Below are 72,089 nucleotides of genomic sequence, written 5' to 3'. Positions count from 1 at the left end.
ATGCAGAGAAAAGGGAACCCTCTTGCACTGTTGGTGAGAATGCAAACTAGGGCAGCTACTCTGGAAAACAGTATAGAGTTTCCTCAAAAAGTTAAAAATAGAACTGCCCTATGACCCAGTAATTGCACAACTAGGTATTTACCCAAAGGATACAAAAATACTGATTCAAAGGGATATATGCACCCCAATGTTTATAGCAGCATTATCAACAATAGCTACATTATGGAAAGAGCCATTGACTGATGTCCATCGACTGATGAATGGATAAAGAAGTGGTATATATATACAATGGAATATTACTCATCCATAAAAAAGAATGAAATCTTGACATTTGCAATGACATGGATGGAGCTAGAGAGTATTATGCTAAGTGAAATAAGTCAGTAAGAGAAAGACAAAAATGCCATATCATTTCACTCATATGTGGAATTTAAGACACAAAACAGATGAACATATGGGGGGAGGAGAGGGAAACAAACCAGGAGAGACTCCTAAAGATAGAGAACAAACTGAGGTTGATGGAGGGAGGAGGTGGGGGATGGGCTAGATGGGTGATGGGTATTAAGGAGGACACTTGTTACGATGAGCACTGGGTGTTGTATGTGAGTGATGAATGACTGAAATCTACTCCTGAAACTAATATTACAGTGTATGTTAACTAACTGGAATTTAAATAAAAACTAAAAAACAAACAAAAAAAAAACAATAGAAAAGAAGGATATCGTTAGAAGATACGATGAGGAAATTGGTATAGTAACGAATAATTGAAATTTCAAAACAAAAACATTCAGAAATCCAAGAAATCTACCCTATATGATTAGAGCAGAAAGAAGGGGAATATTCTTGAAGCAACAAGACACTGAATTTTCATGTCTTCTGCTTTTCATGTGGACGAAAGTATGGCCTAGTGGAGAAATTAGAATCAGAAAGACATTGTGGGTTAGAATCAGCACATTTTTTTTCCAAATTGTGGGGATGCAGGAAAGAACCTAATCCTTCTTATAGTTTCAGTCATCCACGTGAAAAGTAGTGTGAATAAAACTTCCCCCATCTTCACCTGTGCTTCTCTTTTGTTTACATGACACTTGAAATTATGTCTTACCTTTTATCCTCACTAGACTGAGGATCCATTAGGGACATAATCAGATATTTTTCATTGTTGTACCTTAATGCCCCTCAGAGTTCTTTATAAAGAACAATGACCAGTTTTAAAAAAATACGTGGATGAATAAATTGTCTAGTCCAGAGTCTTGAATTAAGTAGGCTCTAATGTAAATGAGAGCTTCCTATCCCCTAATTTCTAACAGTATCTTGAGCCTGAATGTGTTGAATGATATCCTCATGACAAACTCTCTATCCTTAACAAGAATATATTCTTGCATGAATTAGAGAAAGATTGTAAAAGCTGAGAAATGTGATTTTACAACTTCAGTTAGCATAGTGCTACAGGTGGAGGTTAAGAACATAAGTTTAGTTTCAGACAGACTAGGAACTGAATCTTACTAAAATACTTTAAGACTGTAAAGAACCTCAATTTCCTACATTTGAAATATTTCAACAGTAATTTTTTGTTTATTTTTGAGAGAGGGAGAGAGAAAGACAGAACACAAGTGGGGAAGGGGCAGAGAGAGAGGAAGACACAGTATCTGAAGCAGGCTCCAGGTTCCGGGCCATCAGCACAGAGCCTGAACCAGGGCTCCAACCCACAAACCGTGAGATCATGACCTGAGCCGAAGTTGGACGCTTAACCCACTGGGCCACCCTCAACAGTAATTTTTTAAATGTTTATTTATTTGACAGAGAGAGAGAGGGAGGGAGGGAGAGTGAGTGGGGGAGGAGCAGAGAGAGAGAGATGGAGAGAGAGAGAATACCAAGCAGCTCCACACTCAGCGCAGAACCCAACATATGGCTTGATCTCATGACCGTAAGATCATGAACTGAGCTGAAATCAAGAGTTGGAAGCTTAACCAACTGAACTACCCAGGCATCCCAACAGTAATTTTTTATGTGATTTTTCCTATGTATTAGGGTTGTTTTAATATTTTACATAATCTCATTTATTACCAATCAACAACCTTATGAGTTGTGGACTATTATTAATTCTCATTACTGGTTAGAAAACCGAGGTGCATATAGATTAAGATACTTGCCCAAGATGTCACAGCTGGTAAGTGGTAGAACTGGGATTATAACTTCACAGTCTGTTAGCCCAAACTTGAAGCTATACTGCCTTTCAAAGTACTGACACAAAAGTTCTATTGTGAGTATGAAATGAACAAAAAGCATGTGATAGTATGGTGTGTGCCATATAGTCCTCACTCAATACAAATTAACTAGTACTTGGTCATCATTACACTCATAATCCTCAGAGACTTTTCTGTCCCTGAGGAAAGTGTCTTCTTTCCTTTTGATCAATTTACAACATGTCCTCAATAAACTGTTCTTCAGCCTAACTTTTGTAAAAGGCTTAACTTCTGTCAATAATGGCCAGAACTCATCACACCATGAGTATACTGTACATGTGCAATGTTTCAATATTGATTGAAACAAATCAATAGTGGTGGCTTCAATAATGGGGATTTAAAGTTAAAGTCCAGTTATGACTTAATTTCAAACTGTTCTTGACTTTACCAATACAGATTTTATACCTATATAAGATTTATATATAAGGATCATATAAAATTTTTTTGAAAAAGGTTTTTATTTTTAATTCAGCATGGTTTGCTGATTGACTCTCAATGGCTCTTAATGGAATAAACAGATATTGGAAGTGATAGTTTAAAAAATTAATTCATAACAAATCAAATTTCTTACAATTATTTCCATTTTTATTAAGATTGGAATATACGTACTAGGAAATGCCTTCTTTGAAAACATGAACTAGGAAACACCTTCTTTCAGAAAAGTGAAAATAGTGAGTTAATTTCTATGTTACACCAATAATTGTCTTAATGTTTCAATGCCTTAAACAATTCAAGAAACTAAAGACTATAAAATATGTTTCAATTCTAAGAGTTTTGTTTTTAAATTTAAGTAATTCAACAGATGTATGTTGAAGGATGTTGAATTGTTTTCACATTTACTTTTAAGAGTAATTGGATTTCTGTAACTACACATTAAAAATTAATTGCTATCATTTTTATGTTATTCTTTGTTATAATTAACATGGTAGATAAAACACACCAATGCCAGTGTTGAATTTGAAGGCCAGTTCTCCAATATAATGTGCTCACTTAGGTAAGTCTGAATATGTTTTACACTAATTGTTTTAGATTATTCCTGGCATGAAATTGCATTCTTAAGGTCTAGTAGAGATGACTCTGAACCCCTGAGGATATGTTCATAGTTCCCCAGGTATCCGTGCATCTCAGTTTGTAAAATACTTCTTAAAGTCCAAACTAGTTTTCCTTCTAAAACTTTGGCTTCCTTCTTTTATTTTTCTTTCTATCCTTTTTTAAAGTATTTTTTGAAGTATAGTTGACACACAATGTTATATTAGTTTTAGGTATACAATATACTGATTTGACTTTGTATTTTTATTTTTTTTTTATTTTTTGTTTATTTTTTTATTATGAAATTTATTGTCAAATTGGTTTCCATACAACACCCAGTGCTCATCCCAACAGGTGCCCTCCTCAATACCCATCACCCACCCATCCCACCCTCCCACCCCCCATAAACCCTCAGTTTGTTTTCAGTTTTTAGGAGTCTCTTATGTTTTGGTTCCTTCCCTCTCTAGCCATTTTTGACTTTGTATTTTTAAAGCAATGCTGTTAGCTAACATGATCAAGGAATGTAGACTCATAGTCATATCATTATTTTTAGCAAATGGAATTGGCAAATCTAATCAAACCAAGAAACAGTAAACATATAAGTCCAACCAAATAAAACCCCAAACACATGTTAATTTAAGTGAAAAGACTCTCATAGTCTGTCAAAACAACTGAGTAATATTCCACTTTATACATATACCATATCTTCTTTATCCATTCATGTATTGAGGAACAATTGGGTTGCTTCTGTTGTCTTAGCTATTGTAAATAATGCTGTAATAGGGAGTGCATATATCTTTTTGAATTAGTGTTTTTGTTTTCTTTGAGTAAACACCCAGTAGTGGAATTACTGGATCATATGGTAATTTTAATTTTAATTTTTTGAGGAACCCTCATTCTGTTTTCCAACAGAATGGCTGCACTAATTTGCATACCAACCAGCAGTGTACAAGGGTTCCTTTTTCTCCACATCCTCACCAGCACTTGTTATTTCTTGTCTTTTAGATTTCAGCCATTCTGACAGGTGTGCGGTGATATATCCTTATGGTTTTGATTTGCATTTCCCTGATGATGAGTGATGTTGAGCGTCTTTGCAAGTGTCTTTTTGTTTTTTTAATGTTCATTTTATTTTTGAGAGAGAGACAGAGAGACAGAGTGCAAGTGGGAGGAGGGGAGAGAGAGAGAGAGAGAGAGAGAGAGAGAGAGAGAGAGAGAGAGAGAGAATCCAAAACAGGCTCCAGGCTCTGAGCACAGAGTCTGCATGGGCTCAAACCCATGCGTTGGGAGATCATGACCTGAGCTGATGTCAGTGTTCAACCAACTGAGCCACCCAGGCAACCCTCCCTGCATGTGTCTTTCCTGTTGGCTATTTGCAATAACCAAGATAGACCTAGAGGATGTAATGCTAAGCGAAAGAAGTCAGAGAAAGACAAATACCATATGATTTCATTCATATATGGAATTTAAGAAACAAAATAAATGAGCAAACAAAAACCCAAACTCTTACATGTAGAGAACAAACTGGTGGTTGCCAGAAGGGAGGTGCGTGGGCAGTTGGGTGAAATAAAGGGGATTAAAAGTACACTTACCTTGATGAGCACTGGGTAATGTATAGAATTGTTATATTGTACACCTGAAAAACTAATGAAACACTGTATGTTAATTATACTACAATAAAAAAAGAAGACAGGCTAGTAAATTGTAGGTTGAAAGTGTTTAAATGTTAAAGTAAGAAATAAAACAGTTTTGAAGGCTCTTATTTTTGCAGTATACATAAGGGAAAAGAAGAAAGTGCTCATGGCCTTCATCTGACTTCACAGAGAAAATTTTAATATGCTTATATTGTTTAGAAACAGAAAGCTTTCAATTTTAATATTATTACTATGGAAAGAAGTTATCAAAACAACCAGTCAGAGTTCTGGGTTTCTCTTTAAAGCTTACTTTTTCAGAATATGACAACACTTTCTAAAGTCTTTGGAATTAAAAAAAAATCATTTTCTTCAAATTGTACCTCCAAGAATAAATGAATAATAACAAGATAAATGAATTACAATAGAACAAGTTGGTAACAGCGATGAATATTCAGGCAAGTCACCAACTTTGATGCTCTTGTGAGAGTTCTCAACCTAACACCTTACTAAATCAGATTCTTTGAACGAATTTTATAAAAAAGAATGATATTTCTCCCATTGATGATTGGGTTAAAGGCCATTTACTTCATCTTTTTCTGAGATTCTCCTTGCTAATTATGAAAACTTAACATTTTAACATTTAAGCCAGGCTTTGGAATTTCACTAAGTTTGTAAACATAAATCACTCTGGAATATGAAGCAATCCTTGCTCTCCAAGATCACAGCATGGGCCTGAGTCCTTGCCACATCTGCCCTCGCTTGTTGAGGACTGTGTCTATTTTGCCTTATGCATACTCCTAGGATAAAGCTCCATATAAGTTTGTTAGAGTATATTTTATTATTATAAAAAACATTAATAATAAATTGATCCCCAGATAAGGAATGTTCAATTAGCCTAGTAAAGAGATAGGAGAATGGATTAGCTGATTGCAAAAACAAAGGAAATAATGAGAAAACAATGCATTGATCTTTTTCATATTTACTCTTGGCAAATAAGAGTTCTGTGTTGGAGAATGATAGACAAGGTAGGACATTTTGCTGGAGTTGGGAAATTAGGGCAAATGAGAGAAGGATGGTTACTCACTGGCCATTCATCCAGCCGGTCTGTTTTGAGTGCTTGCTTTCTGCCAGCACTGTGCTGAAGTACTGGAGACAGAGGTGAGTTCATCACAGCCCCTTTCCTCCAGGAGCACATCGTCAAATGGAGGAAATGAGCTGTAAACAGTGCATCTTAGCAACGTCTGAAAAACCTGAACTTACTTTGTTGTAATACCCACAATAATCATAGCAGTAGCGGTAGAAGGAGCCACAACAGCGATTACCATTTGAGTCTTTTACTACACGGGAGGCCCGTTCTCAGCACCTTATGTATAATATTCTAATCCTTAAATCAATGATTTTTAGAAGATTACATATTATTATAATTTTATTATAAGGAGGTGAAACTTCAGAGAGGCTAACGAATTTGCCAAATCCACAGAACTTGCAAGTGGTATGCCCCGGAATTATACTCAGTTGTTATTTGGCTCCAATGTTCTGGTCCTGGCCATTACGTCATCCTTTAATTATTGTAGAAAAGTAATAAGATGATGATGGTGTGAGTGACTAGAATAATGATACACAAGTGTCTGTCATTTGGGGTTGCCTGTGCATAGACTGAATGAAGAGTGGAGTGGAGCCATTTGGAGGGGCTTCCAGTGCTTTTAACTTTCCCTTGAGATCATGTCCACACTCTCTTGCTCCATGGTATGGTAGATGTTGTACTTGGTCTCCCCCAAGGAGACTCTAGGGGAAAAGTCTCTGGGGCCCCACAGCCTCTAAATCTCACTCAGCCTTGCCAGCACTGACTTCCAGTCCCACGCACTGATCTGTCGTCCTTCAGCACCATGGCCATATCCCTGAGTTTGTAGGCTGGAGCCACAAAATCCAGAATCAGAGCAGTCCTTTCTTGCCAGGTGAGTGTGCAGGTCGGGAGCTAGCCTTCATTCTCCATCTTGTCTCTCCTTGACCCATTCTAGGATTTCTCTATCAACATTCTGTCTCTCACTCTGAACCTATTTAGTTTAGCATCATCCTTTGTGCTTTATGTCTTCACAGACATCCCCCCCCCACCCTGTCCATCTCTCTTACCAGCCCTCCTTTCTGTTCCCATTCTTGATGTTCCGTTTCTCACACTTGCCTTCACTTTTCTTTCTATCTTCCAGAAACCATGTCATGTCACTCTATTCTTCTCTCCTTCTACCCTATACACATCATCACCCTTCTCTGACTCATCATCTACATGCCTTTCTCCTTTCTTCTAAAAAAGAAATCTTTATTTCTGCTTATTATCTATGCCCCAGTCATTAAAGTAATCCCCACCCTTAATTCTGCTCTTCTCCAATCAACACTCTTCCTATTTTTTTCTTATGTTTCTTTCATTCACTCATGCACTCTGTACTCTTAGTCCGTCGTGCCTTTCTCTTCTCTTACCCCAGCACTTTGCATTCTTTTTTTCATTTCCTCTTCCCTTTTGTCCTTTCTTCCACTGTCTCCATTTACATGTTTCTGACTCTCATTATTCTTCCCAGTCATCTCTCTGTGACAGCACACAATTATTTTTAGGAGGCTGAAATTTTAGGAAATAAAGTTTAAGAGAAACTCTCAACTGACAGTAAATTCTGTTTTCCAAGAATTATTTTCTAAATCTTTGTCACCTACTTACAGCTTATACACAGCACACACACGCACACACACAGTTATATCACATTCACATTCTTCGTTCAGAATGCCAGCTGTTCTATGAATAAAATAGAGGGCAGTTTTGGTGCCAGCCAGAAGAGTTTTTATATGTTACACTTTGCTGTGATTTTGCTATCTTCTAGAAACCTTTTCATGACCTCATCCCATCCCTGACCTCATCTAAGGCTGAGATGGGACGTTCTCCAAGTAAACTCCACAAGCTCCTTTGCTTATATTTATCATATAAGTTATCACACTGTTTTTCACTTAGTGTTTATCTTCCCTTCTTTCCACACTGTGGCTTCCTCATGGCAGAGCCTTTGTGTGGTTTATTTCAATGTGCCATCATAGGTAAAGAAGTGCCATCATAGGTAAGAAATCCAATATTTATAGAGCAGATGAATTAATCAACAAATGGATAAATAAATGAATGATCTTCTGGATCATGTGATTACCTTCTGCACTTGATCTAGCCAAAATTACTTTGTGGGGACCATAGGCAAACTTAGGTATTCAGATCAATTTTTAAATTCTTCATCCCTTCTGTTATCTCTCCTCTGAGATATTTCCAGAGGCACAGTTTCCAGTTGCTAATTCCTGCTTAGAGTAACAATTGTACTTTGAGGGAAAAATATTCTTTGGCAATTACTCTTATAAATGATTAAAAGCCCCTGGCATGAATGATTCATAATGATTAGATCTACATTTTTTCCCCTGATCCATACTCCACCACCTCCTTTCCTGCTTTTCTTTTGGCTGTTATTCTGTCTCCTTTTCTCTTCCAGTACTCATATTCTCTCTATAATCTTTACCTATATTATTAATCCTCCCTGGTACACTCTGGTTCATTATGTGCTTCATTTTTTACCAAAAGTATAGGATGAATTCTTCTGCCTTTTACTGTAGCAGTGAGGTTGGTCAGGTTTAAAGGTGTTGATTTATGAAAAATTAAAATTACGTTGGTCAATGAGGCTCTAGGACTGGATATGTTCTTGTGGTTTGCTTTTGGGGAGCCTCCATAGTGAAGGGAATGGGGGAAGAAGGGAGAAAAAATATATAGAAAAGCGCTAACCACTGAAAGAAGGAGGATGAAATTCACAATTTTACCGTATTCAAGAGATTGGAAAAAACCAAATGTCAAGAACATTGAGTATTGGTAGAGAAGGAAAATGAAGGATTGAGAGAAGCAGCGGTTGAGGTGTTGACTGTTCTCTGTGTTAAAATTCCAGTTCTTCCAGTGACTAGCTGTGCAATATTAAGCAAGTTGCTTAATTTCTCTATGCCTCCATTTCCCCATGTATAAAACGAGAATAAAATTGTATTTACCTCATGGAGCACAGGTTTAATAAAATCATACATGTAGAGTGTTTATACTATTGTCACGTAGCAAGGGGTCCAGAAAGGTTACGTATTTTACTACTATGACTACGACTATGACTACCATCACCACCATTTTTACAGGTCACTGTATATGGTGAGGGCTGTTTATTGACAACCTTGGAAACAAAAATTTGAATAAATCATTTTAGAAGTAAACTATATTTAATTATACTATGTTTAATTATACAAACAAGATGGAGAAAATGGTTGATAGGTTAGAAAATATGAATCATATTTTAAAATTTTTGAATATTCATTTCATTTCTTTTTCTTGCCACTACTTCAATGGCCAAGACTTACAAAGCAATGTTGAATAGGCCTTTAAAAAAGTTTATTTATTGTGAGACAGAGAGAGAGCAGAGGAAGGACACAGAGAGAGAGAGAGAGAGAGAGAGAGAGAGAGAGAGAGTGAGAGAATCCAAAGCAGGCTCCATGCTCTAAGCACAGAGCCCAGTGCAGGGCTCGATCTCTCAAACCTTGAGATCATGACCTGAGCCAAAATCAAGTCAGATGCTTAACACACTGGGCCACTGACTGAGCCAAGGATAATAGTCATCCTTGCCTTGTTCCTGAACTTCAGTGAAATTATTTTAGAAATGCGCCAAGTATGACTTTCACTCTAGATTAATAGTAGACAAACTCTATTGGGTTATTCTTTTTATTTCTAGTATACTAGGATATTTTGGTTATGAATGGTTACCAAATTTTATCAAATTCACTTTCTGCATTTTTTGAGGTGACCATACTTTTTTATTTTGTAAACACTAATGGGAATTTTATTTAATTCTTCTAACATATTTGTGAAAATAAATTCTATGTCCATTTTAGAAATCCATGATTCAGACAAATCGAGCAACTTGCCCATGTAAGAGTTACTAACTTGGAGCACAGAAATATAAACTATGTTAGCTTGGACCCATACTCTGTAGCAGGAATAACTAAGCAACACAAATACACATCACAGAAAATAGATAAACACATTGTGGTATATTGATACAAGGGGCTATTATGTAGCAATGAAAAATAAATAAGCCATGGCTATATCCAATAATATCAGTGAATCTAAGTAGTATAATATTCAGACATAAAATCAAGTAACCCCAAATCATTTAAATTTGGTTATCCTTTTATAAATTTCATATCATTTCAAACTTAGCACTATTCTTCTTGGAATACCTTAGGAGATATATATCAAATATAAACATGTATTAATGAAAGAAAAGGAATGATTAACCCAAGATTCAGGAGGCTGGTTGCCTTAGGAAGTGACAGGGTGAAGTAATGTATGAGTAGATATGAATTATAATCAATGTTCTAGTTTCTGTGTTAACACCAATTTAATGGGTGTTTGTAATAGTGTTCAGAACTAAGGGAGCAAGCAGGTGATGCTTGGACCAATGAAGAAGGTGCAGTATGAACCAGGGATTTTGATTAATCCAGTCTTGGGCTCCTGAGGCCAGAGAAATATAAGCAGTTATGAGTCCTCCATCTCTGTCTGTTATAGTCTTGCTGAAGATTTTTCCCTTCTCTTCCAGAGACCTGTCTAAACCTTGTTCCTGGCTATAGATCTCTAGAGTCAGTCCCAGATGAAAGAGTTTCTATCAGAAACTTACTGTAAAATTTACTACAGCCAGATAGAGAAATAGGAATGGTAATTGCAAACATGAAACGTACCTGGAATTAGGGAAAGACAATTTAAGGAAACTTCTCAGCCCAGTGGCTCATTATAGTTCTGATGGTTAATATTTCACATGTATTTTGAAATCTTCCTCCTTCCACAAGGTTTGGAAAATTGTTTTGGAAGTAAATCTCTGATTCTCCCTGTTCTAAGATAGATATTACCTAATTATGGATTCTCCATGATGTTCTGGCTTGAGTGTCCTGATGTTGAGTATGTGATTGAATTAACTGGTGGGTATTATTTGGAACTAGAATGGAATGCTTAGTCTTATGAAGGAATAGAGAAAGACAGAAATCATATGTTTTCATTCATATGTGGAATCTGAGAAACTTAACAGAGGACCATGGGGGAAGGAAGGGGAAAAAGTAGTTTCAAACAGAGAGGGAGGCAAACCATAAGAAACACTTAAATACAGAGAACAAACTGAGGGTTGATGGTGGGAGGACTGAGGGGAGGGGAAAATTGGTGATGGGCATTGAGGAAGGCACTCATTGGGAAGAGTACTGGGTGTTGTATGTAAGTGATGAATCATGGGAATCTACTCCCAAAGCTAAGGGTACATCGTATACACTGTATGTTAGATAACTTGACAATAAATTATATTAAAAAATAAAATAAAGATAAAAATAAGTTGCAAAAAAATATAAGAAAGTAAAAGCTCTTATATCTCAGTTTCTATTCTTGCCTTTACTGTTTATAGTTTTTAGTAAGAAAAGTTTCACAATATAGAAAAATATATGGAAACCAAGTTAATACATATACCCAACATCCAACTTAAAAAAAACTTAACATTTGCCTTTTTTGGTTTCAGTTCTTATTTTGAAAAAAAAAAATAGGTGGTTACAGATACAGTTAAAACCAAACTAGGGGCACCTGGATGGCTCAGTTGGTTAAGTGTCTGGCTTTGGCACATCTGACTTTGGCTCAGGTCATGATCTCACAGTTTGTGAGTTCAAGCCCCACACTGGGTTCTGCACTGACAGTGTGGAGCTTGCTTGGGATTCTCTCTCTCTCTCTCTCTCTCTCTCTCTCTCTCTCTCTCTCTCCCTCCCTCTTTTTCTCTGCCCCTCCCCCACTTGCTCTCTCTCTCTCTCTCTCTCTTTCAAAATAAATAAACTTAAAAACAAAAACAAACAAACAAAACCCCAAACTACTTCTCCATCTTATCCTTATACTTTCTTCCTTCCCCAAAGATAACCACTATCCTGAATAAAGTATTCATTATTCTCATGCATGTTTATATATATAATAGTTTTACATGTTTTAAATCTCCATATATGTCATATTTTCCTGTCATTCTGAACTGACATTTTTAAAGTTAATATTATGTTCTTGAGACTTAGATTTATTGGTGCATCCTTTCTACTGATATATACTATGAGTAAACCACACGTTAAAATAAGTATGTACAGTTGTGGTACTATATTTAACTGAATAACCTATCCTTCAAAGACTGAGAATGTCATCTCTGTTATATATTGCAGGTTCTAGAAATTGTGAGTTTGCTGTGGGGTTGCCATTTGCTGTATTCCACAGGCCCGCACTTAGCCACGTATTAGCCACAATGTGAGTCTCAAAAAGCTTGAGAACTAATCTCATGCCGATTTAATTCTCAGGCCAGGACATTATTAAATTAGAGCTCAATAATGAAAAGATAGCTTAAGAAAACATATTTGGAAACAAAAATACAACTCAAAGCATTATTTAAGGCCTTACACAAAATTTGAGCAAGAGGTCATGTGCAACTCCTGTCAGTGCACGGATAAAAGTTAGAGAAGGCTGCATTTACAGAATCTGTTAGGATAAGGATGTTTGAAGCTTTCTAGAGTGTATTGTTGCTGAGAAATCTTTTACCAGAAAGTCTAATTATCTTTCCTTTGTAGATAATCTTTCTGTTCTCTCTGGTTGGTTTTAATATTTTATCTTCATATGTAGGTTATGAATTACTAAATTTTACACTTGAAACTAATATTACACTGTATGTTAACTAACTGGAATTTAAATAAAAACTTGGAAAAATAAAATAAACAGTAAGGAAAAAGTATTTTATCTTTGTATTTGCTGTATAGCAATTTCCCTAACATAGTGTCTATGCATAGATTTTAAAAAATTTATCTTATTTGGAAGTCATTGTGATTCTGCAGTCTGAGGCCTTGTTTCTTTAATTAAATCTGGAAAATTCTTAGTCTGTTCCTTCAATGTTGCCTCTCCTCTATTTCCTCATTATTTTTTTTTTCTTGTACTTATTTGGTATCTTAGTGGATCTCCTTTATTTTTTTTCCCAAAAGTCTTGGCTCCTTTCCCCACATCTTGGTCACTTTTTACTGTTTATACGTATTTTGTCAGAACTAGCTCTTCTCTTTAGTCACTGCCCAAGTCACCCATTGAGTTTTTACTTTGAATGTGAATATTTGTGTTTTCTAGTAATTCATTTTGAGTCTTTGCCAAATCTGTTGTATTTATTTTATTTTATTTTATTTTATTTTATTTTATTTTATTTTATTTTATTTTTTATTTATTTTTTTAAACTTGTTTTATTTTTTATTTTTTTAAATTTACATCCAAATTAGTTAGCATATAGTGCAACAATTATTTCAGGAGTAGATTCCTTAGTGCCCCTTACCCACTTAGCCCATCCCCCCTCCCACAACCCCTCCGGCAACCCTCAGTTTGTTCTCCATAATTATGAGTCTCTTCTGTTTTGTCCCTCTCCCTGTTTTTATATTATTTTTGTTTCCCTTCCCTTAGGTTCATCTGTTTTGTCTCTTAAAGTCCTCATATGAGTGAATTCATATGATTTTGTCTTTCTCTGACTAATTTCACTTAGCATAATACCCTCCAGTTCCATCCAGGTAGTTGCAAATGGCAAGATTTCATTCTTTTTGATTGCTGAGTAATACTCCATTTTATATATATACCACATCTTCTTTATCCATTTTATCCATTGATGGACATTTGGGCTCTTTCCATACTTTGGCTATTGTCAATAGTGCTGCTATAAACATGGGGGTGCATGTGTCCCTTCAAAAGAGCACACCAGTATCCCTTGGATAAATGCCTAGTAGTGCAATTGCTGGGTCATAGGGTAGTTATATTTTTAGTTTTTTGAGGAACCTCCATACTGTTTTCCAGAGTGGCTGCACCAGCTTGCATTCCCACCAACATGCAAAAGAGATCCTTTTCTCCGCATCCTTGCCAACATCTGTTGTTGCCTGAGTTGTTCATGTTAGCCATTCTGATAGGTGTGAGGTGGTATCTCATTGTGGTTTTGATTTGTATTTCCCTGATGATGAGTGACGTGGAGCATTTTTTCATGTGTCGGTTGGCCATCTGGATGTCTTCCTTGGAGAAGTGTCTATTCATGTCTTTTGCCCATTTCTTCACTGGATTATTTGTTTTTTGGGTGTTGAGTTTAATAAGTTCTTTGTAGATTTTGGATACTAACCCTTTATCTGATATGTCATTTGCAAATATCTTCTCCCATTCTGTTGGTTGCCTTTTAGTTTTGCTGATTGTTTCCTTCGCTGTGCAGAAGCTTTTTATTTTGATGAGGTCCTAGTAGTTCATTTTTGCTTTTGTTTCCCTTGCCTCTGGAGACGTGTTGAGTAAGAAGTTGCTGCGGTCAAGATCAAAGAGGTTTTTGCCTGCTTTCTCTTGAGGATTTTGATGGCTTCCTGTCTTACATTGAGGTCTTTCATCCATTTTGAGTTTATTTTTGTGTATGGTGTAAGAAAGTGGTCCAGGTTCAATCTTCCGCATGTCGCTGTCCAGTTTTCCCAGCACCACTTGTTGAAGAGACTGTCTCTATTCCATTGGATCTTCTTTCCTGCTTTGTCAAAGATTAGTTGGCCATACGTTTGTGAGTCTAATTCCAGGTTCTATATTCTGTTTCATTGATCTGAGTGTCTGTTCTTGTGCCAGTACCATACTGTCTTGATGATTACAGCTTTGTAGTATAGCTTGAAGTCTGGGATTGTGATGCCTCCTGCTTTGGTTTTCTTTTTCAAGATTGCTTTGGCTATTCAGGGTCTTTTCTGGTTCCATACAAATTTTAGGATTATTTGTTCTAACTCTGTGAAGAATGTGGGTGTTACTTTGATAAGGATTGCATTGAATATGTAGATTGCTTTGAGTAGTATCGACATTTTAACAATATTTGTTCTTCCTATCCAGGAGCATGGAATCTTTTTTTTTTATTTTTTTGTGTCTTCTTCAGTTTCTTTCATAAGCTTTCTATAGTTTTCAGTGTATAGATTTTTCACCTCTTTGGTTAGATTTATTCCTAGGTATTTTATGGTTTTTGGTGCAACTGTAAATGGGATTGATTCCTTGATTTCTCTTTATGTTGCTTCATTGTTGGTGTATAGGAATGCAACCGATTTCTGTGCATTGATTTTATATCCTGCAACTTTGCTGGATTCATGAATCAGTTCTAGCAGTTTTTGATGGATTCTTTTGGGTTTTCCATAAAGAGTATCATGTCATCTGTGAAGAGTGAAAGTTTGACCTCCTCCTAGCCAATTTGGATGCCTTTTATTTCTTTGTGTTGTCTGATTGCAGAGACTTCCAATACTATGTTGAATAACAGTGGCGAGAGTGGACATCCCTGTCTTGTTCCTGACCTTAGGGGGAAAGCTCTCAGATTTTCCCCATTGTGGATGATATTAGCGTTGGGTCATTCATATATGGCTTTTATGATCTCAAGGTTTGCTCCTTCTATCCCTACTTTCTTGAGGGTTTTTATCAAGAAAGGATGTTGTATTTTGTCAAATGCTTTCTCTGCATCTATTGAGAGGATCATATAGTTTTTGTCTTTTCTTTTATTGATGTGATGAATCATGTCAATTGTTTTGTGGATATTGAACCAGCCCTGCATCCCAGGTATAAATCCCACTTGGTCGTGGTGAATAATCTTTTTAATGTATTGTTGGATCTGGTTGGCTAATATCTTTTTGAGGATTTTTGCATCCATGTTCATCAGGGAAATTGGTCTATAGTTCTCCTTTTTTGGGGGTCCCTGTCTGGTTTTGGAATCAAGGTAATGCTGGCTTTCATAGAGTTTGGAAGTTTTCCTTCCATTTCTATTTTTTGGAACAGTTTCAAGAGAACAGGTGTTAACTCTTCCTTAAATGTTTGGTAGAATTCCCCTGGAAAGCCATCTGGCCCTGGACTCTTGTTTTTTGGCAGATTTTTTATTACTAATTTGATTTCCTTACTGGTTATGGGTCTGTTCAAATTTTCTATTTCTTCCTGTTTCAGTTTTGGTAGTTTATATGTTTGTAGGAATTTGTCCATTTCTTCCAGATTGCCCATTTTATTGGCATATAATTGCTTGTAATATTCTCTTATTATTGTTTTTATTTCTGTTGTGTTGGTTGTGATCTCTCCTCTTTTATTCTTAATTTTATTTATTTGGTTCCTTTCCTTTTTCTTGTTGATCAAACTGGATAGTGGTTTATCAATTTTGTTAATTCTTTCAAGGAACCAGCTTCTGGTTTCATTAATCTGTTCTACTGGTTTTTTTGGTTTTGATAGCATTAAATTTTGCTCTAATCTTTATTATTTCCTGTCTTCTGCTAGTTTGGGGTTTCATTTGCTGTTCTTTTTCCAGGTCCTTAAGGTGTAAGGTTAGGTTGTGTATCTGAGATATTTCTTCCTTCTTTAGGAAGGTCTGGATTGCTATATACTTTCCTCTTATGACCGCCTTTGCTGCATCCCAGAGGTTTTGGGTTGTGGTGCTATCATTTTCATTGACTTCCATGTACTTTTTAATTTCCTCTTTAACTGCTTGGTTAGCCCTTTCATTCTTTAGCAGGGTGTTCTTCAGTCTCCAAGTATTTGTTACCTTTCCAAATTTTCTCTTATGGTTGATTGCGAGTTTCATAGCATTGTGGTCTGAAAATATGCGTGGTATGATCTTGATCTTTTTGTACTGACTTAGGGCTGATTTGTGTCCCAGTGTATGGTCTATTCTGCAGAACGTTCCATGTGCACTGGAGAAGAATGTATGTTCTGCTGCTTTAGGATGAAATGTTGTGAATATATCTGTTAAGTCCATCTGGTCCAATGTGTCATTCAAAGCCATTGTTTCCTTGTGGATTTTTTTGATTAGATGATCTGTCCATTGTTGTGAGTGGGGTGTTGAAGTCTCCTACTATTATAGTGTTACTCTCAATGAGTTTCTTTATGTTCGTGATTAATTGATTTATATATTTGGGTGCTTTCACATTTGGCACATAAATGTTTACAATTGTTAGGCCTTCTTTGTGGATAGACCCCTTGATTATGATATAATGCTCTTCTGCATCTCTTGATACAGTCTTTATTTTAAAGTCTAGATTGTCTGGGGGAGCCTGGGTGGCTCAGTCGGTTGGGCGTCCGACTTCGGCTCAGGTCATGGTCTCACGGTCGTGGGTTTGAGCCCCGTGTCGGGCTCTGTGCTGACAGCTCAGAGCCTGGAGCCTGCTTAGGATTCTGTGTCTCCCTCTCTCTGCCCCTTCCCCGCTCATGTTCTGTCTCTTAAAGATGAATAAACGTTAAAAAAAAAAAAGTCTAGATTGTCTGATATAAGTATGGCTACTCTGGCTCTATTTTGTTGACCATTAGCATGATAGATTATTCTCCATCCCCTTATTTTCAAACTGAAGGTGTCTGTAGGTCTAAAGTGGGTCTCTTGTAAACAGCATATAGATGGATCTTGTTTTCTTATCCATTCTGTTACCCTATGTCTTTTGATTGGAGCATTGAGTCCATTGACATTTAGAGTGAGTACTGAAAGATATGAATTTATCGCCATTATGATGCTCGTAGAGTTGGACTTTCTGGTGGTGTTCTCTGGTCCTTTCTAATCTTTTGTTGCTTTTGGTATTTGTTTACATATGTGTGTGTGTGTATAGATATATATATTTTTTTTTTCATCTTTTCTCCCCTCAGAGAGTCCCCCTTAAACTTTCTTGCAGGGCTGGTTTAGTGGTCACAACTCCTTTAATTTGTGTTTGTCTGGGAAACTTTTTATCTCTCCTTCTACTTTGAATGACAGCCTTACTGGATAAAGAATTCTTGGCTGCATATTTTTCTGATTCAGCACACTGAATATATCCTGCCACTCCTTTCTGGCCTGCCAAGTTTCTGTAGATAGGTCTGCTGCGAACCTGATCTGTCTTCCCTTGTGTGTTAGGGACTTTTTTTCCCTTGCTGCTTTCATGATTCTCTCCTTGCGTGAGTATTTTGTGAATTTGTTATGCCTTGTTGATGGTCAGTTTTTGTTGAATCTAGTGGAAGTCCTCTGTGCTTCCTGGATTTTGATGTCTGTGTCTTTCCCCAGGTTAGGAAAGTTCTCTGCTATAATTTGCTCACATAACCCTTCTACCCCTATTTCTCTCTCTTCCTTCTCTGGGACCCCTATGATTCTGATGTTGTTCCTTTTAAATGAGTCACTGATTTCTCTAATTCTTAAATCATGCTCCTTTGCCTTAATCTCCCTCTTTTTTTCTGCTTTGTTATTCTCTGTAAGTTTGCCCTCTATATCACTGATTGTCTGTTCTGCCTCATCCATCCTTGCCGCTGCTGCATCCATCTGTGATTGCAGCTCAGTTATAGCATTTTTAATTTCATTCTGGCTATTTTTTACTTCTTTTATCTCTGCAGAAAGGGATTCTAATCTATTTTCGATTCCAGCTAGTATTCTTATTATTATGATTCTAAATTCTGGTTCAGGCATCTAGCTTGTATCTGTGTTGGTTAAATCCCTGGCTGTCATTTCTTCATGCTCTTTCTTTTGGAGTGAATTCCTTCGTTTTGTCATTTTGAAGGGAGGAAAGGAATTAAGGAGGTAGAAAAATTGAAATTAAAAAAAATTAAAATTAAAAAAATATTAAAATTAAAAATTAAACACACACACACATAAATTGAATAGATGACGCTACATCCTAGATGTGTTTTGGTCTGGGTTTTGAAAGTGATTTGACAGATTAGAGGAAAAACAAAGGTGGGGGAGAGAAAAAAAAGGAAATAGGTTGAGAATTTGAAACAATGAATACACTAAAGTAGACTAAAATGAGATGATGTGGTTAAAATAGAATTTGAAAAAATATACACAAAAGTAGAGAACATAGGAGAAAAAAATTAACGAAAAATTATTTTTAATAAAAATTAAAAAGAAATATGAATTTTTTCATTTTCTGTATTTAAGAAAAAAGAAAAAAAATGAAAAAGATAAAAAAAGAAAAAAGAAAAGAAAAAAATCATTTGAAAATTTGAAAAAGTTAATACACTGTAGTAGACTAAGATAAAATGATGGGAGTAAGATCGAATTTGAAAACATTTACATAAAAGCAGAAAATATAGTAATAAAAATTAAATAAAAATATTTAGATGAAATTGAAAGTAAAAATGAAGTTTTTCTCTTTCTGCATTCAAAAAAAAGAAATGAAAAAGAGAAAAAAAGAAAAAGAAAGAAAAAAGATAATTGTTTGAAAATTTGAAAAGGTGAGTACACTTAAGTAGACTAAAATAAAATGATGGAAGAAAGTAGAATTTGAAAAAATTTACACAAAAGTAAAAAATATAGTAATAAAAATTAAAGACATATTTTTAATAAAAATTGAAAATAAAAATGTTTTTTTCTCTTTCTGTATTCAAGAAAAAGAATTGTAAAAGAGAAAAAGGAAAAAGAAAAAAAAGAAAAAAATTGAATAGATGAACCTGCTAACAGATGGAAGTAGGACTTAAATTGCTTCATTTTCCCCTAGAAGTCAGTCCATGTAGCTCTTTACAGTCCATAAATTAAGCCAGTGGTGAGGCTTGTGTTCTTGACGAGCGAATTTGGCCCAGTTGGGCGGGGCTCGGTGTAACAGCTCTGCTCTCCACTAGATGGCGCTGCTACCCTACTGGGGTGGATTGTCACGGTGCTCGTAAGTGCGCATGCGCATGCACGGGAGAGGTGAAAATGGTGCCCCCATCTACCCAGTCTGTTCTCCTGGATCAGCAATTGCGCACCGGTCCTCTGTCTTCAGTTCTCGTCCACTCCCCACTTTTTCACTCTCTGTGACCAGGCCCCAGGCATTACTTCTCTCCCAAGATATGTTTCAGATGCAGCTGTTTTCCCTGGCTCCTTACTTCTGAAGGACTGTGGCTTTGACCCATTCTGCCCCTCTGTGGGAGGGTCTCACCAAACAATGGCTGAATGTTGGCTGCACCCAGGAACACCAGCTGGACCCTTCTGTTACCGGTGCCCCGAGACTGTGGCCAGGTGCCAGCCCGCCCCAGAAAAAGTTCGCGAGACAGTATAGCAGCAATGTTTCAGGGATTATGGAAAATTGCAACACACATCTGGCACCAGGCTTCACCCTCAGTGACCTTTCCCCAGCACCAGCTAATGTGGCCGCCTTCCGGGGTCTGCTGGGACCAGCTGGCTTCAACAGTTTCTACCAAGTGTCCTTCCAGCAGTGGAACCGCTTTTCCCCATGTGGCCTCAGAACCTCCCAGACCCCACTCTGTTCCTGGGGATTCACCCTTCCCACCAGAGCACCGCCAGGTATTGAGCGGTGGAGTTGCAGATTTTGCACTCCCCTTGTTTACAGTCTTAATGAAATTTAAACCCTCTCCTTTCTCCTTTCTCCCTTTTTAGTTTAGTCCCTGTGGCTGTTCCCAAATTTCCACTTTCTCTCCAGCTGCACTTGGGGAGGGGTGCTTTTCCCGTATTCTCCCCCCGCCCAGTCTCAGTCCTCTCTCCACCTGCAAAAGTGGCTCCCTGCCTGCCACCAGCTTCTCTCTCCCCAAGTTTACCTCTCCACGCCACATACCTGCTGAATTCTGTGGTTCAAGCTGTGCAGATTGTTGTGTTATTCCTCCAGTCAGTTTTCTAGGTGTGTAGGATTGTTTAGTGTTGGTCTGGCTCTATTTCATGGACGCGAGATACACAAAAAGCTTCCATGCTGTTCTGCCATCTTGGCCTGTTGTATTTTATTTTTAAAATATCATTTTATAGTCTTTATTCTCTCCCTTAGACACAAAGTATTTTAAACAAAATTTATAAAACCTGACAGATTAGTTAATTTTATAATATTTAGAGGGAAATGATTCTATTTATTGATTGCTGATTGTCTTCATAATAAATAGGTCTTGTTTTAGTAATTGTGAATCGTGAACTCATCTCTTTGGTTGGTTTTTACCTGTGGGATTCCTGCATCATCTGGGGTCTGCAAGTCCTTGAGGAGAAGTTTTATGTTTACTTCTGTAAGGCAGCAGTCTGAGAATGATTTTTATGTTAGCTTGTCAGTTTGCGGGGTGTGGGATCATATGTGTTCTGTAAATCAGCTTACCCATTCTGTGTGCTGTGCAGACCCATACCTTCATTCTCATGGGAGACATTTCCCTTCCATGTAGTACAGGTTGGGAGATAAGAGTTTTCTTTGGGTGTCCTGTAGCCACGGGTATATATACATTTGCTTGTTTGTGTATATTCTCTCTTCGAAAGCTTAACTTTTTGAATGTCCTAAATTAATGTGATGTTGTATATCTTTTGGCTCACACAGGCCTATACTCTCACCTCCTGTTCCACATGGGGATTGTTACTTGAGCCTCTGGACAACCAAGACTGATATTATGCCCCTCTCACCTACCTGTTACCACCACCACCTACACCATCATGGACAATTTAGATATTAGTTTTTCATATCCCTACTTGTTTATCAACCCTTATATTTCCTTTACATTCTTGAAAGTTCAGTTATAAATTTAAAGAGGTGATTATTGTATTTTTTCAAAATTTGTACCTGTGTTGAGTGGGGAAGGTGCTTAGTACCTTATATTTCAGGAAGCTGAAGCTTTCAGAATAAAATATGAAGATCTACAGAAATCTGAGAGCTTACCATGTTCATAAAACTGAGAAAGAACTGTCTAGTTTTAAAAATACTGGGTAGGTTTCTCAAATTCCACATATTAATGAAATCATATGATACCTATCTTTCTCTGACTTATTTCACTTAGCATAATACCCTCCAATTCCATCCATGTTGTTGCAAATGGCAATATTTCATTCTTTTTGATTACCAAGCAGTATTCCATTGTGTGTATATACCACGTCTTCTGAATCCATTCATCAGTTAATGGACATTTGGGCTCTTGCCATAATTTGGCTATTGTTGATAGATGGGGATGGGGTAAATGGGTGATGGGCATTAAGGAAAGCACCTGTTGGGATGAACACTGGGTGATATATGTAAGTGATGAATCACTGGGTTCTATTCCTAAAGCCAAGACTACACTGTATGTTAACTAACTTGAGAATAAAAAAAAGTACTGGGTAGGTGACTCAGCATGAACTTGGTAAGATAGTTTAGCTATTGACAATGAAAGTTCTTTACAAGCCAGATCAAGCTATTTGGATTCTATTCTGAAGACCCGGACTCTTTAAATAGGGAATCACTTGTTGAAAGTTTTCCTCTCAAATCAGTATGGAAGATCTATCAAGGGAAATAAGTGGAGAAAATTGTCATGAGGTTATTAAATTAGCACTGGTCAGAGTTGCTGAAGCTTAAATAGTGTGAGTGGATTACACTCAAAGGAGAGCAAAGGATGGATGTAAGGAAAAATGTAGAAGTCAAGGAGTGATTGAATTTGAGGAGATGAGGGAGAGATTGACCCCAGTTTTGGGCAACCAGATAGATGATAATGGTGATGCCATCAACCAACAAAATTGAATAAAGAGTAAAAATAAGTTATTTCAGGACAACCTGAAGCGATTTCACTATAAAAACCAACTACTGATAGTAAACCATTTTTATATGTCACATATTAAATGATACATTATGTTCTTTACAGGGTCAGAGAGAAGAGATCATGAGGGCTGCAGTGGAATGAGGTGTAAACTGAAGATGAGGAGCTAGTGCCTGTGAGTATAGGAATCTTGTCACCAAGTTTGCCCTTGGAAGGAGAGGAGTAATAGTAGAATGAAAAGACCATATTGAGTGAAGGTTTTATAACTGTTTGAGGGACTTTATCAGGGTTGCTGGTTTACAGAAAAGGAGCCACTAGAGTGGATGAAAAGGAAGCAATAATGGAGAAAATGCTGTAATAAATTAAGGAAGTGAAGTCATAGACCTAGTAGAAGGGCCATGGCGGTCAGTTGAATTTAAGTCTTTAAGGAGCTTGAATAACGTACATAAATCAATTAGAACTGTTATGACCATCAGCCTACTACCTATGACTTGATTTTTGATACAAACTCTCTTTCAGGCAGGCCCATTGTCATTTATCATGGGCTGCACCCCTAATGCTTCACACTCTCCAGTCTTCTTGCTCCTTGGGTTCTCAAGAGCTAGAATCTCCCCAAATCTCCTTTTTCTCCTGTTCCTGGCTATTTACCTGGCCACCATAATGGGGAACGTGACTCTAGTGCTGCTAATCTCCCGGGACTCCAGGCTCCACTCACCTATGTATTATCTGCTCCGTGGTCTCTCTGTGATTGACATGGGGCTGTCCACAGTCACCCTGCCCCAGTTGCTGGCCCATCTGGTGTCTAATTACCCAGCCATTCCTGCTGCCCGCTGCTTGGCCCAGTTCTTTTTCTTCTATGCATTTGGAGTTACGGATACACTTGTTATTTGTGTCATGGCTCTGGATCGCTATGTGGCCATCTGTGATCCCCTGCACTACCATTCAGTGATGAATCGTCGACTCTGTGCCCGCTTACTGGCCTTGAGCTGGATGGTGTCCATAGTGCACACCATGCTGCATGTAGGACTTCTCTTGCCTCTATACTGGGCTGGGGATGCCAAGGGCAACGTTAACCTTCCCCACTTCTTTTGTGACCACCGACCACTTCTGCGAGCCTCTTGCTCTGACATACATTCCAATGAGCTGGCCATATTTTTGGAGGGTGGCTTCCTCATGCTAGGTCCCTGTGCCCTTATTGTACTGTCCTATGTTCGCATTGGGGCCACCATCCTGCGTTTGCCTTCAGCTGCTGGTCGCCACCGTGCAGTCTCTACTTGTGGATCCCACCTCACCATGGTTGGCTTCCTCTATGGCACCATTATTTGGGTCTACTTCCAGCCTTCTTCCCAGAACTCTCAGGAACAAGACATGGTGGCTTCTGTGATGTACACTGCCATTACACCTTTGGCCAACCCTTTTGTGTACAGCCTCCGCAACAAGGATGTCAAGAGTGCACTTCACCGGCTTCTTGGATGGGGAAAAGTGATTAGCCTGCCTAAGAGCCATTTTGGTTAGCTGAGGAAAGAAGTGGGAAGATTTAAGCATGGCCAGTTTTGGAAAGATGAGGGACGGATGGCCTGGACAACTTATGGAACCCCAGATTCAGCTCTTGTTAATGTGGTGCTCTGACAGAGCTGTGAACATTCCACATTCATTCCACATGTGCTCAGGGCTTCCTCATCAGCATGCCTCAGGAACCTCTTCCTCAGACCATTTATCTTCAGTTATCAAAGTAGATATAAATGAGTCACTAGGGCTAGAATATGTAATCCCACAGTTTTGAAGAAATATGAGAATATACTATGAAATCTTAGCTAAATCAGAGACAGTGAAGTTAATTATGACCATGTTTAACTTGGTGTGCTTGCTTGTGGGAAGTGTGTGTATCAGAAAGTTAGGGAAAGGGAACAATTTAGGCAAATAGGGATGGCAATTTTACATCTGTTCCATTCAGTGAGCACATATATGCCCAGAAGTGAGTGTGAAATGGGGGCCATGATTCTACCATTCCATATCTTAGTCTCAGTTTCCATGAGCCTGCCGTAGTGTGATCATCTTATCCTGATGTGTATGATTTCTATTTTTTATATTTTGAATTAATTTTATTTACATTTTCAAGTAAGATATAGAGAGAAAATGTAAAGTTTAATAGTTTTCTGAATAAAACAAAGAACAGCAAACTGTTTCAACAGTGAAGAAAACAAAATGGCTGTGCTTAGCCTGTTGGGAGGTGGACTTGACTTCTATTTTATTGGCTCCTATGAGATTTAGAATAATAATTAACAATATTTTGAACCCTTTTTTTATTGAAGTATAGTTGACACACAATGGTACATTAGTTTCAGGTGTACAACAATAGTAGTTTGATAACTCCATATGTCATGCTGTGCTCACCGAAAGTGTAGATCCCATCTGTCACCATACAATGCTGTTACAGTACCATGGACTACTTTTTAAATATAATTGAAATATAACGCTGTAAGTTTAAGGTGTATAATATGTTGATTTGATACATTTTTGTATGGTAATATTATTACAGTAGTCCTCCCCTTACCCTGAAGGGGATATGTTCCAAAACCCCCAGTGGATGCATAAAGCAGCAGAGAGTACTGAACTCTCTATATGCTATGTTTTTTCCTATATATACATAACTATGATAAAGTTTAATTTACAAATTAGGCAGAGTAAGAGATCAACCACATCGGTAATAAAATGGAACAATTATAACAATATGCTGTAACAGAAGTTACGTGAATGTGTTCTCTCTCAGAGTATCTTATTATATGGTGCTCACCCTTCTTGCAGTGGTGTGAGATGATAAAATGTTTATGTGATGAGATGAAGTGAGATCAATGACACAGGCAATGTGAAATAGCATTAGGCAGCTACTGACCTTCTGACAATATGTCACAAGGAGGATCATCTCCTTCTGGACTACGGTTGACTGTAATTAACCGAAACTGCAGAAAATGAAACCACAGATAAGGGTGGGGGGGGGGGGGGGAGGGACTGTGGCACCAGCCAAGTGTTAGCTACCACATCTATCATGTCGTGTAATTATTTCTTCTTGTGGTACGAAAAATGAAGATCTAGTCTCCTAGAAACTTTGAAGTTTGTAAATACAGTATTGTTGCCTATAATCACAATGCTGTGCAAAAAAAAAAAAAAAAAAAAAAAAAATCACAGTGCTGTGCATTACATCTCCAGGACTTACTTATCTACTAGTTGTGAGTTTGTATCCTTAAACAACATCCCCCCCCCCCCAACTCGCCCCACTCCTCAGTCTCTGGGCTACCGTTTTACTGTTTTTATGAGTTCAGTTATTTTAGGTTCTACATATAAAGTGAGATCATACAGTATTTCTCTTTCTCTGTCTGACTTATCTTAGCATAATACCATCAAGATCCATTCATGTGGTCACAAATAGAATTTCCTTCTTTCTTATGGTTGAATGATAAATGGAATATTACTCAGCCGTAAAAAAGAATGAAATCTAGGGGCACTTCGGTGGCTCAGTCGGTTGAGCCTCCGACTTTGGCTCAGGTCATGATCTCACAGCTTGTGTGTTTGAGCCCCGCGTGGCGCTCTGTGCTTGACAGCTCAGAGCCTGGAGCCTGCTTCAGATTCTGTGTCTCCCTCTCTCTCTTCCCCTAACCCACTCGCATCCTGTCTCTGTTTCTCTCAAAAATAAATTAACATTAAAATAAAAAAAAAATGAAATCTTGCCATTTGCAACGACGTGGATGGAGCTAGAAGGTATTATGCTAAGAGAAGTAAGTCAGTTAGATTTCACTCATATGTGGAATTTAAGAAACAAAACAGATGAACATAGGGGGCAAAAGAGAGGCAAGCCACAAAACAGACTTATCAGTACAGAACAAACAAATGGAGGGGAGGTGGACAGGGGGAAGGGTTAAATAGGTGATGTGTCACTTGTGACGAGCACTGGGTATTGTATGTAAGTGGTGAATCACTAAATTCTACAGTTGAAACTAATATTACACTATATGTTAACCACCTGGAATTTAATAAAAACTTGTCTGGAAGGCACCTGTTTCCATAATCTTTTCTATTGTGAATAATGCTGCAATAAACATATCTTTTTGATATCCGTCTTTCATTTCCTTTGCATGTATACCCAGAAGTCGTATTCCTGGTTCATATGGTGGTTATATTTTTAATTTTTTGAGGAACCTCCATGCTGTTTTCTGTAGTGGTTGTACACATCTACATTTTCAGCATCAGTGCCTAAGGGTTCCCTTTTCTTCACAACTTGCCTTTTTGGTGACAGCTATTGTCACAGATGTGAGGGGATATTTCATCATAGTTTTGATTTGCATCTCACTGCTGATTAGTGAAGCAGAGTACTTTTTCACTATTTGATTGTCTTTTTGTACTATTTGATTGTCCGTTTTGAAGAAATGACTATTCAAATCCCTTGCCACTTTCTTAGTTGAGTTATTTGTGGGTTTTATTTTTGCTGTTGAGTTATATGAGTTCCTTATATATTTTCGATATGAACCCCTTATCAGATATATGGTTTGCAAATATTCTTTCCTGTTCCCTAGGTTGTCTTTTCTTTGTCTCTTTTACTGTGCAGAAGCTTTTTAGTTTGATGTAGTCCCACTTGATTATGCTTTTGTTGTTTGTACTTTTGGTATCATATCCGGATATCATTGCCTAGACCAATGTGAAGGAAATTCTTCCCTGTTTTCTTCTAGAAGTTTTACATTGTCAGGCCTTATGTTTCTGTCTTTAGTCCATTTCAAGCTAATTTTTGTGTATGGTGTAAGATGGGGGTTCAATTTCATTTCTGTATATGTGGTTATCCACATATAGTTTCTCCAACACCATTTGTGGTGGAGATTATTCTTTCCCCACTGAGTATTCTTTTTAAAAATCCATTTATTTAAATTCAAGTTAGTTAACATACAGTGTAATATTGGTTTCAGGAGTAGAACCCAGTGATTCATCATTTACATAAAACACCCAGTGCTCATCCCAACAAGTGCCCTCCTAATGCCCATCACCCATCTAGCCCACTCCCCCTATCACACCCCCTCCAATAGATCTCAGTTTGTTCTCTATATTTAAGAGTGTCTTATGGTTTGCCTCCCTCTGTTTTTGTCTTGTTTTTCCTTCCCTTCCCCTATGTTCATCTGTTGTGTTTCTTAAATTCTGCATGAGTGATTTAATATGGTATTTGTCTTTTATTGATTTATTTCACTAACATGTAATGTTTATCACAACAAGTGCCCTTCTTAATGCCCATCACCCATTTATCCCATTTCCCCCCCCCCCACCTCCTCTCAGTTTGTTCTCTATATAAGTCTCTTATGGTTTGCCTCCTTATCTGTTTGTAACTTATTTTTCCTTCCTTTACCCTATGGTTTTCTGTTAATTTTCTCAAATTCCACATATGAATGAAAACATATATCTGTCTTTTTCTGACTGGCTTATTTCGCATAGAATAATACCCTCCAGTTCTAGTTCCATCCATGTTGTGGCAAATGGCAAGATTTAATTCTTTTTCATTGCTGAGTAGTATTGCATTGTGTGTGTGTGTGTGTGTGTGTGTGTGTGTGTATGTGTGTGTGTGTGTATCACGCACATACACACACACATACACACACACACCCCACATCTTCTTCATCCATTCATCAGTTGATGGGCATTTGGGCTTTTTCCATAATTTGACTATTGTTGACAGTTTGCTATAAACATTGGGGAACATGTGCCCCTATTAATCCTGCTGCCCATTTCTTAACTGGATTATTTGTTTTTTGGGTGTTGGGTTTTATAAGTTTGTTATATATTTTAGATACTACCCTTTATTAGATATGTCATTTGCAAATATCTTCTCCTATCCCAAAGATTGCCTTTTAGTTTTCTTGATTGTTCATTGTGTGAAAGCATTTTATCTTGATAAATTCCCAGTAATTCATGTTTGCTTTTGTTTTCCTTGCTTCCAGAGACATGTATAGTAGGAATTTGCTATGGCTGATGTCAAAGAGATTTCTGCCTGTGTTCTCCTCTAGGATTTTGATGGCTTCCTGTCTCACATTTAGGTCTTTCATCCATTTTCAATTTATTTTTTTGTATGGTGTAAAAAAGTGGTCCAGTGTAATTTTTCTGTATGTTGCTGCTGAGTTTTCTGAACACCATTTGTTGAAGAGACTGTCATTTTTCCATTGGATATTTTTTCGTGGTTTGTCAAAGGTTTTTTGGCCACATAGTGGAAACCAATGAAAATGAAGACATGAGAGTCCAAAACCTTTGGGACGCAGCAAAAGTAGTCATAAGAGGGAAGTATTTAGCAATATAGGTCTACATCAAAAAGCACGAAAAATCTCAAATACACAACCTACCCTTATACCTAAAGAAGCTAGAAAAAGAACAATAAATGAAGCCTAAAGCCAGCAGAAGAAGGAAAACAATGAAGATTAGAGCTGAAATCAATGATACAGAAACAAATTACATAGAAACAACCACAACAAAAAACAGTAGAAGGCACCTGAGTGGCTCATTTGGTTAAGCATCCAGCTCTTGATTTCAGCTCAAGTCATGATCTCACCATCATGAGGTTGAGCTCTCATGCTCAGCATGGAGCCCGCTTGGGATTCTTTCTTTCTGCCCCATTCTCCCCCTCTCAAAATGAATAAAGCAAACATTTAAAAACAAACTCAGCAGAAGAGATAAATGAAACTAGGAGTGGTTCTTTGAAAGAATTAATAAAATTGATAATCCCCTAGTCAGACTTATCAAAAGGACCCAAATAAATAAAATCACAAATGAGAGAGATCACAGCCACACCACAGAAATACAAACAATTATAAAAGAATATTATGAAAAATTATATACCAAAAAATTGGGTAATCTGGAAGAAATGGATAAATTCCTAGAAACATATAAACCAACAAAACTGAAACAGGAAGAAACAGAAAATTTGAACAGACCAATAGCCAACAAAAAAATTGAATCAGCAATCAAAAATTTCCCCAAAAACAGAAGTCCAGGGCCAGCTGGCTTCCTGGGGAAATTCTAGCAAACATTTAAAGAAGAGTTAATATCTATTTTTCTCAAACTGTTCTAAAAAATATCCTGGTATTTTTAATGAAATATTTCTAACTGACACAAATAACCATAACAGAATATTATAATTACCCAACTTTATTGTCAAGTCATTGCTGATGTTGTATCTTTTCTGCTTCTACCTGCTCCTCATTAGCTTTGAAATAAATCCCAGATGTCGTATCATTTCATCCATATATATTTCAATACTAATCTCTAAAAGGTAAGGACTTTTTTAAAGTTTATTTTTATTTCTTTTAAAAGAGAGAGAGCCAGTGGGGGATGGGCAGAGAGTGAGGGAGACAGAATCCCAAACAGGCTCCGTGATGTCAGCACAGAGCTCAATGTGGGGCTCGAACTCACAAACTGTGAGATCATTACTTGAGCTGAAATCAAGAGTTGGTTGCTTAACCGATTGAGTCACCCAGGTGCCCCAGGATAAGGACTTAAACAAAAATCTCAATGTTATTATCATATCTGAAATGCAAATAATTCTTTTAATATTCTGAAATTCCTGGCCGGTATTGAAATTTCTCATTGTTTTTATAAATATAATAAAACACTTCTATAGTTTTTAAAATTAAGATCCAAGTAAGGTTTACATACTGTAATTGGTTATTTTGTCTTTTCAGTCTCTTTCTTCTCTCTCCCCCCCACCTCCTTTTTTTCTTCCTCTTCTCCCCTCTCCTCTATCTCTAGCAATTTATTTGTGGAAGACATCATGTAATTTTCCTGTGGAATTCCCTACAGTCTGGTTTTGTGTGAGTTAATCAATGTATTGTAGTTTAACGTGTTCCTCTGCACTTTATATTTTCCATAAGTTGGAAGCTGGATGTAGAAGGTTTATCAGATTCATGTTTGGCTTTGGCAAGGTGAGACTACTTCCTAGGTTGTATGGGAGATGGAATGTCTGCTTATGTCACTTTTTTGGTGAAATTAGCAGCTGTTGCTATTCAATGTCTAGATCTATTTATTAGAGCAGTAATTAAAACAGAGGTGTATGTGTATGGATGGGGTAAGAAATCAGGTATTGGGAGGAAAAAACAGTCTAAAATCCAGGACTGTCTGCTCAGAGTGAGATTAGTAGAAATGAAACACAGCTGATTGACAATGCCATCAGCCTGTATCCATTGCGGGAAGAAATCACTTCCCCAAAGTAAGAAGGGCCATTAGAAAGTCAAATAGATCCACTGCAAACAAAAATAGATGTATTACATTTTTTGAGGAAATTGATAATATTTTGATTGGTTAAAATCTCTTTGTTTCCACTGAATTTTGATCATATTCATCAGTTAATAATTTGGTTTTCTAGCTTGTGACTGAGCTACTTTTGCAGGTTAATCATGGAAAGTACCTGTTTGCATCCAATTTACAGTCATTTCCACAATGTATAATCTGTGTCAATAAGCTATATGTCATTATTTTATAGCGAGACCAAGAATATCTCTAATTTGCATATACTCTCAGATTTTTCAGTGTGGTGCTCCACTTCTTACTGCTTCTTTTATATTCAAAGACTTGTTCAAATCAGGTATTTTGAAGATGATAGTTCTAAAATAAATAAGCAAAATGGGCAGATGACTTTCAGCAAAGAATGCAGTTGAGTGAGGGCAGGAAATGCAAAAGTCACTGGAGAGCAGAATGGAAACAGCAGGGGTCAGAGTCATCCCACTGGTATCTCATAAAGCCTTATGCCTTGTAGCTAATTCAGCTGAGTTAAGATGTTTGATTTAATAACACTCAATAACAGAAAGGATAGGTTAGGAGAGCTGTATTCTTGAAATGATGAAATGGGAACCATTTTCCTCTTGGGGTTTTTTCTTGCTCAACTGTTGACATTATGCAAGAAAACCTGTGGTGTCCCCCAGGGAGTAGACCTTCCCTATAGACCCAATTGTTTTCAGAAGTTTTATGGTGAGATCCAGGTGTAAGGAAGCAGAAGAAGCACACTCTCCAGTCCCAGCTGATAATGGAAGGTAGATGGGCTCAGCCCATTATAATTAATATTTCATCTGAACACAGAGATGCCTGGGGTTGGTAGAGTCCAGGGTGAGTGTGTATAAGTGACACTTCACTGGAACGAGCTACTATATAGAAAGGCTTTTATGGAAAATGATGGAAAGAGAATCCTTATTTTTGTAAGATTGTGGTGAAGAGGGAGCACAACTCTACCTAAACTTTCTATCTTGAGTGTATGGTGGCAGATACAGAGAAAAGGTGAGAATAATGCTATATTCTGTCCTAACGGTAAATCAAAAGGAAAGAAGAAATAATAAATCATAACCCTCTTTTAGAAAATAGTGTGGTATTGGTACTAAGAATATCAAAGAATAGAATGAGGAAGTCATGGGATGGGAGAATTGTCAGTTATAACATGAAAAAAATAGGATTTTGAGTGTAATTATGAAGGCTTAGATGGAGAATATAGTCATGCAGTCAGGGAGGGTATGGAAAGACATTCCACAGTTCCCAGGTGCACGAAATATGTGACAGAGCATCTAATTTATTTTATGATAATTTGGAAGATGCATTTTTGAGACAGAGAAAAGGAAATTCCAATTTATACATCTCAGATTCAAACTTTGTGATTCATCAACACAGGGGAACAGACTAGAAATAGAATTTAGACCAAGAAGGCATTTAATAGAGCAGATTCCTAATATTTAGATATTTATAAAACAGTGAATTATCTAATATCTCTTGGTTCTTTCATCAAAGAAGAAAGACAAGAATAAGCATGATTAAGGCCTGACACTCTAGCTCTGTTCCTTCTCCATGACTTTAGATATCCCCGAAGCACCAGGTGGGAACCTGAGATGCTTTTCTGTTTCATGCTGGGGATTCTTCCTTTTTTCTCTCTCTGATTTCAGTTTAGTTTACTGTCTTGAGGTGTTCAAATCTGTATATGAATATGTGTCCATACCTTCCTTCCCTAAATGGACTACTCCAAGCCATCAGCATCCTTAATCCCTCAAAATTGTCTAAATAGGACCTACAGAGCTTTGACAAGACTAATGTTGACATTTGGGGAAATAGGAAATATACAGAAATGAGTCTTGAAGAAGTCAGCCAAGAGTACTACCACTACTTATTACTCTTTTTACATATAATTAGTTTAAAAATACTGTTTTGCTTTTCTTGGAAGAAAATGGACTCTATGTTATTACATTCTCTTCATAATGGATAAATCTATATCTTTGGCACTTTTTCCTTCTTGAAGTTCATTTTCTTTCATCCTTTCCCCATGAAGGAACTTATCCCATCTCTCTTCCTTCCCATCTCTTCTTGTTCACCTTCATCTATATCTTTATGTTAATGTCTCTGTGTCACCACTGCCTTGAATGGGTAATAGGATCACAGGAGGGTGTAGCTTGATCTATATCCACAGACATAGAGAAAGATACAGGAAGATATAAAGACTATCAGACACTGGAAAATGTAAGTCCTTGTTATCATTTAAGCTCCTGTTCCGTGATCTTTTTTTAAAAAATATTTATTTATTTTCAAGAGAGCACAAGCTGGGGAGGGGCAAAGAGAGGGGGAGAGAGGATCCAAAGTGGTCTCTGCACTGACAGGCTGACAGCAGTGAGTCCGATGTGGGCTTGAACTCAGAAACCATGAGATCATGACCTGAGCTGGAGTTGGACGCTCAGCCAATTGAGCCACCTAAGTGCCCCTCCATAATCTTTAGAGTGAAGAAAATCACTAAGAGAAGTGTTTTGATTCTTTCTCTGAATATTGGGAATACTCTCCCTTAGTGAGGTGGGACACTGGACTCGTCAAAGAATAAATGCAACTATAGCTCATCATTTGGCTCTGCAATGAAAATTATTTATGTAGTTATACTAATGTAAATGTTGTCTACTAATTTATAGTTTTTACCTGGAATAAATAATTGTGGTTCCAACTCATAATTTATATGTTTTCAATTTTGACAATATATAGATCAAGATATAGCTTTCTAAATGTTGGGAGAGTCAGGGATGAGGAAGAGAAGTGGAGTCAGCAGTTGATGGAATAAAAAATATAGATTTTAAGTATACTGCTTGAAAGCAGAAAAGCAACAAATTTAAGAACTAACATAATCATCAAAAAATTGGGGAAGGGAGGAGAGAAGAATGGGGATAATGGAAACAAGATAAACCATCTTGCATAGTAGAAAGCCAATAGATAAATTGATAAAACTGGTACATAGATGCGTAAACAAGTAGTATTTTATTTAAAGGTGTAAATGTACGAACCACCAGATGTGATAAAACCTAACATGGAGCAAAGTTAGGGTCAGAGACTGATGCTTTTTATTGTATGTTCTTTTATACCTTGCGATTTTAAAACAATTTTTCTCACATTCATGAAGAAATATAGTATTTCATCAAAATATCCTTATCCATATAGTAGTCCCAAAATGTTAGCTCTTTGGTGTACCATGTACATCTGCCTATAGGGAAAACCTGAACTGGAAAGAAACACTCCCATCCACTGGCAGTTTACATTATTTATTGAAAATTAATCATTAATAAAAGCAATGATGTTATTAACCATTTCTACTCTCATCCCAGGTAAGTTAATTGACTTAATGGAAGAAGAACTCCCCTACAAAAGAACAATAGCTTCTGGGCATACAAAGTTAGGACCAGATCTTCACTCCAGTGCCCCATCAGAGATGTAGAGACTCAGACATTTGCCTGGAGCCTTGACATAAGTTTCGTTTTCTTTCCAACTCTGACAATCAGCGAAATGTGGTGCTTGTGTCTAATAAAACTATACAGGGTTGAGTCAAGGTTTTGATTCCCAGCTCCTATAAGACCTTCAACAAAGTAGTTTCTTTGCTTTAGTTTTCTTGTCTGTAATATAAAAGTAGTTTGTACCATACGGGATTGTTGTGACAATTAAACGTATGATATTTAGTATGCTGTTTAGCACAGAGCGAACGCCAAAGAAATTTTGTGTTTAGTGATCCCTTGTTTGTTATACAGGGAATTTTGAAAATGCAGGAACCATGTGTGATTTATCCTGATGCCATTAATATATATCACATTGAGAGATTATAAAATAGTCAGTAAATGGACCTGGAATAAACTAAAGAGTGGGTGGGTACTCCAGTGGATAGATAGAAAGATAATGACAAGGAAAAGAAATGAAGGAAAAAACTCTTTTGGAAACTAGGGGCATGCGTGCAAGAAGTTTCCTAAAAGCTATCTCAGAGTAGATTTCAGCATTATTTGATACTAACACTTGCTCTTTGCAGGTGTTATAGATCATGTGTTATGGCCACTAAAAACAGGACAGAAGTAACTGAATTTTTCTTATTGGGCCTGTCCAGCTGGGCAGAGATGCAGCCAGTTATTTTTGGGATTGTCCTTGCCATGTACCTGGTGGCACTTATGGGCAATGCACTATTAGTAATTGTTGCCCTCTCAGACCCCAAGCTTCAGACTCCAATGTATTTCCTGCTCAGTCAGCTTTCCTTTATCGACATGTTTCTGACAACCATCACTGTTCCCCAGATGCTGGTGCACACACTGTCTGTGAATAGAATCATCTCCTTTAATTGCTGCATGATCCAGCTCTTCTGTTTTATGGCTGTGGGCAGCATGGAAGGCCACTTGCTGGCTGCCATGGCCTATGACCGCTATGTTGCCATCTGTGACCCATTAAGATACTCTGCCATCATCAGCCGTGGCCTCTGTCTGCGTATAACCTTGACCTCGTGGGTGGTTGTCAGCCTCAACAGCCTGCTTTATAGTGTGTTGGTCACCCGCTTAACCTTTTGTGGCAACCAGGTCACCCATTTCTTCTGTGACATCACACCCTTGTTAAAACTCTCCTGCACCCGACCAGTGGTCAATGAAATGCTAATATTTACTGAGGGCGTAGCTGTGGTGGTCAGCCCCTTCTTCTTCATTTTAGGTTCCTATGCCCGCATTGCTGTTGCCATAGCTCGCACGCATTCATTTGCTGCCCTGCGCAAAGCCCTGTCCACATGTAGCTCCCACATTCTGGTTGTGCTGCTCCTGTATGGCTCTGTGATCCACATGTATCTCCGGCCATCCTCCAGCTATGACTTGGACCAGGATCACCAAGTCGCCATGTTTTACACAGTAGTTACTCCTATGCTAAACCCACTGATCTACAGCCTGAGGAACCAGGAGGTTAAGGGAGCTCTGCAAAGGCTTTTCAGGAAACGCTGCATCTCAAGAAACTTCCAACCTGGTTCCCAGGTAAATGGGGGACGGCAGAACATCTCCTGAGCACAGAGTTAAGATTTAACTTGAAAATACCTCAAATGTATGGATTACATTCCTAATAACTGGTATGGTTCACATTCCTGTGGAATAATCTTCCTTGTTGGCTCCCTCTTGTTTGGATCTGGTAGAAAGAAGCGAGTTCGTGAATAAGTAGTTCTGGTCCCCATTGACTGACCTAGAATCTCATCATATTGGAACTGAACAGATGTTTTTAGATCTCAACATCTGAATCTCTCATCTTTCAGATCTAATATAGGGCATAGGGGATTACTAAACCAGATTATTACACATAGTAAGGCTTGCAGAATTTTGATCATTTTAGTGATGTTGTGGCATGTACTGTTTTCCAGAGAAAAGTCAAAGTGAGTTACAATACCATTATACAGGAGAGTGTTTTTGTATCTATCTATCTATCTATCATCTATCTATAATTCCAGTATAATTAATTTACAGTGTTGTATTAGTTTTAGGTGCACAATATATTGATTCAACAATTTTACACATTACTCAGTGCTTGTCATGGTAAGTGTACTCTTAATCCCCTTCACCAATTTTACCCATCCTCCCTCCCATCTCCCCTCTGGTAACCACCAGCTTGTTCTTTATATTTAAGGGTCTTGTTTTGTTTGTCTCTTTTTCCTTTGTTCATTTGTTTTGTTTCTTATGAGTGAAATCATATGGTTTTGTCTTTCTCTGACTGACTTATTTCACTTAGCATTATACCCTCTAGATCCATCCACATTGTTGAACATGGCAAGGTTTCATTCTTTTTTATGGCTGAGTAATATTCCATGGTGTGTGTGTGTGTGTAGGTGTGTGTGTGTATCACATATTCTTTATCCATTCATCTACCAATGGGCACTTGGGTTGCTACCATATCTTGGCTATTATAAATAATGCTGCAATAAACGTAGGGGTGCATATGTGTGTGTGTGTGTGTGTGTGTGTGTGTTATATATATATATATATATATATATATATATATATATTTGAATTCATGATTTTGTTTTCTTTGGGTAAATACTAAGTAGTGGACTTACTTGATCATATGGTAATTCTCTGTTTAATTGTTTGAGGAACCTACATAGTGTTTTTCACAGTGGCTACACCAGTTTGAATTCCCACCAACAGCACAAGCGTTCTTTTTCTCCATATCCTCACCAACACCTGTTATTTCTCGTGTTTTTTATTTTAGCCATTTTGACAAGTGTGAGGTGATATTTCATTGTGGATTTGATTTGCATTTTCCTAATGATAAGTGATGTTGAGCATCTTTTCATGTGTCTCTTGGCCATCTGTATGTCTTCTTTGGTGTGTCTGTTCATGTCTTCTGCCCCTTTTTAATTGGATTATTGGTGGGGTTTTTTGGTGTTGAGTTGCATAAGTTCTTTATATATTTAGGATATTAACCCCTTATAAGATATATCATTAGCAAATATCTTCTCCCATTCAGTAGGTTGTATTTTTGTGTTATTGCTTGTTTTCTTTGCTGTGCAAAAGCTTTCTATTGTAACGTAGTTTCAATAGTTAATTTTTGCTTTTGTTTCCCTTGCCTTCAGAGCCATATGTAGAAAAATGTTGCTATGGCCAATGTCAGAGAAATTACTGCCTGCATTCTCATCTAGGATCTTTGTGGTTTCAGGTCTCACATTTAGGTCTTTAATCCATTTTGAGTTTATTTTTATGTATGGTGCAAGAAAGTGGTCCAGTTTCATTCTTTTGCATGCTACTATCCAGTTTCCCAACACCGTTTCTTGAAGAGACTTTTTCCCATTGCATATTCTGCCTCCTTTGTCAAAGGTTAGTTAACCATATAATATTGGATTTATTTCTGGGCTCTTTATTCTGTTCCATTGATCTATGTCTACTTTTGTGCCAGTACTGTTTTGATTACTACATCTTTGTATTATATCTTGAAATCTGGGATTGTGATGTCTCCACTTTTGTTCTTCTTTCTCAGGATTGCTTTGGCTAGTCAGGGTCTTCAGTGGTTTCATACAAATTTTAGGATTATTTGTTCTAGTTCTTTGAAAAATGCTGTTGATATTTTTAGAGGGATTGCATTAAATCTATAGATTGCTTTTAGTAGCATGAACATTTTAGCAATATTTGTTCGGCCAGTCCATGAGCATGGAATATCTTTCCATTTATTTGTGTAATCTTCAATTTCTTTCATCAGTGTTTTATAGTTTTCAGAGTACAGGTGTTTCACCCAGGAGAGTGAGTTTTGAGTAGACCATGGAGTAGCCTAAACCTCTTTTATTTTTATTTATTTTTATTTTTAAAATATAATTTATTGTCAAATTGGTTTCCATACAACACCCAGTGCTCATCCCAACAAGTGCCCTCCTCCCTGACCATCACCCACTTTCCCCTCTCCTCAACCCCCTATCTACCCTTAGTTTGTTCTCAGTCCTCAAGAGTCTCTTATGGTTTGCCTCCCTCCCTCTCTGTAACTTTTTCCCCCCTTCCCCTCCCCCATGGTCTTCTGTTAAGTTTCTGAAGATCCACATATGAGTGAAAACATATGGTATCTGTCTTTCTCTGTATGACTTATTTCACTTAGCATAACACTCTCCAGTTCCATCCACATTGCTGCAAATGGCCAGATTTCATTCTTTCTCATTGCCAAGTAGTATTCCATTGTATATATAAATCACATCTTCTTTATCTATTCATCATTGATGGACATTTAGGCTCTTTCCATAATTTGGATACTGTTGAAAGTGCTGCTAAACCTCTTTTAAAGCAGTAATAATTTTACAGTCTCGCATTATTTTCAACTCACAGTACTAATAAGAAGTTCAGTATTTATACTGACTGAATTATTCCATCTGAGTGTTCATGTCACTTCATAAAAGACAATCTAGGCCACTGGTAATAGAGACTGGGTGGGAGAGTCTTCATAGTGGCTCTAACACCAGAAGTAGGTGGTCTGATTTGGGACTAAAGGTAAGTGGAGCTGTTTAAACACACTGATAGACTTGATGTAATATTTCAGGGGAAAAAGAAGAATCAAGGATGGACTGTGGAAGTGGATGGAATCATTTTGCTAATTTCTAATATATGTGACAGTCTCTGTGGAGGCGAAAGTAATGCAGATTCGGTTGGGAGGGGGGCAAAATCACTAAGTCTGTATGGCCATGTTAATTTTGTAATCTCTACCCAAGTGGAGATATTTCATAGGCAGTTGAATATATAATTCTTGAGGCTCATGGAGACATCTTGTCTTGAGATAGAAATGTCACAACCAAATGTAGATCGTATTTCAAGCCATAGCACTGGATAGAATCACATAGTAAGAGAATATAGAAAAGAGAAGAGCCCTGAGATGGGTGCACACCTAAAGATTTAAAGGCCTGGGAGTGGAACTCAGGGGCGCCTGGGTGGCTCAGTCGGTTAAGTGTCCAACTTTGGCTCAGGTCATGATCTCACAGTTCGTGAGTTCAAGTCCTGTGTCAGGCTCTGTGCTGACAGCTGGCTTGGAGCCTGGAGCCTGCTTCAGATTCTGTGTCTCCCTCTCTCTCTGTCCCTCCCCTGGTTGCACTGTCTCTTTCTCTCTCTCTCCCTCTCTCTCTCTCTCAATAAATAAAAACATAAAAATTTAAAGGTCTGGGAGTAGAGGTAGGAAAGGAAACTGACAAGTGGCCATTAGTAGAAAGAAGGCAGGTAATTTAGTATGTAGTAATCCTAGGAAAGAGTATAGCCAGAATACAGGAGTCTCACTCACTCAAATGTAGTTAAGAGGTCATTAAAGAAAACATAATTGATTATTAGATTTGGCAAGATATAGATTACTGGAAACTTTGAAAATCAGAGTACTTAAGTGAAGTGTTAAGGGAAAAATTCTAATTACATTCCTTTTATGATAAAATTGCAACTGAGAGTGGAGGCTGTGATAATAGATACTTCTGAAGTATAGTTTTTTTGTTTTGTTTTGTTTTGTTTTGTTTTGAGAAGGTAGACAAAAAGTGGTGTGTAATTTGAGAAGGACATGAGTCAAGGGAGAATTTCTTCTTAATTTTTGTAAAGGATAAAGATATTAAGCTTGTTTGCTTGCTGATAGAAATGATCCAGTATGTAATTAAAAATTAATAATTCAAGAGAGAAAGTATTTAATTGCAAGAATAAAGGCCTCAAAAGAGGATTCATATCAAATCATAGGGGATGATTTTATCAAGGGGCTGAGCCACATTACCCCCTCTAACAAAAAGGAAGTCAGCATACATGGGTTCAGATGTAGGTGGGCTGATGGATTTGATGGCAGGAAGATGTCATGTATTTGAAGAGACTTCAATAGAGAGTAGTGGGAGCAGGGTTGTTTTAGAGAATTGTAGAAAGAAGTGTGTGGAATATGCTAGAGTTTGGGAAAGTGAAGTTCTAGGAGATGTTATGGTAAGCCCCAACTCTGCCAATATTGGTGTTTTGTTCAGAAGCTTAATATTAAATCAGCATGATTGGGTGATGTTCTCCAACTATATTCAGGTCATCAAAACAAAATGTTGGGTTTACCTAGGGCTGGAATTTTGCCAGGTAGAGCAAAATGAGACAATAGAACTAAGGGTGTTTGCAAGAAGATGGTTACAGTTCTGGACCATAAAATATATTCTTGTTAAGGTGGGAAAGAAGAGCATGAATGAAGTGATGGATAATGAAAAACAATCTCAAGCAATGGTAATCTCAGCAGTGTCAGAGAATGGATGGAGTTGGAGATCTGAATTAAGTCAGGTGAAAGAGCTTGTAATAGCAAAGTCTAAGATATAACCATATGAGTGGGTGGCTGAGATGAGGTGAAGGAAAAGATTGCTGGAGCTAAACAGGGTAGGAATGGAGAATACAAGTGGCTAGATAAACCATTTGTATGGATATTGGTATTTCCAAATGTGAGAATTAAATAGTGGTGGAGACAGAGAATCAGATGCTGAAGTCATCAAGGAGTGAGGAAGGAACACTAGAAAGATTTTTTATTTTACTTATTTTATTTTTTAAATAAGAATTTTATATATTTAAGGTGTACAACATGATGGTTTGGTACAGACATACATAGTGATGTGATTACTTCAGTCAAGCTAATTAACATATCGTCTCCTCACATAGTTACCATTTGTGTGTGTGTGTGCTAAGCGCACCTGGAATCCAATCTCTTAGCAAATTTTCAATAGGCAGTGCAATATTATTAACTATGTTGATCATGCTGTACATTAGATCTCTAGACTTCATACTTATCCTACACAACTGCAACTTTGTATCTTTAAGCAGTATCTCCCCATTTCCCCCAACTCTCTGCCACTGGTAACTTCTGTTCTACTGTCTGCTTCTTAAGTATTTGATTCTTTTAGGTTCTTTTATATCAGGAGACATCATGCAGTTTTGTTCCCTTTCTATGTCTGGCTTATTTCACTTAGCATAAGGTCCTCCAAGTTCATCCATGTTGTTGCAAATGACTAGATATAATCTTTTAAACCCGAATAATATTCCGTTGTATATACATACCCAAATTTCTTTATCCATTCATCTGTTGACAGACGCATAGTTGGTTTCCATATCTTGACTATTGTCAATGATGCTGCAATGAACATGGGAGTGCAGATATCTCTTCTGGGCACTAGTTTCTTTCCTTTGTGTGTATACCTGGAAATGGAATTGCTGGATCATGTGGTAGGTCTATTTTTAAATTTTTGAGGAACTTTTCATACTGGGTTTTCCATAGCAGCTGTATCATTTTACATTCCCATCAACAGTGTAGAAGAGTTTCAGTTTCTCCTCATCCTTGCCAACACTTATTATTTCTTGTCTTTTTGATAATAGCCATTGCAGTGGGTGTGAGGTGATACCTTATTGTGGTTTGATTTGCATTTCCCTGATGATTAGTGATATTGAGCACTTTTTCATATACCTGTTAGTCACTTGTATGTCTTCTTTGGGAAAATGTCTATTGTGGTCCTTTGCTCATTTTAATAGGAATATATGGTTTCATTTGCTTTGTTTTTGCTATTGAATTGTATGAGTTCCTTATATACTTTGGATAGTAACCCCTTATCAAATATATGGTTTGCCATTGTCTTCTTCCATTCCATACATTGCCTTTTCATTTTGTTGGTTCTTTCTTTTGCTGTGCAGATACTTTTTAGTTCATGAAATCCTGTTTGTCACCTTTTGATTTTTTTGCCCATTCTTTTAATGACATATTGAAAAAAAAAAAGGTTTCCAAGGGGCACCTGGGTGGCTCAGTTGGTTAAGTGTCTAACTTTGGCTCGGGTCATGATCTCGTGGTTTGTGAGTTTGAGCCCCACATCAGGCCCTGTGCTGACAGCTTAGAGCCTGGAGTCTGCTTCAGATTCTGTATCTTCCTCTCTGCCTCCCCCCTACTCATACTCTGTCTCTCTTTCTCTCTCTCAAAAATAAATAAACATTAAAATTTTTTTTAAAAAAAGATTACCAAGATCAATGTCAAGAAGGTTTTTCTCTATGTTTTCCTCTAGGAGTTTTATGGTTTCATGTCTTACATTTCAAATCTTTAATCTATTTCAAGTTAATTTTTGTGACTGGTGTAATTTAGGGGTCAGGTTTCATTCTTTTGGATATGGATATCCAGGTTATCCAACATCATGCATTCAAAAGAGTATCCTTTTCTGAGAACAAACTGAGGGTTGTTGGGGGTGGGAGGGAGGGGAGGGTGGGTGATGGGTATTGAGGAGGGCACCTTTTGGGATGAGCACTGGGTGTTGTATGGAAACCAATTTGACAATAAATTTCATATATTAAAAAAACAAAACAAAACAAAAGACTATCCTTTTTCCTTTGTGTGTTCTTGGCGCCTTTGTCAAAGAGTAGTTGACTATATGTGCTTGGGCTTATTTCTGGGCTCTCTATTCTTTTCATTGGCCTATGTGTCTGTTTTTATGCTAGTACCATACTGTTTTTGATTACTGTAGCTTTGTAATACAGTTTAAAATTAGGAAATATGATGTCTCCAGCTTTGTTCTTTATCAAGATTGCTTTGGCTATTTGGGGTCTTCTCTTGTTCCATAAGTATTTTAGAATGTTTTTCTGTGAAAAATGCCTTTGAAATTTTTATAGGGATTGTGTTGAATCTGAATATCCCCTTGGGTAGTATTGGTATTTTAGCAATATTAATTCTTCCAATCCATGCACGTGGTATATCTTTCTATTTATTTGTGTCTGCTTTAATTTATTTCATCAGCATTTTACCATTTGTAGTGTACATATCTTTCAACTCCTTGGTTAAATTTATTCCTAAATATTTTATTCTTTTTGATGCTGTTGCAAACGGGATTGTTTTCTTGATTTCCTTTTCAGATAGTTAAGTGTTGGTGTAAAGAAACACACACCTTTGGGAGATAAAGAGTACAGTATTTATAATTACACTGAAACAATAGAAGTAAGTAGCTCTTTTGTGCAAACATATTATCTTCCAGAAATTATTCTCCTTGAAGAGGTCAGCATGAAACAGAGTACAGAAACCCAAGAGAAATGCTAATGGGCTTTCTTGAAGATGGTGTAGGATAGTGTTTAAGGGGATGGACTCTGGAGCCAGATACTATGAATTAGAATCCCACTTTTGTCATTACTTGCTGTGTAATTATTTTCTCAGGCTGTTGATAACCAGTGTTGTAGCTGGACCTACCCCTGTGGTTCTTACTATAAATTGCAAGAGGCCTCAGTAATAAGCACCGGGAAACTTTGGAAAAAAAAAAAAAAAAGGTTTATTACTCACAGGTCCTGGAAAGCATACAGCATACCTAGGGGCACACAGCAGGTTCACAGGTAGAAAGGGAGCGTGAGAGAGCTTGGGCTTGGTGTTCTGTTTTTATTGAGGTAAAATGAGGGGCCTAGGGTTTCACAAGTTCACTTTGTGGGCAGATTTAAAACATAAGAGCAGGAGTTTAAAGTGTGGGATGAGAAAAAAACAAACAGCCCAAATAGCCAGTTAATTTAACTCAATCAAGATCTCTAAAACAAATGAGCATTCTGTGTGTGTGTGTGTGTGGGTGGGTGGATAGAAAGTGGCAGGGAGTGTGGCTGGCAATGTATTTATTTGAGATAGCCTTTAAAATGGATCCCTCCAAAATCAAAGTTAAGTCAGGCACTTGCATTACAGAAAGAAAAGCCAACTATAGGGCTTACACTAGAATGATCTTTCACAATGATTCAACTACCCTCTGCCTCAGTTACCCATCTGTAAAGAAGAGAGAAATTGTATCTATAATTTAGGGTTGTTGAAAGGATTTTATGAATAAAATATATGTAAAGCACTCATAATAACGACCAGCTCATGAGCACCATATGTGTGTATATCATCATCACCATCATCATCATCAACATCATCATCATCAATAGCATACAAGTGAAAAAAATAATGGGAGAAAAGAACAAACTGCTGGTGGTTAATGGTTTGGATATCTGTATGTACCTAAAGGCTATTGATGATCTGAGAGTAAGGCCAGGAATTAATCTGCCTTATTCTTTTTATTGACTGCACAGCAGTTCATGGTATGCGTGTAATGTATTGGTTGAAATTTCCTTCAAAGTACTGAAGAAGAGACATTCCCCAAAACTCAGTGGCTTATAACAATAGATATTTATTCCTTGGTCAAAAATTTGCAGGTTACAAGAGGCAACCGTGCATCAGTCCTGGGTCAAGTTCAGGTCTGCTCTATGTGTTTCACATTCTGAGACTAAAGCTAAGGGGCTTTAGCTACATGAGATGAGCTTTTTATCTCATGGTGAATGCCAGAGCTCAAGAGGGCAAACCAAATGATCTAAATCCTTTCAAAGCTTTTTATTGGAAGCAGCATTTGCTATGCCTATTCATAAACTGCTAGCTAAAGCCAGCCCAAAGTCAATGGGGTGGAGATGTGGATTCTGCCCCAGAAAAGCCATGACAAAGAAAGAAAAGGAAGGAAGAATTGTGAACAGATAATACTGTCTATCTAACTACCAAACAAAATGAACCAGAATTCCATTAGTATACATGAAGATTATTTCTAATTTTTCACTATCATAAACAAAAGTGTATTGAACATAAAATATATTTATTCACTATATATATCCATTATGTGAGATAAACTCCTAGAAGTGGAAGTGTATTATCTAAATACAAAATTTTTCCATAGCATTTCCCAGTTCTTCAATTATTAATGTATTAATTTACTCTCTTGTCCATTTCTTTACCTGAAGAAAGTTCTTTCCATAGGGACATTTGGGGCTTCTTAGAAGAGGCTACTGTGCTAACAGGTGATGCAAATCATTTGGTAAAGCATAAAGGAGATCAGCCATGGAACTGCCACCTAAAGACACAGAAAGGAGGAAGGTAGGCCAAGGAGGCAGGAAAGACAAAGTAAAAGAAAACAGTATAATCCAGAAGAAAAATATTGGATATGTTAGGTACTTCCTGGAAAGTGTGAAGAACCAGAGTTAAGTAATCAAAAGTTGGTTTCATTTCTCTGTTATTATCATTTTATAAGTGTCAGGTCCCTCTTTACCTTGGAAGAATTTATTATCCTGATGCAGTCAAAGACTCAAGGAGTTTAGCTCCTCAAACCAGTTTCATTGGTGACCAATACTTACATATAGGTTCCAAGAAACCATTCTTCTATCCCATTACACAAAATTACCACAATGTTAGCTCCTTCTCAATTCAGTGCTATAACTGCTCATATCCTACAATAAAACTTTCTACAGTCTGATGGCCTATAAATCAGCCTGCCCTTGTAATTTCTGCCCCATGTCCTGGGAGGTCCTTCTCACCTTTTCCTTTCAGAAAGAAACCGGAAACACCCATGAAACCAAAGAATTGACATTTTAATAGACATCTTAGCTCTCGGACCCATTTCTCATTTCTAGCACTGATTAGTTGGCAAATGCCCAGTAATATAGGCAAGTTCCACAAATCAGCTACAGAGAAGATTAGGAGCATGCTGAGACAAAAAGAGTTTAATTTATCCCTGAATGGTGCAGCTAATAAAGGTTAAGAAAATGCAAGTTGGAGAGCTGCGACAGTGCTTAATTCCTGACCCTAAATAGTAGACATTTGTCATTATGTCTCTCTTCCCATACTGGAGTAGTTCCACCATTTCATTTGTCTTGGTGGGAGGTAGAACCTCTCACCCACTTACAGATAATGAAAGCAGCAATATTGCTTGCCCAGTTTCCTTGAGAACTAGAGCATGGACGCCATGACCAAGTCTTGGCCAGCCACATGGACCACCTTATTTTGAATCTAGATGTGTTGTTACAAAGAACAAGAAGTGGGCAGTTCTTTCTGGAGGTTGTCACATCTGGTTGTCAGGCCTCCAGGGGCTATGCAAATGGCTAGTACTGATAGTGTTGTTGATGATACACGCGACAGTGAAAAGAGTCTACAGCAGTGACCTCATCAGACCAATTCTAGGATATGATTTTTTTTTTTTAATTTTTTTTTCAACGTTTTTTATTTATTTTTGGGACGAGAGAGACAGAGCATGAACGGGGGAGGGGCAGAGAGAGAGGGAGACACAGAATCGGAAACAGGCTCCAGGCTCCGAGCCATCAGCCCAGAGCCTGACGCGGGGCTCCAACTCACGGACCGCGAGATCGTGACCTGGCTGAAGTCGGACGCTTAACCGACTGCGCCACCCAGGCGCCCCTAGGATATGATTTTGATTGTGGTTATGACCATATGATCTTTCTTAGTCTTGTTTATTTTATTGAGCCCGGTTGCTTAGCCTTCTTGGAAATTCATGAGTTTCACATACTCTTTTAATAAACTCATTTCCTCCATGAATCAACCAGAATTGGTTTCTGTTGCCTGCATCTAAGAATGTTACAACCTTGTTGTTTAATGGCAGACCCAGAAAACATTCTCAATTATAATTAAGGTTACACAAGTGGCTTACACTAAATACATAGTTTCACGTGCTTTGGAATTAAGGGACAGCTCAGGATAATATTCAATGGGAAAATCCATAATATGTTCCTAATTTAGATATTTCTGAGAAGTTCTAAAGGAAACAGATATGCGAAGGGCAAAACTGTTTCCCCAGAATCATAGATAAAACTGGGAACTGTGTTTTGGGTTTTTATCTAAAGGAAGAAGTCCACATTCTGCTCACCCATTTTCTGAAGGCTCCCTTGACATCCCCATTCCTCAGGCTGTAAATGAAGGGGTTCAGCATGGGGGTCACCACTGTGTACATGACTGTCAGAATGCGACCCTCAGTCACTGAATAGCTGGTAAGGGGCCGGAAGTAGACCCATGTGAGTGTGCCATAGAAGATAGACACCACAGTGAGGTGGGAGCCACAGGTAGAAAAAGCTCTCCATTTGCTCTTGGCCGAGGGGATCTGGAGGACCACTGAGATGATGCGGGCATAGGAGGCAATGATGAAAGCCAGAGCTCCATTGATGACAATAACACCCTCCGTGTGAATCATCAGGGTGTTGAGGTAGGGGCTGGAGCAGGAAATCTTCATCAGAGGGTAGAGGTCACAGAAGAAATGGGGGATCTTGTTATCTGCACAGAAGATTAATCGGCCCATAAGAAAGGTGTGCAGCAGGGCATGAACATGGGAGAGGATATGGCACAGAGCCACCATCTGTGAACACAGCATTCTGGTCAGGATCATAGGGTAGCGGAAAGGGTAGCAGATAGCGATGTATCTATCATAGGCCATCACAGCCAGAAGGAAGTTTTCCATGGCTGCAAAGCAAATGAAGAAATAGGTCTGGGCTAAGCAGCCCATGTAGGAAATGGCCTTTGTAGGCGAGAAAATGTTCTGTAGCATCTTGGGGACCGTGGTGGAGGTGAAACAGATGTCTGCCAAAGCCAAATTACTGAGGAAGATGTGCATGGGGGTGTGGAGACGTGGAGTAGAGATAATCAATGTGATGATGGCAAAGTTCCCAAAAATGTTGATTGCATACATCAGTAGAAAAAGAAGAAAGAGTGGGATCTGCTCTTCCAGGTGGGTAGATATGCCCAAGAGAACAAAATGGGATACACTGGTCCAGCTGTTATTGACCATCTGTTGCCATAAGAACAAACAGGATTGTTATTTTTTTATTGAGGTATATAATTGGCATATAATATTATATTAGTTTCAGGTATACACCATAATGATTCAATATTTGTATAAATTGCAAAATGGTTGCCACAATAATTCTAGTTAATGCCCATCCCATACATAATTACAAGTTCTTTTTCTTGTGATGAAGACTTTTAAGATATACTCTCTTAGCAACTTTCAAATAATGCAGTACAATATTATGAACTATGCTAAAAATGCTGTACATTACATTTTCACGACTTATTCATTTTTTAACTGGAAGCCTGTACCTTTGAACTCCGTTCACCCATTTCACCCACTTCCTGCCCTCTGCCTCTGGCAGCCACCACTCTGTTCTCTGCATCTATGAGGTTTTTTTTTTCTTCTTTATATTACTCATATAAGTGAGATCATATGTATTTGTTTTTCTCTATCTGATTTATTTCACTTAGAATAATGCCCTTAAGGTCCATCCATGTCATTGCAAATGGCAAGTTTTCATTCCTTTTTTTTATGGCTGGATAGCATTCGTGTGTGTGTGTGTATACATGCCACATCTTAAGCCATTCATTCATCCATGGACATTTGGGCTGTTTTCATGTCATGGCTATTGTAAATAATGCTGCAGCGAACATAAGTGTACATACATTTTTTTTGAATTTAGTATTTTTGTTTTCTGTGAATAAATACCCAGAAGTGGAATTGCTGGACCATATGGTAGTTATAATCTTATTTTTTTAGGAAGCTCTGTACTGTTTTCTAAAAAAGGATTATTTTTATAGATTTGAACATTTGAGAAGCCCGCTTAGTTACTATCACTTTTGTGCTCCAATATAAACCACACATGGTGTTGATAGACAGGTCAAGGACTTAATTCTTTTCCAAAATAACGAGGTGTGGATTTTTCATTATCATCAACATCACCACTACTACAAATTGTACAGATTCACCAGTTTTAAAAATTAGAAAACTAAGGCATGGAAAGTTTAAGCTTTTTTGTTTGTTTGTTTTGTTTTGTTTTGCCCATAAAGGGAAAAATCTGAATTTAAAGTCATGTTTATTGGGCTCCAAAGACTATGCTAGTGATACCATATAACATGACTCCTCAAATTAAAACCAAGGCACCTTATACATGGTAATAAGACCTCTTGATGGGCTACATAACTTAGAAATCCACCTACTAAAAGGGTTTCATAAGTTATTTGGTCCAACAGTTTCTGTTTTGAGGAATGCGTATCCGTGGTGGTACCCAAAGACTTCTCAAAGAATATACAGACACGTTTTAGGAGAAACAGTTTCAAGATTCTCAGCTTCTATGTTTCTCTTTTCTGAAATCATTTTGTCATCAAGATGACTTGAACCTTATGCATTATTCTGTCTTTTGCCTAACAAATGAAAGACATATTTTCATTCATCCCAAATCTTACTAGATGCACTGACTCAAGATAGAAAACCTCAAAGAAGTCAAATGAAGGAACAATCAGAATATGAATAAAATGAATGACTTTAATAACCAATAGCAAATCCTTTTTTTTTTTTAGATAAGGGATTTCCAATCTTTTGCTCTCAAAAAAAACTGAAGGAGACTTAATCTAATTGTCAGCACACCATTAAAAATAATTTTTTTATAATATGCAACACTAGTTTCAGTCCTATTACTTGGACAGTGTTTGGTCCTTGGGAATCTCACAGAACAAGTTTATTCTTCAACATGAAGGCCCTTAAGAAATCTAAACATCAGTCAAAAAAGGCAGACGGTGCAGTGGTGAAAAGGCCAGACACTGGCCTGGAATCCCAGCTCTTTTATTTAACAGCCTTATGATCTTGAGAAAGTCACTTATCCTCTTTGAGCCTCAGTTTCCTCATCTCTAAAATGGGGGTGTTAACAGCACATCACTCATGAAGTTGTGTTTATGAGGATGAGGTGAGAGTTCCTGGTTCTTGATAAGTGCTCAGTAAATGCTGGCAATTAAGCCTATCAATTTTTCAGTCCTGTTCTACTGGTCTCCAGGTTTTTCTGGGAGTGAGTGTTTCTGTCATCCAGGTCTCTCTACAGCAAACCTACTCCACACTGTCACTGTCATTAAAATTTGGTTCCCAGAACTAAGCAAAGTGCTGTGTGTCTGGCCTTTCCTCACAGGGTTGTCATAATGATCTGGGCTGGTCATAAATCATAGCTTTTGGGGAGGAAATCAGAGTTGGAAGTGCACAAATGAGCTGTGTCCATGCCTAAACCCAAGAAATCTTAAACTTCACAATTAGACTATTGGGAGAAAAAGTATGAACTAATGAAGAACAGCCTCTCTGTAAGGCACTTGTACATACATTATCTCATATAATCATCAGAGCTATTCTGAGACACTTCAGCTGCAACAGTCACTCTTCGCATCTCACAGATGAGGAACCAAAGCTTAGGGAAGTGACTTGCTGAGCATAACTCAGTGTTAAGTGGTCACCTTATGTCTGGATACCTTGAGTTCTCCAAATGTCCAACTACATCACACTGCCCACTTGGTTTACTTAGCTTCTTGCCCCTTAGAAATGGATTTATTCACCTCTGCTGGCCTATCTGCTTTTATATTTCTAACTAAAGGATGTCACCATGATACTACTCAAGAGAGTGAACATAAGACTTTTCAATTATAAAAATGTGGAAATTCATAATATGCTATAGACTTATTCTGAATTGGTTTCATTATGGAATGATGATGCATGAGATCTAAAAGTTGTAGCCACTCATGTATTGAGCCCTTTCTACAAACCAGGTATTGTTCTAAGAGCTTTACCTATGTGCTTTTCATTTGGTGACCACAGAAATTATGCGATGTAGGTATTATTATTTCCATTTTATAGATGAAAACATTGAAGCTCAAAGGGGTTCTGTGACATCCTCGAAGTCACAGAGTTAATAAATGGTAGAACTGGAATTTGAATTCAGTTCCATCTATCCTCAATGTCCATGCTCTTAACCACTGGGCTATGCTATCTCTTAAACATTCCCTAACTATTCCAGTTTCTATGTTTCTCTTTGTTTCTTCCTTTCCTACTGTGCCATCTTGTGACTTTGGCCAGTGATGGGTGTCTACCACGTTTCTTTTCTAGTTTAATTCCCATTTTAGAATTGGAGAATAGATATTATTCTCATTAAATTAAGAACCAGAAGGATGGATTAATGTCCCCAGGGCCACTAAACATAGGGTTGGATCACAGAGCTAACTCAGAAGTAATGCTCTTTCTGTCCCAGCTCACCCATTTAGGATCTATGTTTTATTCTCATCCTGCACTTCCATCACCTAACTAGTCTGTCACTGTAACTGGACCCTCCAAATAGGAGCAGGTGGCCCTGAGTTTATGGTTTAGGAAATGTGAGATGTTTCCTCTCAGTTCCTCTCAGGGAGGTTGTAAGAAGGGAATGGTCTCTACTGGACAGTTAGCAGGCTATGGCTGCTACCTGGGGTAATGCCCATAAAGCTCCTGCAGCAAAGCTGCTCATAAGAATGGAGAAATCCCCAGAAGCAGTTGGAAGGTGGGCTGCCCTGAACCTTGGAGTCCTCCTCATTTCCCTTATAGCTCCTGGAGATTATCCTGCCTGACGAATAGTGCAGCATATCGGCTCCCTATGGGCAGAGGAGAATAATGTGGTGTGTAAGGGGGTGGGAAGCCAGGAATGCGGAACTACTAGAGAAGAAACTTGCTTTTTTTTTTAGTTTATTTATTTATTTTGAGAGAGAGAGAGAGAATGAACAAGAGGGGGAGGGGCAAAGAGAAAGGGAGAGAATCCCAAGCAGGCACTCTGCTGTCAGCACGGAGCCTGATGTGGGGTTTGATCTCACAAACCATGAGATCATGACCTGAACAAAAATCAAGAGTTGGAAGCTTAATGAATGGAGCTACTTGGGCACCCCATGACTCTTACTTTTTAAAAGGATGTGGATGGAGAAAAAGTAGTGTAGTGTGTGAGAATGGTCTTAATCCAGGAACCAAAAGATTTTGCTTTGGTCCCAGATTGGCCATGAAAATTTTTCTGGAGACCTTAGGAAAATCACTTCATTTTGGGTTCCCCAGTTTCTTCATCTGGGAAATGGAAAAAGTAATACCTGCTTTCAATACAGAGCCTTTGTAAAACAACAACAACAACAACAACAACAACAACAACAACAACAACCACCAGCAGAAGGGACCATGGACATAGAAGCCCTGTTAACAAGTCCTATGAAACAGTGCAGAGTTGTTTCTTTTAAACTCCTGTAGGAATTCTATCACAGAAGAGGTCCCCACAACTCCTGACAGATCACAAACTTTCCTGATAATAAGAGTTGCCTCTTTCCAAAGTGACCTTTATAAATAGAAGAAGCACCTGGATAACAGGACTTACTCTATTTTCTGAGTTTCTCAGTTTGATCATTAGTTCCTAGAAGTGGAAAGAAAAGTCTTGGTCCATTTTTAAGAGAAGACAAAGATGATGACCATGTCCAGGGGTTCACTGTAGGATCATCCAATCCTGACTACCCATGAATACCTCCCCAAGTGATTGAAACTTTCTGGCATTCCATCACATATTTTCTCTTTGACTCAGGAAAAGTTCCCTGAAAGGAAATACTCTTGACTGTGTAAATCATTTGGGCTCTTTGTGTTTGTTTGTTTGTGGCTAGGTTTTCATAAGGGAAGGGAGAGTCCATGAAGACATAGCATGTGTGAGGGTGGCATAAGGAAGAGGCACTATGAAAGGAAAGAAAGAGAAAAAGAGAAGAAAGAGAGTCAAAGACAAACCTCACGATGTGCACACTGCTGCAAAGGATCCAGTTTGGGAAAGGTGCTCATCCCTCCAGAAATTGCAGAGAGCCTAGAGAGGAATTGCCTGAACTGCTCAGAAACTGCTGTTGGGTATGCAGTCCCGAGTGCAGAGACTCACCTTATTGGGAGCCTCTGACTGGACTGGAGTCGGTTGGGCTTGGCACTTCCTTCCTCCCTCAGGCAGCATGTGTCATGATGTCTTGTTCTGACAGTGGCACAGAGCTATCCACTCCGGGAGGAGAGAGGAAGTTGCCCAACCTAGAAGAGAGGAAGGCATCAGGAAGGAGTTGAAGAGCAGCCAGCCTTGTGGGGGTTCTTCTGCTGGTCAGGGGCAGGAAGGCATGTCTGGGAAAGGGACTGGAAGGTTTTATCCATGCTCCTACATGATTCCATGGTTCTCACTGGCACAGAGCCCCAAGTGTGTCATCGTCCAAATTTGCTGCCATCTCTGGGGAATGGGGCTAACAAGGCAGTTCTTCCAATATTAGCGTCAGTGACTGCCTGTGGTTTGACATATGATCCTGGGAGAGTGGCCAGGACCTGAGAGATCAGCCTGGACATGAGGTTCTCTGACAAGGGCTCCAAAATTGGACTCTGAGAAGAAAGCCCACAAAAACTTAGATATGGTCAAGGCGTGGATGGGGTGTCTCACTACCCTGAATACTTAAAAATGTAGCCTCTTGTTTTATATTTCATTTAAATGGTACACTCTTATTCAAAAATATTTAGCAGTGAATGAAGTATCAGGTGAAAAATGAGAGTCTAGGAGTAATTGCTATTAATGTTTTGACATGTACCCATCCAAACACTTTCCTATGCACATATGTACAATTTTGTTTTTACAAAAATGAGATCATTTGTTCTTGAACTTTCTTTGTTTCTCTCATCAATATATCCTAGATGTTCTATGTCACCATCGGACCTACCTTGTTGTTATTTAAAAGACTTTTTAAATGTTTACTTTTGAGAGAGAGAGACAGGCAGAGTGTGAGCAGGGGAGGGGCAGAGAGAAAGGGAGACACAGAAGCAGAAGCAGGCTTCAGGCTCTGTGCTGACAGCACATGGGGCTCGAACCCACGGATTGCAAGATCATGACCTAAACCAAAGTTGGACACTTACTGATTGAGCCACCCAGGTACCCCATTACCTCGTTATTTTAAAAAAATATTTAATACATTATTAGATGGACCACAAATTATTGTAGTCTTTACTCATGCCATGTATCTCATTTTTGGGGGCACTATTAAAAAAGCAATGCCACATGGACATTCCTTTACAGATATCTTTGTGTACATATATTTTTCTAGAAATGGAAGTGCTCGATGAAAGTATATGTGAATTTTTAATTTCAGTTGGTACTATAAGATTGTCCTTCAAAAAGTTGCAGCCAATTTATACAGCCTCCAAGAGCATATGAAAGTGTCCTTTTCCACACAGCCTAACACACTGTATGCAAACTCTTTACTGTCTCCCAGTCTGATGATGGAAAAAGAAACAATACTTTATTGTAGCTTTACTTTTTATTTTTCTAATTTCTGAGGGAACTTTTTTTGTATTGTTTTTGACAGTTTTAGGGTTTCTCTTCTTTGAGTTTTCCAACTATATCCTTGCCCATTTTTTTCTCTGTGGTTGCTCTGAGTTTATTATGAATTTGTAGGGATTATAGTGTGCTTAAATATTGTTATGTTTTCCTTCTTGATCTAACTCATAACTCTCTAACTGTTCTTAGTGTGCAGCTTGGATAGATATTTTCCCTTTTATGTATGCTCTCTCCATTCTGGGAACAACACAAGTCATTCATTTCCCTAGAAACAGAAATGGGACATTCTTATCAGCTCTCATGTCAGCCTGTTCTCAAACATCTGAAATTCACATGGACACAGACATCATTGAATGCACATAGTTGGCAATCATAATAGGTAACATATGTTGAGTATATACTATGTGTCAGGCATTTAAAGTGCTCAGATGCAAGTGATGAATCACTAAATTCTATTCCTGAAATCATTATTACTGTATATGTTAACTAATTGGGATTTAAATTAAAAAAAAAAAAGGTTTATAGAATGGAAAACCAAATCAAACCAAACCAAAACAAAACAAAAAAACAAACAAAAAATAAAGTACTCAGATGCTTTTGTGTCAGTTAATCCTCTCAAGGGCCATATGAGTTACCTCGATGTTCATTGTGGCATTATTCACCATAGCCAAGATATGGAAACAACCTAAGTGTTGTCACCAGATGAAAGGGTAAAAAAAAAAAACATATGGTATCTATACACCCAATGGAATATTACTGAGCCATACAAAAGAAGGAAATCCTTCCATTTGTGACAACATGGATTAAGCTTGAGGGTATTACGCTGAGTGAAAAAAAGACAGAGAATACTACTACTATGTGATCTTGCTTATATACGGAATCTAAAAAAGCCAAACTCATAGAAACCAAGAGTAGATTGGTGGTTTCCAGGTGCTGTGGCAAGGGTGGTGGAGAGAAATGGGGAGAAGTTGGTCAAAATGTATACATTTCCAGTTATTAAGATGAGTAAGTTCTAGGGATATAATGTTCAGCATGGTGACTATAGCTAACAATACTGTATTGTTATTGTCATTGTATTGTTTAAAATATACAACAGTACACAAGAGTTGTTGTGTATTTTAAAGTTGCTAAAAGTGCAGATTTTAAGTATCCCCCCCCACACACACACACAAAAGGCAACTATATGAAATAGTGGATATATAAACCTTACTGTGGTAATCATTTCACAATATATATGTATACCAAGTTATCAAATTCTACACCTTAAACTTACACAGAGTTGTAGGTCAATTATATCTCAATGAGTCTGGAAAAAATAAACAATAAAAAAGCTTTTAATGGGAACAATTAAATTATGGTGTTTGGGCACAGATGTGTATGTGGTCAAATTAAAAGGGAAATCAAGGAAGTAATTAACATAAAAAGTAAGAATAGTGGTATTTTCATAGGAGAGAGAGAATAGCACTTTGAAAGAGGCACAAAGGCAATTTCTGGAAAGCTGGCAATGATCTATTTCCTGAACAGGCGGTAGATACCTATGGTTTGCCTTGTGAGAAATCATCAAAGTGTAAAAACAAAAATTAGAAATTAAAATAAATTTTTAAAAATTTCAAAAAAGTTTAAATAAACATTCCAAATAGAACTCACTCACTTATTCATTAATTTCTATATTTATTTCTTCACTCTTTTATTTAGCTAAATCCTATGGGATGCAGGAATGGAATAAGACAGAGCTCCTCCTTTCATAGAACTTAAAAGTGTAGAAGATGTTATATACTAGACTACAAGCGCCATGAAGTCAGGGGCAAGGTGTGCTTTGTTCTTCACCCAGTCCCAGTGTCAAATGGAGTGTCAGACACCTCATAGGAACTTAGTATATATTTGTAGAATGGGTGGAGGAATAAGTAAGTAATTTCTGAGGAAATTACTTATTGAAATACTATTGAGATAAGTGCATTGAAAGAGAAATGGGGATCAGTTCTAGCAGTTTTTTGATGGAATCTTTTGGGTTTTTCATATGGAGTATCATGTCGTCTGCAAAGAATGAAAATTTGACTTCCTCCTTGCCGATTTGGATGCCTTTTATTTCTTTGTGTTCTCTGATTGCAGAGGCTAAGACTTCCAATACTATGTTGAATAGCAGTGGCGAGAGTGGACATCCCTGTCATGTTCTTGACCTTAGGGGGAGCTCTCAGTTTTTCCCCACTGAGGATGATGTTAGCCGTGGGACTTTCATATATGGCTTTTATGATCTCGAGGTATTATCCTTCTACTTTCTTGAGGGTTTTTATCAAGAAAGGATGCTGTATTTTGTCAAATGCTTTCTCTGCATCTATTGAGAGAATCACGTGGTTCTTGTCCTTTCTTTTATTGATGTGATGTATCACATTGATTTGTAGATATTGAATCAGCCCTTCATCCCAGGTATAAATCCCATTTGATCATGGTGAATAATTATTGTAATGTGTTATTGGATCCGGTTGGCTAGTATCTTGTTGAGGATTTTTGCATCCATGTTCATCAGGGAAATTGGTGTGTAGTTCTCCTTTTTAGTGGGGTCTTTGACTGGTTTTGGAATCAAGGTAATGCTGGCTTCATAGAACGAGTTTGGAAGGTTTCCTTCCATTTCTATTTTTTGAACAGCTTCAAGAAAACAGGTATTAGTTCTTCCTTAAATGTTTGGTAGAATTCCCCTGGAAAGTCATCTGACCCTGGACTCTTGTTTTTTGGCAGATTTTTGATTACTAATTTGATTTCCTTACTGGTTATGGGTCTGTTCAAATTTTCTATTTTTTCCTGTTTCAGTTTTGGTAGTGTATATGTTTGTAGGAATTTGTCCATTTCTTCCAGATTGCCCATTTTATTGGCATATAATTGCTCATAATATTCTCTTGTTATTGTTTTTATTTCTGCTGTGTTGGTTGTGATCTCTCCTCTTTCATTCTTGATTTTTTTTATTTGGGTACTTTCTTTTTTCTTTTTGATCAAACTGGCTAGGTGTTTATCAATTTTGTTAATTCTTTTGGAGAACCAGCTTCTGGTTTCATTGATCTGTTCTACTGGTTTTTTTTTTTTTTTTTTTTTTTTAGTTTTGATAGCATTGATTTATGCTCTAATTGTTATTATTTTCTGTCTTCTGCTGGTTTGGGATTTTATTTGCTGTTATTTTTCCAGCTCCTGAAGGCATAAGGTTAGGCTGTGTATCTGAGACCTTTCTTCCTTCTTTAAGAAGGCCTGGATTGCTATATACTTCTCTCTTATGACCGCCTTTGCTGCATCCCAGAGGTTTTGGGCTGTGGTGTTATCATTTTTATTGGCTTCCATGTGCTTTTTAATTTCCTCTTTAACTTCTTGGTTGGCCCATTCGTTCTTTAGTAGGATATTCTTTAGTCTCCAAGTATTTGTTATCTTTCCAAATTTTTTCTTGTGGTTGATTGCGAGTTTCATAGCATTGTGGTCTGAAAATATACATGGTATGATCTCAATCTTTTTGTACTTGTTGAGGGATGATTTGTGTCCCAGTATGTGATCTATTCTAGAAAATGTTCCATGTGTACTGGAGAAGAATGCATATTTTGTTGCTTTAGGATGAAATGTTCTGAATGTATCTGTTAAGTTCATCTGGTCCAGTGTGTCATTCAAAGCCATTGTTTCCTTGTTGATTTTCTGTTTAGATGATCTGTCCATTGTTGTAAGTGGGGTGTTGAAGTCTCCTACTATTATGGTATTATTATCAATGAGTTTCTTTATGTTTGTGATTAATTGATTTATATATTTGGGTACTACCACATTTGGCACATAAATGTTTACAATTGTTAGGTCTTCTTGGTGGATAGACCCTTTAAATATGATATAATGCCCTTCTTCATCTCTTGTTACAGTCTTCATTTTAAAGTCTAGATTGTCTGATACAAGTATGGCTACTCCAGCTTTCTTTTGTTGACCTTTAACATGATAGATGGTTCTCCATCCCCTTACTTTCAATCTGAAGGTGTCTTTAGGTCTAAAATGGGTCTCTTGTAAACAGCATATAGATGGATCTTGTTTTATTATCCAGTCTGTTACCCTATGTCTTTTTTTAAATATTTATTTATTTTGGGGAGACAGAGCTAATGCAAGCAGGGGAGGGGCACACACACACACACACACACACACACACACACACACACAGAATCTGAAGCAGGCTCCAGGCTATGAGCTGTTAGCACAGAGCCTGATGCAGGGCTTGAACCCACGAAGTGTGGGATCATGACCTGGGCTGAAGTTGGATGCTTAACCGACTGAGCCACCCAGGCACCCCAACCCTATGTCTTTTTATTGGAGCATTTAGTCTATTGATGTTTAGAGTGAGTACTGACAAATATGAATTTATTGCCATTATGTTTCTTCTAGAGTTGGAGTTTCTGGTGGTGTTCTCTGGTCCTTTCTAGTCTTTATTGCTTTTGGTCTTTTTTTTTTCCTGTCTTTTCTCCTTTCAGAGAGTCCCCCTTAAAATTTGCAGGGCTGGTTTAGTGGTCACATACTCCTTTAATTTTTTGTTTTTCTGGGAAACTTTTTGTCTCTCCTTCTATTTTGAATGACAGCCTTGCTGGATAAAGAATTCTTGGCTGCATATTTTTCCAATTCAACACATTGAATATATCCTGCCACTCCTTTCTGGCCTGCCAAGTTTCTGTGGATAGGTCTGCTGCAAACCTCATCTGTCTTCCCTTGTAGGTTAAGGACTGTTTTTCCCTTGCTGCTTTCATGATTCTCTCTTTGCCTGAGTATTTTGTGAATTTGACTATAATATGCCTTGTTGATGGTCAGTTTTTGTTGAATCTAATGGGGGTCCTCTGTGCTTCTTGGAATTTGATGTCTGTGTCTTTCCCCAGGTTAGGAATGTTTCCCATTATGATTTGCTCACATAACTCTTTTACCCACTTTTCTCTCTCTTTCTCTTCTGGAACCCCTGTGATTCTGATGTTGTTCCTTTTTAATGAGTCACTGATTTCACTAATTCTTAAATCGTGCTCTTTCGCCGTAGTCTCCCTCATTTTTCTGCTTCATTATTCTCCATAAGTTTGTCCAATATATCACTGATTCGCTGGTCTGCCTCATCCATCCTTTCTGCTGTGGTATCCATTGAAGATGGATGCCATTTTTTATTTCATCCTGAGTAGCTTTTACTTCTTTTATCTCTGCAGAAAGGGATTTGAATCTATTTTCAACCCCAGTTAGTATTCTTATTATCGTGATTCTAAATTCTGGTTCAGACATCTTGCTTGTATCTGTGTTGACTAAGTCCCTGGCTGTCATTTCTTCCTGCTCCTTCTTTTGGGATGAATTCCTTGTTTCGTCATTTTGAAGGAAGAAAAGGAATTAATAAGGTAAAAAATAATTAAAATTAAAAAATTAAAAACAACACCCCCCATATAAAAATCAAATAAATGATGCTAGATCCTAGGTGTGTTTTGGTCTGGTTTTTGAAAGGAGCTTGATAGATTAGTGAAAAAAGGGGGAAAAAAGAAAAAACGAGAAAAGCAAGAAAAAGGAAAAAAGGAAAACATTTGAAAATTTTAAAAAATGAATACAATGAGATAGAATAAAACGAAATGATGGAAGTAAAAAAAAGAAATGAAAAAGAGAAAAAAAAAGAAAATTGTATAGATGGACCAGCGAACAGAGTGAAATACAATGGAAATTGCATTGTTTTTCCCTATAAGTCAAACTATGAAGCACTTTATAGTCCATAAACTAAGTAGGCAGAGAGACTTATGGTGTTCCTGAAGAGCAAGGTTGGCCCAATTGGGCGGGGCTTAGTGTAAAGGCTCCATTCTCCACTAGATGGCACTGCTTAGCTTACTGGGGTGGATTGCTGTGGCACTTGTAGGTGTGTATGCGCATGCACGGGAGGGGTGAAAATGGCATCACCCAGCTACCCAGTCTCTAGTATCAGAACTCTGTTCTCCCTGATCAGCAGTCGTGCACCTGTCCTTTGTCTCTGGCTTCCATCCACTCCCCGCTTTTACACTGTCCATGACCAAGCTGTCAGGTTGCCAGGTGGCACCTCCCTCCTGAGTTTTATCTCAGATGCAGCTGTGTTTCCCAACCCCTCACTTCTGAGGGATTGTGGCTTTGATTTGCTCAGATCTTCTGGGGGAGAGTCTCACCAAGCAACGGCTGGGTGCCAGCCACACCCAGGAACATTTGTGGGACTGTACTGCTGCTGATGCCCAGAGGCTACAACTGGGTGCCAGCCCACCCCAGAAAAAGTTCACATGATCGTGTAGCAGCAGCGTTTCAGGGATTATGGAAAATCACAACACACATCTGGCACCAGTCTTCACCCTTAACGACCTTGTTCCAGCACCAGTAAATGTGGTTGTTCTCCAGGGTCTGCTGGCACCTTTGCCTGTGTGTTGGGGGGAACACACGCCTCTACCAAATGTCCTCCCAGCAGGGGAACAGCCTCTTCCTGTGTGGCCCAAGGACCCCCACATCTCACTCAGCTCCTGGGGATTTGCCCTTCTCACCAGAGCACTGCCAGGTATGGAGCTGCGGAGTTTCAGACTCTGCACTCCCCCTGTTTGTAGAGTCTTAATGGAATTTAAGCCCTCTCATTTCTCCTTCCTCCTTTTTAGTTCAGTCCCTGTGGCTGTTTCCACTTTTCCACTTTCTCTCCAGCTGCTTTTGGGGGGGTGCTTTTCCCATATTCTCCCCCCATCTCAGTCCTCTCTCCACAAGCAAAAACAGCTCCCTGCCCTCTGTGGCTTCTCTCTCCCCCCATTCACCTCTCTGTGCCACATACCTGCTGAGTTCTGTGGTTCAGGTTGTGCAGATTGTTGTGTTAATCCTCAAATCAGTTTTCTAGCTGTGCAGGATGGTTTAGTGTTGCTCTGGCTGTATTTCATGGATGCGAGATGCAAAAAAAACCCAAAAAACTTCTATGCTGTTCTGCCATCTTGGCTCCTCCCCCCAGAGCAACAACTATTATAAAGTATATGATTCAATTGGCTGACTGATTAATCAGCAGGGGAGGGGTCAAGCTGACAAGACCTACAACAATGCCAAAAGCAGCTATGAAAACAGCAGCAGCTGTGTGACAACAGGGGCAACAGCTATTTTTTGAGTCTCTTCTGTCTGTTAGATATCATGCTAAGCACTTTAATTACATTTTTTCATTTATTTGCTATTTTTCAAAATTATAAAAACTCATATTATTACCTCATTATTTCAAACAAGGAGATCCAGAGGTGTTAAATAACTTACTGTAGACTCACCCAGCTCCTACGTGCTGGGGCTATGATTTTCAGATTGTTGGAGGTGTTTGGGGGAGCCCAATAAATGGGCTACTACTTTCCCAGTTGAGTTCTAAATCAATTAATGAATAAGACAAGGACAAAGAACAGACAGGAGCCAAATCACCACTTTACTACAGATGATGTCTAGGTTGAAGACATGACTTGAGGTGAGAATCTGCATGCTTTTCTGGCCAACTCCAGAAGCAGGTATTGCTGGATTAGGGAGAATTCCCAGGTGTATAAGTGGCTGCTTTGCTCTTAGAGATACATAGCAGAGCGCATGCTCCCTGTAAACAGGGCTGGTTCTCAATAAGAAACAGGGATGGTCTGAACTGAGTGTGCCCAAATTTATGTTCTGGGGAAGGATGAATAAAGGAAGAAACTGGGCAGTTGTTGTGCAAATTGAATCTCATCCACATGGAGGTACAGATCAAGCCAGGTGAAGAAATATTCCTCCCAACACTAGTGCACCGTTCCGTGTATATTAAGTCAACCTTTGGTAATCCTAGTGAAGCAAATAGGAATTACATAATTACTGGAAGAATTCTCCTTAATTCATTTTCCACCTCCATCTTCAAAGACCTCCCAAATATTTACCCGAGAAAGCAGTTATCTAGAAGATCCTTCATAAATGACATGAAGATTGGAAACAGGGCTTCCAGAGTGTGAATGATTGAAGGTTGTCCTAACAGACAGAGGGAGGTCCTAAGATTGATCAAGGTAAATAAAAGAACTGAAGATTTAGATTCCATAAACATTTATTGAGTATTTACTGTGATCCAAGTAAGCTTATGTATTATTTATTATTTGTTACTCTTATGATATAGGTGTTTTACCAGCTTTAAAGATAAGAAAACCAGAACTCAAAGAGGAAGAATGTTCCCCAAGTTACAGAGTGTGAAAGTGGAGGACTTTTGGTCCTGACTAGAAACTTCTGACTTCAGATCTTTAGTTCTTGTCACAATAACATTAAATATTATTGGAGGTGGAGTATATGCCTGTAGAGTCTTAGACCAACACAATTCAATCACTTTATTTTATCAGAGACATCAAGCGATTATCCAGCTGTCACACAGTTCATTTATGGCAAAGCCATCCTTGGAACCCAGGACTTAAACTAACGCCCCATTATGGCATTTCTATAGAACACTGTCTGTTTAAATATAAAGTACCAGATTATTTCCTTTGTATTTCTTGTTACCAGAAATAATGAATCCTATATTCTTGAGCTAAAGGGGTCTTCCATAGTTCTAAGTTGAACTAAACAAAATTTTGGGCTTTCAGTCTCATTTTATAAGTGTGCAAGTCCCTCCACCCACAGGCTTCTCTTAGCCACCAGTAAAAATAACAAGAGCCATTTTGATAGTGGATAATAAGCTTCTCAGAGACTGGGAACTTCACAAAGATGATCTAAGGTTACTGATATCACTGGTCCCTCCCTGTCCTCAGTGTTAATCAGTACTTTGAAATATAAACATAAGAAACAAAGAAGTTTCAGGTTCAGGGAAGCTACAGTGGTTAGACTCTCAGGCGGCCAATTTCAACTCCCAGTTCTGAGTCTTGGATTCAGGACCCTGAGATCCTGAGAAAGAATGTTAGAGTGTTTTTCTTCTGAGTAGTTTTCCTAGAGCCCCCTTCATATCCCTGTTTCTTAGGCTGTAGATGAAGGGGTTCAGCATGGGGGTCACCACTGTGTACATTATTGAGAAGACTCTATTCTTTCCACCTGAGGGGGATGATGGAGGACATAAATAGACACCAATAGCTGTGCTATAAAACAGAGAGACCACAGAGAGGTGGGAGGTGCAGTTGGAGAAGGCCCTTTGCTTACCCTTTGGGGAACTGATTCTTAGGATAGCCAATGCAATATAAAAGTAAGATGTAAGGATGCAGATGAAGGGTCCAATTAGCAATGTTCCTGCCACAAGGATGAGCACCAGGTCATTGACATAAGTACTGGAGCAGGCCAGATTCAGGAGTGGGACAAGATCACAGAAGAAATGGGGGATGATATTGGGGCCGCAGAAAGAAAGCCTAGTTACCAGGAAGGTATGCACTAGGGCGTGGAAGGTAGTGACCACCCATGACCCAGCCACTAATAGGACACAGCGTTGGTAGTTCATGATCATGGCATAATGGAGGGGGTGGCTGATGGCCATATAGCGGTCAAGTGCCATCACAGCCAGGAGAAAGTTGTCCAGATCTGCAAATAGGCCAAAGAAATAAAGCTGTGTCAGACACCCGCCATAAGAAATCCTTTTACTTCCTGAGCCAATATTATCTAGCATCTTGGGAATTACTGTAGAGATGAAACCAATGTCAGAAAAGGACAGGTTGGCTAGAAAGAGGTACATGGGGGTGTGGAGGTGGAGGTCTGAGGCAATGGCCAGGATGATGAGCAGATTCCCCACCATGGTGACCAGGTACATGCCCAGGAAGAGTCCAAATAGGAGAGGTTGCTGCTGTGGCCACTCAGAGAGGCCCATGAGAAGAAATTCATAGATGTTGGTATGGTTTCTTCTATTCATGTCTGGAATTCTGTATGAAACAAATTTTATTATAAATAGCAAAAAAGTAAAATAATGCTGTAGAAAGTATTTCATATTCCTATTAGAAAAATCATGTGGTTTAGACAATTCTGTTTTGGCAAAGCTCGAATTTATAATTATGCATGTTAAAAAGATAGTTTGGATCAAACTATTTGTAAATTTACAGATTGGTGAGAGCACTTGACCAGCTATCCAGGGCACCCTTCAAACTATTCCAGCAGTCTCCATGAAACATGGTTGTACAATGTGGAAAAAAAAGTGTGCTCTGATTACACAGATCCCATCAGCATATACTATTTTTCTCATTGAAGAATAATATAATATAATTAAGTAAATAATGTTTTACTTACATTTAAAAGTTAATTAAAATGAAATGAAATCAATTAATATTATATATAATAATTATAATTATAAATAAGTATATAATCAATTTAAGATTTTTTAAAGGTAAAATTTCAGAACAGCATGTATATTTATAATTCTATCTTAGTTAAAATTAAAACATAAATGTCTTATGTTTTAGTTTATTCAATTCAGGCCCTTTTTAAAGTTCCCAGCTTTAAAAACATTTTTTTTTAATGTTTATTCAACTTTGAGAGACAGAGAGACAGAGAGAGAGAGAACATGAGTGAGGGAGGGACAGAAAGAGAGGGAGACACAGAATCTGAAGCAGGCTCCAGGCTCTGAGCTGTCAGCACAGAGCCCGACACAGGGTTCAGGCTCACAAACCACGAGATCATGACCTGAACCGAAGCTGGATGCTTAACTGACTGAATCACCCAGGCACACCTAAAGTTCCCAGCTTTTTTTTTTACAGAAGAGGCTGTAGAAGTGCATTCTGTTCCAATTCCCCCCAGCATGTCCAGGAACTATTTGTCCCTTTCCTCTGAAACCTTGATGTCCCTCACTTACCGATTTTTTTTTTGCTGTAAGTAAGCCTCTTATATTTGTTTTGGTTTTTTTTTTTTTTTTTGGATTCATATATGGCAAACCTAATTGGAAAGAGTCAAATCCTTAGTTTGCACCCCACCCCAAACTACACCTCAGTTTGTTTCTCGCAGAGTTCTGTGAAGAGAGTATCTTGATTTGAGACTTGAATATCTTTCTGTTCCACAGCAGCCACAGTGAGGCTACACGAGGAATCTCATTACTAGATAATTATGGGTTTTGAATTTATCCAATCCATACTCCTGTCTCTAACTCAATGAAAAAGTCAGTCTAACAATAGCTAACACTGGCTGAGCACTAGCCATGTGCCAGCCACTGGATTTTCTTGTGGTAACCCTGTTCAGTGACGCTATGCTTATCTTTATTTTAAAGATGTAGAAACTGAGGTCAGGAGGATGAAGAAAATTGCCAAAGCTACACATTTAGGGTGTGATGTAAAGTTTATCTGAGTCAAAAGTCTAAGTTCTTAGTTCTGCTATGCTGCTTTTCAGGGTTTACTAAATCACTTTCTGACTCTTGTTCAGCTTCCTGCATATTTTCATGAGAAAATGCACCATTAGGGACTTAACAAATAAACTCCTTCATTTATTCATTTCACTTTATCAAGATAAAGTTGGCAGATGAAAACTGTATATATGTAAGGTGTACAGTGTGATGTTTTAATATACATATACATTGTAAAATGATTACTACAATCAAGTTAATTCACATATCTATCACCTTAGAGAATGTAAATATCCATTCAATTTGGTAGCTACAGTTTTCATGACAAATGAAGATATTGATATTTTTGGCTTATGCATCAGTCTCTTGTGAGTGTGACTGGTGTGAGTCAGTCCATTTTAATTTAACCCAATGCTTGGATATGATCCAGTTTCTATACATGCAAAGCTAACGACCTCAGACCATGATTATCACTCTGAGAAGCTCAGATTCTTTTCTTTCTGGTGTCTCTGTCTTTTACCACCAACTGCAACCAAGTTGATTCAAGAGCTTAGCAAATAGAAGGAAGTACAGTGATATAATTTGTTGTATTCATTTAGTCATATCACCTTTCTAGTCAGAATTAGAAAATGAATATTTATTCCAATTTTTCACTTGCAAAGGTAATCAACCTTTAGGAGCATACAGCCCATCATAAACAGCTCCATTGATTCCAAATGAAAAACAAAAATAAATGAATATTTTCAGACTTCTTCTGATATTCTGGGCGAATAAACTAATAGAACTTAAAACAAATGACTTTTGGGGAAAAGATACATCCTCTGGTTTTGACTTTATTATGACAGATGGTCTAACACCCTGGCTAGTGGTCCAGGCTGTAGGAGAGTGTCATACCCATGTGGGGGCATTTCCTGTACTTCTGAAAATGGAATCCCTACTATATCTATGCACTTAAAACTGCTACAGTAGACTCATTTATTTGTCTCCAGGGAAAGTATTTAGGCTGCATAGTGTAAACGAAAAGAAACATTTTGTTGGTACAAAGGAAATTTTGACTCACCTTCTGTATCAAACCCAATAATGAGGCTTTGAGTAGTTCATTTAACCTCTTGGACTTTAGTTTCCCCCTCTGTGAAGAAGGATAACTGAATTATGTCATAGGCTGTTGTGAGTCTCCTTATTACCATCAGGACAACATCCAGGCTTTTTCTTATCATGACATAATTAGCCCTTCCTGAGTCTGTCTCCATCTGTCTGTCCAGTGACACTTCCCTGTCATGCTATGCCACCCCAGGCTCACCTATGAAACTGCCCACAGCCCTCAAACAACTCACATGTCCTGCCTGCATGCCTTTGCTATTTAGCCATTTCACCTTCTTGGATGCCTCCCCCTCCTCTCTACCTGGTGATAGCTCAGGTGTTCAGCACTACAATTGATACCAGAAACAGGGTTCCTCAAACAATTTCCAAAGGACTAATCTGCTTCCCTTAACTGACTAGAAAAGGGGAGGTATGGTCAATGACTTACTCTCAGTCTTGAGTTGGGCCCAGAAGAGCTCTTCATTTTTTCATGTTAAGGTCAAGATTTGTCTCTTCTGATCTGGGATCTTACTTATCAAGAGTGGAGAAGCCATATTTGATGGCAGAAGAAAAGACATCTTCCCCTATGTTTAAGGCATAAGTGGCTCCTGGGACATGGACCCCTCATCTACTCCAAGGATGGAGAAATGAGAGCAGGCCATCCTTGATCCTAAGTCAGCCAAACTGACTAGAAACCCAGAAAAAAAAGAAGCTACCCACCTGCAGTTTCTAAAATAATCCCTAGAGCTCCCTACTGGAAGTTGCTGAGACACCTGGGAACACCAGTCTCTGAAGTATTCATTGTCGGAAAAAATTTGGTCTGTTGCCCAGTCCTCAAACTTGAAATGAACTTCTCTGTGACTTTGTGAAGTTCAGTTATTCTCTCTGGACTTTGATTTTCTAAGGTAAATAAGTCAGAAAACAAAATTCTCACAATAAAAATCTTAGAGTTAACATTTTTACCATTTGAAGTGATAACTCATTATGATTTTAATTTGCATTTCCCCAATTCTTAATAATGTTGAGCACATTTTCATGTATTATTGACCAGTCTTAGATCTTTTTATGAAGAATCTGCCCATTTTTATTGGGTTGTCTTTTGATAATGATTTGTAGGAATTTTAATTCTGATTTGTAATGGATATACTTTCTCATTTTTCCTTTAGTTTAAACCTTTAAAAAACCCAAATTTTATCAAGATATTTAATCATCCTTAATTTCCAAACATCTTGCAACATTTCCTAAAAATGTTTATTTTTTAATTTGAATGTTTCCTCCACAAAGCTCTGTGTGGCAAACCTTCTGAGGCTTTATATATCTATGAATATTTGTAATATATCTCTACATTTGAGTGGTACCTTTGCTTGATATAAAATATTGATTTTAAAACCATATTCCTTCTATGCATTAAAAATATTTCATTGTCTATTTACATCCAGGATAGCTATTAAGAAGTCTGATGTGAGTAGGATTACTGTTTTTGTGTAGGCAAACTTCCCTTTCTGTCAGAATTTTCTCTTTGATTTTGAAATTTATTAAATTTACGGAGGTGTAAGCCTTTTATTTTCTCTCCTTTTTGTCACTCTATAGAGTTTTGAAATATGAAGTCATTTATATTTGAATAATTTGTCTCCATTATTTTTCTAAATATTTCTTCTCAATTTTATTTCTTATTCTTCTGGGACTCATACATAATATGAATTATATAATATGTATAATATATATGTTATATATAATTAATTAAACAGATGCATGAAGATCTTAAGTTGCCTAGCATACATTCTATACATAGAAAGCATTCAAAATTGTGAAAAATTTAAAAAGTATTATGAATATTGAATTAATGAATATGAATATTTATTATATTATATTATGAATTCATATTACGTATATAGTAGTTTCAAGTTTTTATTTAAATTCCAGTTAGTTAACATACAGCGTAATATTAATTTCAGGAGTAGAATTTAGTGTTTCATCACTTACTTAAAACACCCAGGGTTCATTACAAGTGCCCCTTTTAATGCCCATTAGCCATTTAACCAATTCCCCACTCACCTCCCTTCCAGCAACCCTCAGTTTGTTCTGTATAGTCAAGAGTCTGTTGTATGGTTTGGCTCTTTCTTTTTTTCATTAATCCTTCTTTTATTTTGCTTAGGGGATAAATTACATTATTTGATTACTTCTTATTGTGCTAAAATACACATAACATAAAATTTACCATTTTAATCATTTTATTTTTAAAATGTTATTTATTTGTTTGTTTAAATATAATTTATTGTCAAATTGGCTAACATACAGTGTATAAAGTGTGCTCTAGGTTTTTGGGGTAGATTCCCATGGTTCATCGCTTACACACAACACCCAGTGCTCATCCCAACAAGTGCCCTCCTCAATGCCCATCTTCCCCTCTCCCCCACCCCCACATCCACCCTCAGTTTGTTCTCTGTATTTAAGAGTCTCTTATGGCTTGCCTCCCTCTCTCTGTGTTTGTAACTATTTTTTCCCCTTCCCTTCCCCCATGATCTCTGTTAAGTTTCTCAAGATCCACATATGAGTGAAAACATATGATATCTGTCCTTCTCTGACTGACTTACTTCATTCAGCATTATACCTTCCAGTTCCATCAATGCTGCTGCAAATGGCATGATTTTATTCTTTCTCATTGCCAAGTAGTATTCCATTGTATATACAAACCACATCTTTATCCATTCGTCAGTTGGTGGACATTTAGGCTCTTTCCATAATTTGGCTATTGTTGAAAGCGCTGCTATAAACATTGGGGTACTGTGTCCCTATGAATCAGCTCTCCTGTGTCTATTGGATAACCATTTTAAAGTGCACAATTTAGTGGCATTAAGTATATTTACAGCGTTGTGCAACCATCATCTCTATCTAGGCTTTACCTAGATAGATTGTTCAGGAACAATATCACTTCTCTTCAAGGTTTACTGAAGGTTCTAGTCAGGGCAGTCAAGAAAGAAAATAAAATAATAGGCATCTAGATTGGAAAGGAAGGAGCAAAACTGTATTTATTTTCTGATGATTTTGTATATACAGTTAACCCTTGAACAACACAAGTTTGAGCTGCATGGGTCCACTTGTATGTGGATTTTTTTTTTTTTGTAAGTACAACATGGTACTATAAATGTATTTTCTCTTCCTTATGATTTTCTTAACATTTTTTCTCTCTAGCTTACATTATTGTAAGAATACACTATATAATACATATACAAAATACGTTTAAATTTTTTTTAATGTTTATTATTTTTGAGAGAGAGAGACAGAGAGACAGAGAGACAGAGAGCAAGCAGAAGGGGGGTAGAGAGAGAGGCAGACACAGAATCCAAAGCAGGCTCCAGACTCACGAGCTGTCAGTGACAGAGCCTGGAGCCAGGCTCGAACTCATGAACTGCGAGATCATGACCTGAGCCAAAGTCAGACGCTTAACCCACTGAGCTACCCAGATGCCCCCAAAATACGTTTTAATCAACTGTTTATGTCATTGGTAACAGTAACAATAACCTAAGCCTGACAATAGGCTATTAGTATGTTAAGTTTTGGGGGAATCAAAAGTTATACATGGATTTTCAACTGCATGTGTGTGGGGCGTCAGTGCCCCCTAACATCTACATTGTTCAAGGATCCACTGTAAAAGATACTAAGGAATAAAAAAATAAACTACTAGAATGAACAAATGGGTTCAAAGATGGCAAAGTACAAGGTCAATACACAAAAATCAATGGCATTTCTACCCACTAGGAAGGAACAATCTGAAAATGAAATGAACAATTCTACTTACAATAACATCAAGAAGAATAGCATACATAAGAATAAATTCATCTAAATAAGTGGAAAATTCATAGTCTGAAACAACAAAATATTGTTGAAAGAAATTACAGATGTAAATGAATGGAAATACGTCCCATGTTCATGGCTTGAGATACTTCATACTGTTAAGATAACAGTACTTTCCAAATTGATTTATATATTCAGCATAATTACTACCAAAATCCAAGCTGTTTTCTTTGCAGAAATTAACAAGCTGATTTTAAGCTACCTATATAAATTCAAGGGGTCCCAACTAACAAAAGTAATCTCAAAGGAATAGAACAAAGTTTCAGGATCCATATGTCCTGATTTCAAATCTTACTACAAAACTACAGTAATCAAGCTAGTGTGATATAGTCATGAAGATAGATATAGGCCAATAGAACAGAGCCGAAAGTCCAGAAGTAATCCCTCAAATTTGTATCCAGCTGAACTTTTATAAGGTGCCAAGACAAATCAATGGGGGAAAGAAATATCTTTTAAATAAATGACTCTGGGAAAACTGGATATCTACATGCAGAAGAATGACATTGAAGCCTTTTTGTGCATTAGTCACACAAAATTAACTCAAAATAGACCATTAATATATTGAAAAATTAAGCCACATAATGAAAAAAAATCCTCAATATGTATATTTGGCAAAGGACTAAAATGTAGAATATACAAAGAATTTTTACAAATTAATGTTAAAAAGCAGACTACCCAATAAAACAGCAGCAAAGGATTGGGAACAGGTCCTTTACAAGAGAAACTATCAGAATGATCAGTAAGTATAGGCAAAAGGGATAAACTACACGAGTTATCAGACAAGTGCAAATTAAAGCCACAGCACACTGTTTCTATAAACCCATAAAAATGTGTATGGTGGAAAAGATGGATAGTATAAGTGTTGGTGAGGAAGTGGACCACATTTTTCCATATGTTACAGAAATGAGTGTAACTGGTGTAAGCACTTTATCTAACTTTCTGGTATTATCTATTAATGCTGAAAATACACATACATTGTGGCCCCCAAATCCCATTCTCTAGTATATAGAGGTCCCAAACCGGGAACAGCCCAAATGTCAGTCAAAACTAGAATGGATGAATATATTAAGTTGTGTAGACACATTTGAAAATGATAAAGTCTTGAGAATGATTTAACCATAACTATACTGAATAAAAAGTGGAATACAAAACAGTACTTATTGTATGCTCTATATAAGGATCAAAAATGTCCAAACTGGTCAGTGGTACAGACCGAGATAATGGCAATAAAGTAATCTGGTTAAAGACATGGTTTTAAAGTCATGCATGTCTGAGATTAGGTCTTAGGGCAGCAATTTACTTGATCTCTCTGGGTTTTGGTTTGCTCTCTACATAAAATATTAGTACCCTCATAAGAGGCTTGTACTGAGGATTAAATAAAATATACATTTAAATGCTTAATTAATGCCAGCTGTGATGGACACCATTCAATAGGCAAAACAGTTTGGTAACTTCTGAATTCTTCACACATGAAATAAATGAAGTTTGGTGGTATTAAGAAAATTCACATAAATATATGTTAATATCAGCACGAGATAAAGAGAGTTATTGAAGAAAAAGATGGGAGATAAGAAAAGCTCTTGAAGCCCAGTGAAGTGGGCTCAAAAGTCTCACAACCTTGCAGTAAACATCATAGGAGGACTTGGGATTTCCCTATAGAAACATTAATACACACAATTCAGAGAACAGGTAGGGGAAAAATCAGGTGAAGAAAAAGATGAGAGGAAACATAAAATGAGATCAGATGAAGAATGGTGTCAGCAGTAAGAGCTGTCCAAGTCACAACTTTTATTTTTTTTTTTAATTTTTTTTTAACGTTTATTTATT

The 72,089-nt window shown here is 37.7% G+C and overlaps 4 protein-coding genes across 5 annotated transcripts; 2 read left to right on the top strand and 2 right to left on the bottom strand.

Annotated features, from left to right (window-relative positions):
• The first annotated feature begins 22,943 nt into the window (after window positions 1-22,943).
• On the top strand, window positions 22,944-23,918 carry LOC102969322 (olfactory receptor 1B1). The gene has a single exon (XM_007094524.2). It carries the CDS (start codon window positions 22,944-22,946, stop codon window positions 23,916-23,918), a length of 975 nt encoding a protein of 324 aa, XP_007094586.2.
• A 10,823-nt stretch (window positions 23,919-34,741) lies between these two features.
• LOC102969024 (olfactory receptor 1361-like) lies at window positions 34,742-35,725 on the top strand. Its single transcript, XM_007094523.1, has one exon. The coding sequence runs from the start codon at window positions 34,742-34,744 to the stop codon at window positions 35,723-35,725; it is 984 nt and encodes a 327-aa protein (XP_007094585.1).
• Window positions 35,726-43,002: 7,277 nt separating this feature from the next.
• Window positions 43,003-47,748, bottom strand: LOC102968721 (olfactory receptor 1Q1-like). 2 transcript variants are annotated; one of them, XM_007094522.2, is made up of 3 exons: window positions 46,837-47,748; window positions 44,918-45,033; window positions 43,003-43,074 (listed from the first exon to the last, which is right to left on the bottom strand). In XM_007094522.2, the coding sequence occupies exons 1-2, from the start codon at window positions 47,746-47,748 to the stop codon at window positions 44,974-44,976; spliced, it is 972 nt and encodes a 323-aa protein (XP_007094584.2). In that variant the 3' UTR covers window positions 43,003-43,074; window positions 44,918-44,973. The 2 variants fall into 2 exon arrangements, with proteins under 2 accessions (XP_007094584.2, XP_042820154.1); XM_042964220.1 differs by lacking the exon at window positions 43,003-43,074 and adding an exon at window positions 43,277-43,424.
• A 15,233-nt stretch (window positions 47,749-62,981) lies between these two features.
• Window positions 62,982-63,914, bottom strand: LOC102968429 (olfactory receptor 1361-like). Its single transcript, XM_007094521.2, has one exon. The coding sequence runs from the start codon at window positions 63,912-63,914 to the stop codon at window positions 62,982-62,984; it is 933 nt and encodes a 310-aa protein (XP_007094583.1).
• Between the last annotated feature and the right edge of the window lie 8,175 nt (window positions 63,915-72,089).

Source organism: Panthera tigris, chromosome D4, assembly GCF_018350195.1.
Source record: "Panthera tigris isolate Pti1 chromosome D4, P.tigris_Pti1_mat1.1, whole genome shotgun sequence".
Classification (NCBI taxonomy): domain Eukaryota; kingdom Metazoa; phylum Chordata; class Mammalia; order Carnivora; family Felidae; genus Panthera; species Panthera tigris.
Note: the sequence above shows the minus strand (reverse complement) of the source record. Positions and strands in the feature narration are given on the sequence as shown.

Coding starts and splice junctions, on each gene's coding strand:
- LOC102969024 (XM_007094523.1), top strand. CDS start 34,742: ATGGCCACTAAAAACAGGACAGAAGTAACTGAATTTTTCTTATTGGGC.
- LOC102968429 (XM_007094521.2), bottom strand. CDS start 63,914: ATGAATAGAAGAAACCATACCAACATCTATGAATTTCTTCTCATGGGC.
- LOC102968721 (XM_007094522.2), bottom strand. CDS start 47,748: ATGGTCAATAACAGCTGGACCAGTGTATCCCATTTTGTTCTCTTGGGC. Junction 45,034..46,836: donor AGGGAGCCTTCAGAAAATGG/GTGAGCAGAATG, acceptor CTGTGTCTTTAG/GTGGCAGTTCCATGGCTGAT.
- LOC102969322 (XM_007094524.2), top strand. CDS start 22,944: ATGGGCTGCACCCCTAATGCTTCACACTCTCCAGTCTTCTTGCTCCTT.